General features: G+C 37.4%; 3 protein-coding genes across 3 annotated transcripts; 1 reads left to right on the top strand and 2 right to left on the bottom strand.

The window, feature by feature from the left end:
• Window positions 1–15,146: 15,146 nt before the first annotated feature.
• LOC127119203 (receptor-like cytosolic serine/threonine-protein kinase RBK1) lies at window positions 15,147–19,554 on the top strand. Its single transcript, XM_051049386.1, has 8 exons — window positions 15,147–15,434; window positions 15,764–16,229; window positions 17,740–17,997; window positions 18,100–18,251; window positions 18,343–18,422; window positions 18,502–18,640; window positions 18,721–18,870; window positions 18,971–19,554. Exons 1-8 carry the CDS (start codon window positions 15,426–15,428, stop codon window positions 19,127–19,129), a joined length of 1,413 nt encoding a protein of 470 aa, XP_050905343.1. The 5' UTR covers window positions 15,147–15,425; the 3' UTR covers window positions 19,130–19,554.
• Window positions 19,555–25,205: 5,651 nt separating this feature from the next.
• On the bottom strand, window positions 25,206–25,838 carry LOC127122961 (uncharacterized). The gene has a single exon (XM_051053233.1). It carries the CDS (start codon window positions 25,836–25,838, stop codon window positions 25,206–25,208), a length of 633 nt encoding a protein of 210 aa, XP_050909190.1.
• A 4,086-nt stretch (window positions 25,839–29,924) lies between these two features.
• On the bottom strand, window positions 29,925–30,689 carry LOC127122962 (uncharacterized). Its single transcript, XM_051053234.1, has one exon. It carries the CDS (start codon window positions 30,687–30,689, stop codon window positions 29,925–29,927), a length of 765 nt encoding a protein of 254 aa, XP_050909191.1.
• Between the last annotated feature and the right edge of the window lie 41,400 nt (window positions 30,690–72,089).

Genomic DNA, 72,089 nt, shown 5'->3' on the forward strand with positions numbered 1-72,089 from the left:
GTGTTTTTTGTAACCCTTCAACCACATTCAAGGTATATCACAAAGGCAAGCATAATCGTCCTTTTGAGATTGTATAATCTCGGTCCTTGCCTTATCATAAGTCAAATGATAACCAGAAGCCTCTGTAATTGTTCCTTCATTACTGCTAATATCCATAAAAGGAAACTCCACCTCAATTTGAGTATTCTCTTCCATAGTTTCTAAAAACTTCATCCACGTGTATTTACTCTTCTTCCTCTAACGGGACTCACTGAAAGTAATACATTTTGATTGATGAAATTAGATCCTCCAAGATCCACTCCCAAAAACTCATAACCCTTACCACATATTTGATAACCATTAATGACATAAGCCACAAATTTACCATTAAATTGGATTAGCTTGATTTTATCAATAGTACAAAATTTGGGGACCATTGAATAAGAGTAATTTTCAAATTTGCTACTACAAACTACCATAGGTGTGGAAAAGTTTATTCATTTAAACGAACACTTGTCGACCAAACAAGTTGGCTTTGCACTAACCTTACTAAAAAACTCAATGAAAAATCAGTGGTAACATGCATTTTTACCCCCTATCTTATGCAAAACCCATTAAATTTATCTAAAACAACCTTCATCCATCCACCATGGATTGACCTCAAATCTCATTACTTGTTCTTGTCCTGAAAGTCTTCAGCAGTCGATGATGAATGGACAACAACATTGGACCTTCTAAAATTATAAGCTTCATCAAGAGTCTAGATCATCAAATATGCTTATGGATAATATAACAAATTTCTCCTGAGCTATATAACATATCCCACGTTATGACGAAGAAACTCACAATCACCAATATTTTAAGTTTAACCGTACCAATTATATAAACCTTGCAAGCCTTATTATTACCAAGTAGAACTATTCCACCTTGCTTTAACTTCAAAGTATCAAACTATTCATTTATTAGACACATGTGATAAGAGTAACTCGAGTCTATGAATCAACTATCTTCAAGTCTCCAAACTCGACACCACTAGAACACCAACACTCTCATAATTATCCTCATATGAGGCAACTACAATTTGAATATAACCATCATTACCCTTCCCCTCAACACAATCCTTTCTTGAAGTGATCGATTTTCTAACAAGTAAAGTATTTTATCTCTGACTCGTCAAACCTCTTTGATTTGGACATCCCTATATGCTCACTTCCTCTTATTTGATTTGGAAATCCCTCTACTTAAAATATCACGACCTCCCATTTTCATTTATGATTTGGAAGAAAAAAAAAAAGGAAACCAAATTTGTTAGATTGTTATTCGGGTTGTTGATCTTTGATTTGTCGAAAAGCCCAATGGTTAGCCATATGTTGAATGATTATCTAAGATTCCAATGTTAAGATTATAGTATTGATATGTTTTCAATTTTAAAATTAATTCCAATTTTAATTTTACTTCTCTGTTGCTATATGTAGGGTGAAAAAAATACATTTTACTACCCCTCATCGAGAAATCCAACATTGGAAGCTCAAACTTGAAGAACACCAGACTTATTTTGTTTAGAACAATGACCCCCTTGATAATGATTTGCTTTTGAATGTTTGTCAAAAGTCAAAACCCTTTGAAAATCCAATTTAATGGTGATACAACCGTTATCAAGATATATTTACCATAAATTCCTATATACAAGTAAAAATTCAAGCCCATTTCGGAGTTCATTGACGGAAATTTTTAATTAGACTACTCATATTGTATTGTATAAAATATTTTCATTTCAATAGAATCATAAAGAATATATTGTCCATCTAACCAATTTTACATGTCTCAAGATGTCATTCGAGTTCTCCTTGAATTTGTCAAAATTCAACCAGTTGAAACTGGACAAAAGGATTGAAGTAATGAAAGATATAGGTATCTTTATGTTTATTTCTTAGTACCTGCAACTTCAAGCCTCTGACATGCATTGTCTCACCAATACTTTGTTTCCTTAGCCAGCATATGAGTACCAAACATGACCTTTTACATGTCGGTGCAAGTCATCACCCTGAAGATCTTGTCAATCTCTTGCAACCAAACCTGAGAACCCTCTGAGTTACTCCTCCCCTTAAAAGTCAAAAAATTATACCTCTTAAACTTACTCAGCCCATGAAATTAATCTGCCATCCTATGGTTGTTCTACAATGCCTGATTTGCCTAATCCATCATGTGAGCCATAACCTCCAAATCATCAACGATTGTGTGATCATTTCTTCCATTCATTTCGTTGTACACTGGTAAACAATCATTAGAAGAAACATTGCATCAACATTGTTCATACACATATCACATACTAGGGAATATATAACATCCCAAAACATGGCTGGATGGACCAACCAGGATCTGATACCACTATGTAACACCCTAAAATCCCGACTCTTAATTAAAGAATAAAAACTATCATTTTAGGATACTACTCAAACATAACATACACATCTTCCAATTAATTTCAAAACTCCCAGCGGAATTTAATATAATTAGCATAAACTTACAATATCTCTTCAATTGAAGTACTTAACGAAATTTAAAAAAATCAGCCATTAACTCAAAATAATTCAAATGACTCATTCTCCTATGTTACGGATCTTAGAAATATTTTCAACTAAACGAAGATAAACAATAAAGGAAAATGAAGAGAGCTTTATAGTCATCTTCCATATAATAGCAACATTTACTCCTCATGGGTATCTGTACAACATTGTATATAACAATACAAAACACACAACAAAGAGGTGAGAATATACTCAAATATATCAACAGTGTAAAAGAATGCAAGGGTAGCATATTCACACAATCAAAAACACATATTCAATTCGCATAACAACACAACAATTCAACTTATATAACATTTATGTATGTCATGTGACTCGTAACTTGACTCTATGTATGTGATACCAATTTGGATATCAGAGGTTTGATACTGATCTCGTGCACTCAATAATGGTTCCTCATTCGAACTGATTCCCCACTTTTGAACCTCATACGACCAATGGTCCCTAATTATGAACCCATGATTCACCTCTTTCAACATACTGACACAAATACGATGTATAACATACAAAGTAATGCAACAACAACAATATTTATGGTTCCATTTCTAACCATAAGCAACATGCAATACAACATTCACATTAGTCCTCACTTCTGAACTACTAACACAAACAATTATATTTACATCCACAACACATAATTATATTCACAACATCTCTGCTCATAAACATAATCATAATTCAACACTTATAATCATGCAATTTAATTCAATTATTATCTCATCATCAAAATAATGCACCTTAATTAATTAATTTCACCAAATACACCAAAACAACAATCAACCATCAACCATACGAGAAGACAACATCGAACACCATACTTTTCACTCAAAATCGGTCCCTGATGGTTATGATGGATGACCCGTCACTAGAGTGATGATTGTCACCCACACCGTCATACCCTTTCCTCACAAGCCCGTCACCCCAAGACGGCCGAAAGGAAAAATACCGCCTGGAGACCATTACAGCCTCCCTGTCATCATGCAGACGATCAACCTATCACACTGTTGTAGAACTCAGAATCTGCATTTTCACCATGGGAACTCATTCGAAGCTCTGATTTTGACATCCATCATCCCAAATGGCATATAAATATATATATATATATATATATAATATATATAATATATATATATATATATATTTATATATATATATATATATATTATAATATATATATTATATATTATATATGCAACAATCAAACCATTACATCTGCATCAATTAACAACTAATTCATTAATTTTCCATGGATTCAAGACTTTATTCATAAAACCAAATACACAACAATGGTAGTGATAACATTTAGATTGATACTCCTTTGTTATACATAAAATTTGACAACATACAAGGTACGGATTTCATATCACATACATTGATTATCATAGATTTAACATGATTATATTCAAAAACTCATCAAACACATTAATGGAGAAAAACTTAGATGAGGGTGCGGATCTCTATCTACCTTCATACAATTAGAGTAGTTCACCCCGCCCTAACTGAATTTTCAGTAGCTAAACAAGTTGTTAGACGATAGTACCGATCTAGAAGGGGGGTTGAATAGATCAGTTTTTGAAATTTAGCGCTTTTTAAAAATGTTTTCAACGGTTGCGGAAGCACCCTAAATTATAATCGTCTAAACAATTTGTTAATGGAAAGATCGGATATGCATGAAACCGAATGGAATAACTACGATAGAGATAATCAACCACTATCTAAATCAATCGATTAACTAGCACAATCCTTGATATCATTACCTCTAATAATGCGTTAACACAATAAGAGAGCAAGTAAAATATTACTAGATTTATGTGAGATTAATTTTATCGAACACTTGGTGAGCACTCCACACCAAGTTTCAATTTCACTCAAATTGAATGTGCATAATTTTACTCAGTTGCAATCAAAGTGATTACACCAATTTATCGAACAGTTACTATGCACAACAATCAAGCGATATTGATTTTACTATTAATTTCACACAAAACGTAATTAATGTAGAATTTAAAGAGATAAGAGAAAGAGAGAACAAGACCGGATTTATTGGGGCAGTTCCCCTATCATCCTCGCTTATGGTACATCTGCCCTCAATTCTAAATCTAGAATTAAGATGTTTTTATTAACACATTGCAAAGTTAATACAAGAGAACAAATGATCACAACCAACAAACTCCTAGTATTGTTGCAGGTCCTATTCGCTTCTCTCCCCTTGATTCGAGTTGAACCAAGTCCTTCAAGCACTTCGAACAAACCTCCTGTTACTACTACCTTATTGCAAGAACGTCACATTCTTCAAAAAGCTCAGCTGATTTTGATCGTAATTTGATTGAACCCTAAGCTTTCTTCACAATCCTCCGGTTACCGTTACTTGTTTGACCGAACCCACCGTTCTTCAAACTTTTCACTCGGCTGAATATGTGAAGAAAAGGTTAGTGCAAAAACCCCCAATTCTTGGAGGACAAAACCCCAATGGATTTATTCAAGAAAAACCCACACAAAGCCTCAACCCAAACTAAGATAACACACTCTTATTTGGACGTTATCACAACAACAATGCACAATGCTCAACAAAGATTGTTATGTGTGATTATTGAGAAATGCAATGAAGAATGAAGATGATGAGCACTTTGATGTATATCTTTCACTTTTCTTGTTATTATCTTGAAGAAGAGTCTCTAGAATATTCATATGATGCATGGACCAAATAACAGACCTAACAAGATCATTTTACAAAATTACACAGTAGAAAATTAAGTCTAAGCAGCGGCCACTCGATCTGTTCAAACAGGTCACTCGACCTGTATGGACCTGAGGCAAAACTATTCATGTAACACGGGCGATGAGTCGACTCAAACAGAGTTTTTCCAGGGTTGAGTCGACCTATGACTCGACCTGTTCAGACCCATGGCTACATGGTTTAAATGAAAATAGGCATTGAGTCGATGCAACATGTGGATGAGTCGACTCATTCAGTTTCCCCAAGATTGAGTCGACCTGTGACTCGACCTGTTCAGACTCGAGAGTTATGCTCCGAGTCATGAGTCGACTCACAAATCTTAAACTCCCCAAAATGAGTTTTGAAATGTATTTTGACCAATTTAAACCAATCTCTTATAAACCTAGTATATTTACGATTATCAAGTGCATGATTCACATCTATGATATGCTCCTATATGTCTGGACACGTTGAACTTATGTTTTGAACATGTTAGAGGATGAATGCATTCTATGAAATGATGTTATTTTCCAAAGTACACGTTATGGGCGATTAGAAAGGTTTGACATCATTAAAATAAGGACTATGCATATTTGCCCTCACACAAGTTTGGCTATGGTGTTCTTCTTCTCCCTCAAGCCATTATTTTCCTTCTCTCACCCTTGCCTATTTTTCCCAAATTGCATAATTTCTACGTACTCATAGGTTTGGCTCCCCTCACTCCACTATTTATTTTAACCTAAACATATAATTAACTCACTTTCACACTTTTATCCCACAACTCACCTCTACGTTCCTCCTTTTTCCCTTATTTTTCCAATAAGTCTATTTTTACCCAACATCACTATTTCTCTTATTTTATTATGTATTATTTTAATCAAATAAAATTAACATAAATTTTAATTAATTCATACTACTCCCTATTGTCACGCCGTGAAAAATACCTGAGTGCATCGCACACTCGAAGATACAACAGAGTCGCCACCAAACTTTATTTATTCCGAAAGGAATGTGAAAATATCGATAAAACCCAAGGGAAAAGAGATACGGGTAAGGAAGTCGGTTATACAAGGGGAAGATATTAGCATCCCTGACATCTGTTATACTCAACGGAAACCATTTTGATTGTTCTTTGCTTGAATGTGTGTTATTAACTAAAGGTTACTTGCGAAAGGAGAAAAAAGAATTAATGTGCTCGCCAAGGATTCGAACCCTCATTCCTACGTATTCTCATAGTGCAATGAGGAAATTAAAGCTTTGTAGTTCGTGGTAGAAAATATAGACCTGTTGGTTGTTTTTAATTAACAATGTTAACATTCGCATTCCAGCAGTTAAACTTTGCTTGTATGCTCGCGCATGGGAGACTTAAGCATTTATTTATTTGTGGTAGAATGTATGCACTTGGATCGCATTCTAGCAATTAAACATTACTTTTATGCTCGCGCATGGGAGGCTTAAGCGTTGTTCATATTATGGTAGAAGGGAAACAACATATCCATTGTGAAAAGGTTTTGAATGCCCTAAGGCAAAAAATTAGATTTGATGTATTGTGATTCATTTTAAATTCAGAGAAAAGTATTAGACCACTGTAAGACCCCAATTTTGACCCTAAGATCCCTCATGATATCTCATCATTTGCATTGACTTTGGGATCACACCTTGGTATCCTTCTTTACCCCTCCTTCATTGGGTTTGCATTGAGAGAGATCACCAAACACATTTTATTATATCATACTTTCTTTTCTTTTTTTTACTAACTAAAATGCCAAAAATATGTCTATGTATAGTTTCATTTCTTTTATAGGTAGTGTGTGCATCCATCTGTGTCCTATCAAGCTCATATCTAGGGTTTGAGACCCACAGTGCAAGGTATCAATCAAATAAAGGTTCACCATGATTCAAAGCATCACATATGGATCTCCATGTTAATTATTTGTTAATTTTATCAAGAATTCATCAAGAGTTTGAAGCTTGTTTGCCTTGGAAGCCCTAATTCATCTGGGTATCTTGTGTGACTTCCTCAATAAGTTTATTCATCATTTGTTCAAAGATATCAAGGGATATTTCATTATATATCATCTCAAGCATATATGATCCTCCATGAGTCCCACATATCAAGAGAACTTTAAGTTTGCAAGTTGGTTCAAAGGAGTTGACCAGAGAAAGTAAACTGGTCAAAACTAGGGTTCCCTAGACCCTATCTCCTACAATTTTTGTCATATAAAAATGATTCCAAGATCAAAGTTACTCTATATGACATTCCAAACAACTTTCAGGTTTTAATCAAGATCTAGTTTTGCTTGCAAAGTCATGTTTTATGGTGAAAGATTATAGGTCCTTTTGTCTGTGCCCTAGTTAGGAGGTCAACTTCCATGAACCATAACTTGCTTAATTTTTATGATATGGAGGCTATCCAAGTTTCATAATTAAATTAAATATGTATTATCCAAAATTTATTCTTTGATAAATATCAAATTCAACTTGCAAGGGCATGTGCCAAGAGGAAACATTATAGGTCACTTTGGGTCATTACCATTGAACAAGCAATTTTCCTCAACTTCTAAAATCCATAGCTCCCTCATGCCAAATCCAAATGCTGTAAAATTTGTGACCAAATTTAAGAGAAATTAAAGAGCTAAAACTTAGGTTAAGAAACCATTTTCGTTTGGAGCTCATAGCAAACGTTATTCAAGATGGAAGAAGTGGTCATTTGACTTTGTACTTAGAAAAGTTTCAACCATGTTTGATTTCTCCAACTTCCACCTCAAAATTCATCATGATCCAAAATCCAAATGGAAAAATGTTCAACATCAAACTTGTTCCCTTTGATGTCACCTTTTCAAAACATCCAAGATTATGGCATTTGGAGCATGTTTGAGTGATTTGCACATGGGTTCTTCTCATGGCTTGTTTTAGCAACATTTAAACTCAAACTCCATTTAACTTTGCATGGCTCCATGTTATGACATCAATAGCATTTGTGCATGAATTGGAGTGGTTTGCAATAATCATTTGGGGCCTAGCATATGCCCATACACCCATGCATTTGGATTTCTATTTTTGGCTCAAATTTCAAATGGTGTGAATATCACTTTCCATGGCCTATATAATGAACTCTTTGGCTTCAAATTGAGGAGACCTTCGGCCCAAGCCTTGCCAAGCAATCCCATAACCCCATTCCATAGAATTTCTTGAGGATTTCATTGAAATCGAGTTCTTAATTCCACTTCTGTTTGGGGACAAGAACTCCAAGAATTCATAGCCATTTCTTCCAAAGCATCACCAATTGCTCAGTCGTTTCTTCCAGCCATTCTGCACACCAATAATCATACATTAGAAGAAACAATGCATTGACAATGATCACAGACTTATCACATACTAGGGAATATACATCATTACAAAAACATGGTCGGATAGACCGACTTGTTCTGATACCACCATGTAACACCCTAAACCCTAAAATTTGTATAAAATACATTACACGATAATTTAAGGTGTCACCAATGACCACCCTTCAAAACACATCAAAATTTTGAAACTACACAACGGGAAAAACATTTCATAGTATCTTCATAAGTCAAGTAATAAACTTCGAAACAACAAAATCAACATCAACACAAGGCGTAACAAACTCCCGTCCCCAATGTTACACGACCAGAGCACTTAAACCACTAAAGTGTGATAAAACGATAAATGAAAATGAAAAGTAGCTCAAAAAAACCACCTTGCACACACAAGAACAATGCTCACTCTTAGGTATCTACAAGATGTCCATGGGGGACAACATGAAGCAAAAGGGTGAGAAATAACATTCAATATGAACAATGTAAAGAATGTGAAGGTATAGAAACATACAACATAACACACATTTAATACACAATCAACATTACCATAATTTCACACCAAATCACAACTATATACAATTATATATATGCAATGCTACTCATTACACAATGTAACACTTATGCATGTGGTACCATTATGGACAATACAGGTTCATCTCGCTCCTGAATCCCCACCATAGGACCGGAGCACACAAATTCACTACTAACTCCTTCAGTAAATCTTCACCTATTCCTATATGGAATCAGCTACTTGCTCCTGAATCCACACCATCGGACCAAAACACATAAAAACTAGACCAATGTTTGTACACCATAATTCATGACTTTCGATAACATGCAATATCACCAAAACTACAACCATACAATCACCATAATTATTCATAGCATTGTACTCAATACACAATAATTTATTAATTCCATGATAAATTATAAACAACACCAAGCAGCAGCACCACATCGAATATGCATTCACACAACATTCAATCACGTTAAATCATTTTAACATCAATTCATCATTAAGTAAACACAGTGATTTAATAAATTATCCATATATTTCATAACATGCAATATCACCAAAACTACAACCATACAATCACCATAATTATTCATAGCATTGTACTCAATACACAATAATTTATTAATTCCATGATAAATTATAAACAACACCAAGCAGCAGCACCACATCGAATATGCATTCACACAACATTCAATCACGTTAAATCATTTTAACATCAATTCATCATTAAGTAAACACAGTGATTCAATAAATTATCCATATATTTCATAACATGCATTCCTACATTGAACCTACATCTCTCAACAAGCACTATCATGAGGTATCTCTGCGTGTTAGCTTTCCAAAGCTTCAAACGGCACCTCATTTGGACCTACGAAACTTAAGTTATGGCCTAAATCGACGGGCATTGCAACATAGTTTAAAATAGAAAATTTCCAAAATTTGGCATGCATCAATTGATTGAAATGGGATGTCAACCGATTGACATCAAATATGTTTGCATTCTGCCTTTCCCAAAAATCACTTATAGTGGTCGTGCAATTTATTAATTCCAAATGACAATCGATTGTCATTGTTATTTTTTTTCAAAATTTATACACGTGCAATCAATTGACATGGAGTGTTAATTGATTGACACTAGTTATTTCTCCATAAAATCTCAATTTTACATATGATCTTTATCTTCCTCCTTCACTAACCCTCATGCCTCATTCCTCCAAATGTTATTTTCACAATTAATTACCCCCATAATATGAATTGCGCAATACACAACATCATCACCACAATCAAACATATTTATAGTGCATATATCAATCATGGATCATGGAAATTTGATATACAATTAAATCATCACTTTCACCAAAATTCTTACTCATGATCAAAGCTTCAAATATTCATCAATGGCATAAATTAAATATTCATAAACATGATGATTCAAACATGGATTCAGTCACAATAATCATAAAATCAACATAATCAATCATCAATTTAAGATTTTAACACAACAACAACATTTTAACACAAAAATTACACAATCCTAATGAGCGTAAGGACCTCTCTTCTCTACCTTATCATGTAATACACCCATAGAGAAAGTCTTTCTCCCCCTTACCTTAGATTGCTTGCAAAAACTCAGATTTTGATCAAGCTTCTTCCTCCCTCTTCAAGCCCTAGCCCTGCCTTTTCCTTTTTTCTCCCAAAATCTATTTTTACGTACTGACAACTCTAAGTTTCTCTAACTCCTTTTTATTCTAAACCTATTTATTCTAACTTTCTTACAATTATATTGTCCTCCCCTCATATTATCTTTTCGCTCTAATTATTCCATCTATTTTCTCTTTATGCCATAACAACTCCAACTCCAGTAATTCTCATGATTTCTTATTTATTTAATTAATTAAATCAAAATAACTATGATTTTGATTATTTTAATTATTCTAATTCTTATATTCCTTTCTCTACCCCACCAAGGCTTTCACTACACCTTATATATGCCCCACATCTATATATATAACTCAACATACATATTCATTTAAAAGTCCACCAAACACCAAATAATTAAATAAAATACAAATAATTAAATTAATTAAATTAATCAAATCTTGAGGTGTTACATCATCTGCTTACACCAATTATCATAACTCTTGATATTCAAGATGAGAAGATTAGTTGGAAAATGCCCATTCATATGAGAAGTCATTGTTCTATGCTTCCCAAGAATCACATGCAATACTCTAGATACCAGATGTTGGAATCGTTCTTGACGAAACAAGATTCAATCGCCTTCTCGATTGATTCAAGATTCCCTTTCCACTCTCTTCACTCAAGTGATTCAATCACGTCTTGGTTGCAAGACGATTCCATCACACAAAGATTTGAAGAGGGGATATAATTTTAGAGAGAAAAGAGAATAGACATAAAATTAAGGGTTTGGAGAAGGGATGAAGAATGTATTAATTTGAATGAAAGTTATGTAGTTACAAATCACTACTACGAAAAACACCCATCATAACAGTTGGGATATGGATATAACCACGTCCGATCAGCTGCTGTGAGGTAGGGTGTGATTATATGTATGATGCTTTCCACCACGGCTATTGGACCATTGTGATAAAGTAGGTAGCGCGCTATATATCACAATGGTCAAAATATACAACCGTTGTGATATAAAGCGAATGACCATGGGTTCAAAATCTACTGAATGTATGGTTAATAATATTTTGCGCTCTATCTATAACAACGGTCTGTATAAGTAATCGTGATTAAATACTTTATTATTATTTTTTCAAAATTTATTTCTCCATATATTACAGACATGTATTTGTTTTACCTGTATATTACAAACTTGTATATTATACGCGTGCGCGCGCACGCGCACACACACACACACAACACACAAACACGCATATATATATATATATATATATTCGTGAAATGCATGTCTGGAGGCATATGAAATGTAGTCTCCATTTGATTTCAGTCGAGCCCGCTTCCACTTCTCATGTTGTGATGGTGGAGATGGTTCCCGATCATGACTCATGGAGTCCCTATCTCCTAGTTGTTGTCCTTTTTCAGCAATCATGGTTTTCTCAAGTTTCATATATCCCCCACGAGACAATCTATGGGGGTATTTTATTTTGGACTTGTTCAACTTTCCCACTTCACTTTTAGCCTGTTATAAATATGGGTAAAATATTAGCGTACATGGTTTATCCATAAAATTACTAGAAAATATCACTATTACTAACCATGAACTCCTCACTATTACGAGACTTCACAAACTTTTTCCAAACATTCTTGCCAAGAAAAAGATATTTCACCCACGGGCGCTCAATATTAGCCTTTAGCTTCGTAATATAGTCACTCATGAGCCTTGACTTAAAATTCCTCCAAGCCATACAGGTACAAGTTATCCACTTTTTTCCAACTTCGAATCATCACTAAATTCAAACATCAACTACACATTTAAAACAATAAGTATGTATTAGTTCTTACATAACATAATATCAAATCGATAAAAATTAAAATTAATACTTAAACGTCTGTCCATATGTTTTTTTCCACCTCATCTGTTACATCCTTCCAATCATCTAAAAATATGCTGACTTTGCTACGTCCAAAGAATGCAACATAACTCTTAAACAACGAATAATGAGGACCATCAAGAATAAAATGAACGATACTAAACTCGATCGGGAGTCTAACACCCGAATTGCAGACTTTTGTTAATGTAGTCATCATTGCGACACCTCTTTGTTTTTTTTGTCCTCCTCCTACGGATTGTGAATGATTTGTCATGGTTTCATTTGTCTACGTAACTTCGTTGCTACTAGATGAAGAAGAAGCCATCTATCAAGACATAAGCATCAACAACAAGAAGAATCAACAACAACAAGCATCATTTTTAATAATAAGAATCAACAACAACAAGCATCATCAATAACAATAAGCATCAACAACAACAAATACATAAACATCAACAACAATAACACGCATCATCTTCAACAATAAGTAGTAACAACAACAACAACAAGCATTAACAACAACAATAAACATCAACAACAATAAATAATGTTACTTTAAAGCCTTTGATTCTTCTAGCTCTCTTAGTTACACTCATTCAAATACTGATTGTTCTCTATTTAGTGATTATCTCTATTTTTTTGGCAATTGACATGACTTTTGTTGTACAGTAATTGAGTCAACATGTTTCTTAGTCTAGAAAATCAGTAACAAGGACAACAAGCATCAACAACAATAAGAAGAATAATCAATAACAACAAGCATTAACAACAACAACAAGAATCATCAACAACAAATACATAAACATCAACAAAAATAAATACATAAATAACAATGAAAAATGTAGGTATTGTAGATGCATGGGACGAAAAAGTTTACGTACCGTAAACGTGATGAATAAGTAAAAAAAATTGTCAGAATCTTAAAGTTCCTCCTCGACAGCTAATCCGAAGGCAAATGAACGAAGAACACAGTGTCGCCTCCCTCCTCGACGGTACGAAAGTAGATGAAAATGTTGAAAATATTGTTGTTTCTTCAGGTTTGAAGATGGTGTTGAACGTTTTGTTAAGGTTGAAACTAATTTTGTATCTTTGGGGTTGAAATGGTGATGTATGTTTCGTTAGGGTTAAAAATCGCGTTGTTTTGTCAGAGATTGTTTTTGATGGAAATGAAAATATGCAACTAAAGAGACAAGTTAGCCAGCTCTGTGTAAAGTGATTAAATGATATCACCATGATTTTTTTTTCTAAAAACCGTTGTGATATATGATGAAATTTAAAAAAAACCGTAATGTCTTAAGCAAATATTTTTAAAAAAAAAAATATAAAATATATCACAATAATGTTTTTGAAAATCTGTGGTGATATAATATTGAAATTGACATTAATGATATTTTAAAATAAAAACGTCAGGTTTTAAGTAATTAAAATTTAAAAAAAGAATAGAAAATATATCACAACGGTTGGTTTAAAGAACCATAGTGATATATCTTTCTTTGATTAAATAAAAATGAATGACGATGTTAAATTCTAAAGAAATCACGAATAGCAGGCATTGAGAGTCAAACTCATGAAACGTCAAATTATATCACCACAATTGTTTTAGAAAACCGCGGTAATAAATTAACAACGTTTAATTAAAAAAAATAAAAATTATATAGGCACATAAAATTCGAGATATCACCACGATCCTTTGAAGGATTGTGGTAACGATGTCGTTGTTGTATCTAAGTAGTGAATGTAGGACAACTCCCTATTTATATTGAGATTGTTTACACATCAAACAGTCTCAAACTGACTAACTAACTTTAACAAGTTGTTATCCAACTCTGTCGAATACTGGCTACTCCGACTTAGACAAGTTATATTCGACTCTCTGTCGAATACATTCATCTTCTTCTCCTATAAGTTGTCGAATAAGTGTAGGTTCAATTATTACAATCTATATTCAACTACTACTCTTTCAAACATATCCGAGTTTGACTCAGTCGAATTCTATATACTTTACAAACATGCTTAATACAAAGAATTACACATTTAACAATCTTAATCATTATAGAAAAAATAAAAAAATATAAAAAAATATAATGATATAATATGAAAAGATTAAAGACTTTTAAATATTTTTCGTTTTTTTTAATTTTAAATTTTAATCCACATTTAAAAAACTTATTATTTGTTTCCTCTATTTCAATTTTTTTAGAATTTCAATTTCCTTAGCAATTTAAATCCATTTTTTAATAATTCGACACTTCATATATGTCAAATATAAATGTCTAAACAACTCTACATAAGTAAAGCTTTAGGCCCCTATTGAATATTATAATTTCAATAAATCTTTAGCCCCACAATACATACTACTACTATACAAAACTTTCACCAATCTTAACTTTCCAAAATAGAACAAATAAAATAAATGAATAAAAAAGAACATAAAAAAAAAAACACTTTAGGTGTATAAATATAGCAAAATCTCCAACGCTCCATCTCAGAAGCAAGAATTTACACGCCCCTCTATTCCCAAGAATAAGCACCGCTCATAAAAAAAACACCAATTTAGAATCAGAAAACCCTTTCTTCTCTGTTTTCCATTCATCACCCTCTCTCTTCATTATCCTTCTTCCTCCTCTGTTCTTTCTTTTTTTTTTCATACCCTTGCCAAATGTATAGAAGGTTTTTTTTTCTTACATAAAAAAAAACCTTCTATCATGTTTCAGGTGCATGGAAAAGTAATCGTAACATTGGAGAAAAACAACATCTATGTTTAAGGTAGACTTTCATCAAATTTTTTAGGTGAATTCTTATCTACCCTAGGATAAATTGCTTTGAAAACAACATCAAAATATCTTATTTAATAAATAATTAGTATATGGGATAAAATTAAATTTTATCCCCAAAATTTTATTAGTTTCCTTTGTTAGTTTAATTTGTTTCTGTTGCACAACAAAAGGAACATTCCTAGGTAATAAAATATATCAATAAATTCGTTAGCAAAAAATCATATTCTTGTTTATTTTCTGTCTTCACACAAAATTACAAGGTGTTTTTAACTTTCTTTTCCTCTGTAAAAAATGTGGTGTTTGGTGTTTTTGGCATAGATGGAAAAGAGAGGGAAAAAGGAAGAGAACAAAAACCCAGAAATGGAATCAAAGGTTGATAACAAAAAAGAGTTTTCTAGCGACGATGAATCATCACCAAGAGCGGTACTAGACACCCCTGAGTCTGACAACAGTGGAAGCAGCAGTTTCAGCAGCTCTTATTCGGCGGAGAATTCTCCGCCTTCACCACCGCCAATAGGAAAATCAGGTGGTGGAAAAGAAAGTCAAGTGCAGCAATGGAAAACAATGGTGGATGTTTTTAGGTTTAAGTCAGTGAGAAAATTAACGGCCATTCCTTTGTTTACTGCGGCTACGGTCGAAATAACTAGGAAAGGTTTCAGTAAGAAATTGGCTCGTAATCGAAGTGCGGAAGAAAGTCTTGATATTGGTGCTATTCCTAGGAAACCTTCTTGGAGGAACTTTGATTATGCAGAACTTGCTGCTGCTACTAATGATTTCAATTCTGGTATTTACTAATAACTCTTTACCTTCTCCTTTTTAATTATAACATATTTCTATAATTTTTCGAACCTTTTCTATAATTTAAGATGGAAATAGTAACTTTCTGTTAGAGATTGTCACATGCACATAATCTATCACTTTAGTTAGTAACTACTATTGTCAAATAATTCATCTATTTCCCAATCTATCAGTTATTAACAAAAACATTTTATGGGTTAAAACTTTTTTTTATGAGTTTATGGATTAAAACTTAAACACAAATTAAGGAATTTTGAAATTGAAAATTATGATTTGAGATAATCAAATTTAAATTTTTTAAGAAAATTAATTCACAATTTACTAAAAAAATTATAGTTAGTTTCTTAACTTTGCTCTTATAACAAGTTAATTCTTTTAGGCTTAACTAGATAAATAATCGGTTAGCAAATAATTTTTGAACGTTAAAAACTTTTTCGTATTAGTCTTTAAAATTAAAATGGTCAGAAGAATTCTTTTTAACATTTGATTTTTTTTAGAATGAATACCAAAATAATTTTAATATTTAGAGATTATTTAAAAAAAATCCAGACGAAAACTTATTTAAACTATTTTTGTTATTAAAAAATTAGAGTTGTGATTAAAAAAAGAGTTTTGTTGTATATTAGTGGGGTGGTGAAGATGATTCTGTGGTCAACTTGGGAGTTGGTTTTAGGGTCAAATGCTTTTGTTGTTATCTGTGTTGTTGGGGAAGGAGGATAGAGCAGACAACTTTTTTGACCCCAAACATAATAAGGTTGACAAGGACAAATAACTTCTCTAGGGCTCCATCCCTTATTTATCGGCACCTGCCTCGTGAGAAATATGAAAAATGATAGACACGAATTTTGAAGACACGTGTTAAAAAAATTACTATTAAATTTATAAATGTTATTTATAAATTGTGCATCACTTAATTACCATGATGGTATAATAACAATGGATCCAAATTTTCTCTTATAACAATGACATGTTGATATGAATTTTGCAGCTGAAAACATTTTCTTAAGAGGAGTGTTTTCTAGTTTTAGGATTTACGTTAGAGATAAATAACAACATAAGTGTCACACTTCTCAATCAGTAAAAACTCGTGGTATTATTCAACTGACATGGCGATTGAATCACTGTCGATTCAAACGTTATGGTGTGGAAAATGGTTGATATGTGTTGTTGGTTTCTATCATGTTTTTGGTCAGTACATGTTGTAATCAAGACATCATGATGTTATGTTTGTTCCCATTCTGGGGGTAGATTCATTCAACCGAGGAAAATTGGACCCAACATGTTCCAAATCATTGTTTTCATTTCTACTTTATTTTCTTAAATATAGGCAATTTTGCACTTTTGGAAGTAATTTAATGCAAACCGCAGTTAGTTTGAATTGAGATTGTCCTTTGTGGTGTTCCAATAGAAAAATTCACTTTTACTCTTTATGTTTTGAATTTAGAATGTCAAAAAACATAACATTTCGTTTGTTTTAATCTTGATATTTTTGCTAGAGAACCTGGTTGGAAAAGGTGGTCATGCTGAAGTATATAAAGGACAATTATCAGATGGTCAAGTTGTAGCTGTTAAGAGACTAATGAAGAACGACAAGGATTTCGCCGATAGAGCAGGCGATTTCTTGACTGAGCTTGGAATTATCGCGCACATTAACCACCCCAATGCAACACACCTTATTGGGTTTGGTATCGAAAAAGGCCTCTACTTTGTCCTACAATTAGCACCATATGGAAGCCTTTCTTCTTTGCTCTTCGGTGCGCAGCGCTTCTTCCATAGCTTTTACTTCTCCGTTTTCTAGCACTTAATATTCTAACTCGCGCTTGCTATTGCTAACACAATTATGTTCAACATGTTAGGTTCTGAATGCTTAGAGTGGAAGACAAGGTACAAGGTAGCTATCGGAGTAGCCGAGGGATTGCATTATCTTCATGAAGACTGTCCGAGACGAATCATTCACAGGGACATCAAAGCCTCCAACATATTACTCAATGCTAATTATGAAGCTGAGGTACTTCCGCTAGCACTGTAATTTTATCTTGGATTCTTCTTTTCTTACTGTAAAAGTAAATTAACATCATTCCTTTTTTACTAAACTTCAGATATCAGATTTTGGACTTGCAAAATGGCTTCCAGATAATTGGGCACACCATGTTGTTTTTCCTATAGAAGGAACATTTGGGTTAGTCTTGAAGCCTCTATGACGTTTTCTTAGTATAACCGTTTTTTAAAACACTTGATGCATCAATGTATATCTGCAGATATTTGGCTCCAGAGTACTTTATGCATGGTATTGTGGATGAGAAGACTGACGTGTTCGCGTTCGGGGTTTTGCTACTCGAACTTATAACAGGTCGTCGTGCAGTTGATTCAGATAGTAGGCAAAGTCTTGTGATTTGGGTAAGGAGTACTAAGATTAGAAGTTTATATACTATTTAATTTACATGTGACAAGATATGATCATGATATACTATTGCCAGGCCAAGCCACTTCTTGATTCAAACAATGTCAAGGAACTAACAGATCCCAGATTAGAAGAGAATTATGATCCTATTGAAATGAAGCGTTCCATGGCGACGGCTTCCTTGTGCGTCCACCATTCGACCTCCAAGCGTCCGTTCATGAAACAGGTAACAAAATAAACATTTTCTATAAAGGATTGACACAGACAGACACGTAATACACATGTGTTGGTGTCTGGAACCTGACTTGCTTCTGTCTTGATTAAAGGTTGTGCGGATATTGAAGGGCTTGGAAACAATTTTAGATTCCAAGCAAAATTCTGGTTCCACAAAATCACTCATGTTAGAGGCATGTGACCTAGAGGATTACACTTGTTCAAATTACTTGAAGGACCTAAACCGCCATAGGGAACTAGTCATGGAGTGATACATTGTTATTTGTTAGTCCTTCCCGTGTGCTGCATTTTAAGGTTTCTTGTTCCTTCCTTTGTATACGTATTGTGAAAGGCTATGGAATGGTCGTTGTATAGCATTTTGTGTGCGGCTGAATCTGAAATCGTCACAGGCTTGTGTTTTTGTTCAAGCTTAGAAGGGCTTGTAATTTAGCATGAACCTGTAGGGAACCATCAATCAAGAAGACAGTTTCTTAGTTGTGGCTTTAGGCATTTTGTTGATGCTTGTGACACAAGTAATTCTCAAGCATCAATGTAATGTTAGAAATGATGCTAGCAGAGTGTTTGTACCTTTTTGACTCTGCTTTGGCATTGTTTCCATCCCAATTTCATCAGTCTCAGTCAATTGTATGCATCTTTTTTCCATTTCTTTATAATTAATATATATTTTGAAAACAAATATATCATGGAACAACATGGGTCCATGAAGTTACTATTGTTTTAGTTGTTTTCATTTTTACCTCTGCCTTGTCTACTAAAAAAACTCCTTAAGTTTTTGTAACAAAAATGATTTTTTTTTGTGGGATTTGTAGGGTGGAGGAACTTTTTCTCTCTTTAATTTTGTTTGATAGAAAGAAATTTGAAACAACATTGAATCAATGATTTAAATCTATAATTGACACAATCAATTATTATAAATAATATAATATAAATCATGGTCATTTATAATTAATTATTAACTACAACAATGTGGAACGACTAACCTTTCAATTAGTTAAATCTAATATCTTTTTTAATAATTTCTCTTGTAGTTTCTCTTGTAGTCTTCTAGATCTCCATCTACCTCAAATTATATGATTCCTCTCCATTTGATCTAATCTCTTTACAACAGAACCTACATGTTTCTCTTTATCTGTCTAAAACACTTAAGCTTATTTTCTACAATCTTTTCTACTCTTTATATGTCTAAAACACTTAAGCTTATTTTCTACAATCTTTTCTAGTATAGATGGGTCTTACCTGAACACTCTCTCTAATATTATCATTTATAATCTTATCCCCATTTACTCTTACCACACATTCAATGTAACACTCTCATCTCTTTTCACTTATTTTATTTGCGTGTTGATTCTCAACTGTCCAACAATTTGTCTCGTACAAAATTGCAAGGTTTATCATTTTCCGATAAAATTTTCCCATCATCTTAAGTAGTTATTTTGTGTCACATAAAACCCTTGAGGCCCTTCTACATTTTAGCCGCTAGCTTGAATTTGATGGTTACATCCCCATCTATTTCTATGTCATTTTGTATTATATACCCAAAATATTTAAATTGCATGATTTGTTTTATGATATGGTGCTAACACTCGTCATTATGAGATTTTTATGAGAAAATTCGAATGAATTCCAAAGAAATAATGACCAAAAACCATGTCAAAGTGTGAAGAATTGAACAATAAAATAATAAATTATGGTTATGAATGAAAGTAATGGAGGTTAAGAAGTACTCTTGATTTCCTAATCATCAAATGGATATGAATGGATGCAATGAGATTAAGAAATACTCTCGATTTCCTAGCCATCAGGTGATATGAATGAATAAGTTGAAGGTTAAGAAGCACTCTTGACTTCTTAACCATTAAATGCAAATGAATTAAAAACATACTCTTGATTTCTTAATCATTATATGACAATGATATAAAGGTTAAGAAGTACTCTTGACTCCTTAAAAAATGAATTCAAATGAATTAAGAAATAATCTTGATTTCTCATTCATCAGATGAAAATGATATGAAGGTTGAGAAGTACTTTTGACTCCTTAAAAATGAATGTAAATGAATGAAGAAACACTCTTGATTTCTTAATCATCAAATGATTTGAATATGTTGAGAGTAAGAAATACTCTTTACTTCTTAATCATCAAATGTTATGCAATATGCTGAGATTAAGAAATACTCTTGACTTCTTAGCCATCAAATGATTAAATGAATACAAATGAATTAAGAAATACTCTTGATTTCTTAATCAATGGATGAAAATGGTATGAATGTTTAAGAAGTATTCTTGACTCCTTAAAAATGAATGCAAATGAATTAAGAAATACTCTTGATTTATTAATCATCAGATCTCATGTAAATTTTCTGGGGATTAGAGAATCATGTACAACTGCTCTTGATTGACAGTAGACTCCTCTAGGGGATACAAAATCATGTTCAATTACTCTTGACTGAAGGTAGAATTTTGACGGGATAGAAAAATCATATTCAACTTCTCTTGACTGAAGGTAGACTCTTATGAAGGTTAATAACATTATGTTCAGTTGCTCTTGACTGAAGGTAGAGTCTCCTGGAGGCTAGAAAATCATGTTCAATTGCTCTTCACTGAAGGTAGACTTCTGACTGGATATAAAAATCATATTCAACTGCTCTTGACTGAAGGTAGAATCTTCCAGAGGTTAAGAAAATCATGTTCAGTGGCTCTTGACTGACAATATATTTTCTAACATTAACTGATCATGCTCTGCTGCTTCTTGTAGACGGTAGATCATAACAAACATGTAAACATATTGTACACTTGTACAAGGAACGGATTTGTTAAAAATTATCTTGTTCAACTGTTCTTCAAGCGCTCTTTATTGAAGGTAAACTCTCCTAGGGAAGAAATGATCATATTCAACGACTCTTGGATAAAGATGTCATATTCAGCCGCTCTTGGACAAAATGGATCGCATCTAACTACTCTTGGTTGATGACGAATTCCATGAAAATATAGTATCTAGCTGCTTTTGACTGAAAACAAGTATATGCGAAAAATGTATCCAACTGCTCTATGCTGAAAACATCATGTTCAACAACTCTTGGCTGAAACTATTGTGTCCAACAACTCTAGGATGAAATCAAATATGTGCAAATACAATATCTAGCTACTCTTAGCTGAAGACCAATATATGCAATCAACGTATTCAGTTGCTCTTGGCTGAAGGCAAAATCTATTAGGGATTACAAACGACTCTCTGGGGAATAAACACACAAGAGAGTTGCTGGAGATGTACTGAGAATCATTCAGTAAAGCGTGTCTGCTGAGGAACTCCTGCTCATCTGACTCACTAGGTAGATTGTTAATCTGAGCTATCCTTAAGAAGAGATGTCCATTTTAGACAAATACTTAGAAGAGACATACTAAGGATAATGATGTTGGGGGATACCTTTCTAAAGAATCATGCCAATATGAAACTCGCCTGGTGAGTTCATAAAGTTTGTCTAGGGAGAATTCCAATGGAAACTCTATGGGGAAACATCTACTGGGGAAGAAAACTCGTCTTGAGGATCATCACCATTATTGTTTGACTTCTGAAAGCAACTTGTACTGAAGAAAAGAAATGTTCTACTCTTGAGAGAAGCTCTGGAATCTTGACTCTGTTGAAGATTATATTGCACTTCCTTGATAGGTTATTGAATATGTGTTGAGGCTTATGCATGTATGCTCCGTGCATGATATGCAAGAAAAATTAATGTATGAATATATCGATTTATGCATTTTGTGGGTATCAATCTCTGATTCCCCGACATCCTTGGCCTTGAATAGTTATGACACCATAAATATGGTTTGTAAAACCCTTACTTCGGCTTTGCTGCCCGACGGGCTCTGTACTGATTTTTGTTTCTGGGAGAAGTAGTCACTTTTGATTTGCGTATTAAAATGATCAATGAAATTCCTCACGTCTTATGAATCAGATACATTATTGTAAGCCAATAAATATTCCTTCAACATTTCAAAAATCAAAACAATTTAAAGTTTTCAAAAGCTTTTGTTATCTCCATGTTTTAATGTCTTATTTTATCAAGAATAAAAATAACATTATGGAAACAAGCAGAAAAAAACAAAGATAATTAATGAAGGAATGTTCGACTAGACAATTTTATTTGATGAGAAGAATAACTCATACATGGGATACATGAAGATTTAAATCCCTTTAAGAGGATATTATAGAGAAAGTAAATGGAAATGTAAAGTTAACTGAATTTTTCATCTAAATACAACATTTTCTATTTTCCCATATGTCCTCTAATCCTCATTACTTTGCTTCTGGAGATGGCTATTGGACTATTCCCTTCCATATGAGTTTTGTTGTAGTGTAGACTTACAAGCTACAGTCTTATGCCTTTGGATATTCCCTAACCTTAGCGTGAATTGCTTCTTAGAGTTTCAGTTCACTGAGAGATTTGTCCTTTTTTTCTTAAGTCGCCCTTTCGGGCTTTCGACTTACCAGGCTTAGTTTTTATTTATCCCTAACTTTTTCTTGAGTCAATCTTTCGAGTTTTCAACTCACCGTGATGCTTATTTTTTCCTAAGTCGCCCTTTCATGTTTTCAACTTAGCGAGCTTTTATTATCCATCTCTTTTTCTTAGTAATAATACTTTCTGTCAGCATCAGAGTTGACATAATGTGTCAACTCTTCTCTATCCATGTCTGTGAGAACTAAAGCTCCACCAGAGAAAACTTTCTTCACTACATATGGTCCATCATAGTTAGGGATCCATTTTCCACGTGAATCCTTTTGGAGGGAGATTATCTTCTTTAGCACCCAGTCACCTACATTGAATTCTCGAGGCCGAAACTTCTTGTCGAATTCCATTTTGAGCCTTTTCTGATATAATTGACTGTGAGTTTTGTTGCAGTGTAGACTTACAAGCTATAGTCTTATGCCTTTGGATATTCCCTAACTTTTGCGTGAATCGCTTCTTAGAGTTTCAGTTCACCGAGAGATTTGTCCTTTTTTTCTTAAGTCGCCCTTTCGGGCTTTCGACTTACCAGCTTAATTTTTATTTATCCCTAACTTTTTCCTGAGTCAATCTTTCGAGTTTTCAACTCACCAAGATGCTCATTTTTTCCTAAGTCGCCCTTTCATGTTTTCAACTTAGCGAGCTTTTATTATCCATCTCTTTTTCTTAGGCATAATACTTTCTGTCAGCATCAAAGTTGACATAATGTGTCAACTCTTCTCCATCCATGTTCGTGAGAACTAAAGCTCCACCAGAGAAAACTTTCTTCACTACATATGGTCCATCATAGTTAGGGATCCATTTTCTACGTGAATCCTTTTGGAGGGAGATTATCTTCTTTAGCACCCAGTCACCTACTTTGAATTCTCGAGGCCGAAACTTCTTGTCGAATTCCATTTTGAGCCTTTTCTGATATAATTGACCGTGACAAAGCCTCACCAGTCTCTTTTCTTTAATTAAATTGAGCTCGTCAAATATGGTTTGCACTCGTTCCAGATCCTCTAACTCAGTCTGCATCAAGACTCTAAATGGGAGGGGGGGTCAACTTCTATTGGTAGCACATCTTTCATGCAATAGAAAAGAGAGAAAGGGGTTTCCCTAGTTGCAGTGCAAATAACTGTTCAGTATCTGTGTAAAGAAAAAGGTAACATTTTGTTCCAGTCCTTGTAAGTCTTCACCATCTTCTGGATGATCTTCCTGTTAGTTGCTTCTACAATACCGATCGTATTTGGCTTATAAGGTGATGAGTTATGATGTTCAATCTTGAAGCTCTCTCATAACTCCTTCCTCATCTTATTATTCATATTTGACCGATTATTAGTGATAATCTTGCTAGGAGTCCCGTAGCGACAAATTAACTATTTCTTGATAAACTAGGTGACTACTTGCTTCGTCACATTTGCATAAGAAGCAACTTCAACCCATTTGGTAAAGTAATCAATGGCAACCTGAATGAAATGATATCCACTTGCAGCTCTTGGTACAATCATGCCAATCACATATATGCCCCATATTGAGAACGACCATTGTGCAGTCAAGACGTTCAAAGGACTAGGTGGTATGGGCACCTTGTCAGCATAAATTTGACACCTATGGCACTTCTTGGCATAATGGTAATAGTTTGTTTCCCTCGTCAACCAATAATAGCCAGTTCTAAGGATTTTCTTCTCCATTTCATGTCCGTTTGCATGAGTTCCAAAAGAACCTTCACGGATTTCTTTGATGAGTAGGTTTGCTTCATGTCTATCCATACATCTGAGCAGGACCATGTTAAAATTTCTTTTGTATAACCCATCACCACTTAGGAAAAAATTGGATTATAACTTTCTCAAGGTCTTCTTGTTTGTGATGAGACATTCTTTGGATACTTGTGCTTTTCAAGATATTTCTTGATGTCGTAGAACCATGGTTCACCATCAGTCCCTATTTCAACTACTAAACAATGTGTTGGTTCATCCAGATGTTGAATTGTTATACAAGGTGCTTCATTACCCCACTTGATCTTTAACATATATGAAAAAGTAGCCAAGGCATCAACTAGTTGGTTCTCCTCCCTAGGAATGTGATGGAAAGTGATCTCATCAAAGTAAGGGATCAACTTCAATACATGGTCTCTATATGAAATCAAATTGGAATAACGAGTTTCCCAATCTCCTTTAACTTGATAGATGATGAGTGTCGAGTCCTCATACATTCTTAGATTAATAGTTTCTTTAATTCCCAAGATACATGTTTCATACTTTGCCATGTTATTAGTGCATTTGAAATATAACCTTGTTGTGAAGGGAATATTATGATATGTTGGAGAAGTTATGACAACTCTAATTCCATTACCCAACGCATTTGAGGCACCATCGAACACGAGTGTCCAACGTGATCCAGGTTCGGGTCCTTCATCTGGGCCTTGAATCTCATAATCTCTTATGTACATGACATATTCATATGGAATGTCGAGCCTCATTTATTGATAGTCATCCATTGGTTGGTGTGCAAGGTACTATGACAACACACTACCCTTAATGGCCTTCTGGATTACATATTGAATGTCGTATTCTGATAACAACATCTGCCACCAAGCAATTCTTCCAGTTAATGAAGGTTTCTCAAAGATGTACTTGATGGGATCCATCTTGGATATCAACATCGTTGTGTGGAAAATCATGTACTGTCTTAGACGACGAGCAGCCCATGCTAGTACACAAAAAGTTTTTTCTATCAATGAGCACCTGATCTCATATTCTATGAATTTTTGACTCAGGTAGTAGATGTCATGTTCTTTTCTACTCGTCTCATCATCCTGCCCCAATATACATCCCATGGATTCGTTGAGCACTGTCAAATACATAATGATAGGCCTTTCTGACACTAGTGGTACCAAGATTTGTGGTTCTTGCCGATACTTTTTGACTATATCAAATTCCCTTTGGAAATCGCCATTCCACTTGATAGCTTGATCTTTTCTTAACAACTTGAATATCGGCTCACAAGTGGCTGTCAGATGCAAGATGAATCTGGAAATATAATTTAGTCTTCCCAAGAAACCACTGACTTATTTTTCAATACAAGGTGCTGGAATATCTTGAATAGCTTTGACCTTGTACGAATCAACTTTTATTCCTCATTGGCTCATAGTGAACCCTAGCAATTTTTAAGATCTGACACCGAAAATGCATTTAGCAGGATTTAGGTGTAGTATGTACTTTCTTAATCTGGCAATCAGCTTCTTCAGACGAGTAATGTACTATTCCTCAGTCTGATACTTAGAAATAATGTCATCCACGTAGACCTCAATCTTCTTATGCATCATATCATGGAAGAGAGTTACCATGGTGTAATGAAAGTTGTTTTCTCCCCATATCTTCGGGAGACATTTTAACCTGATTATATCTTGAGAATCCATCCATGAAGGAGAATACAAAGAATTAAGGTGTATTATCTACCAATACATCGATGTGTAAAGGAAAATCATATTTTGGACTAGCTATGTACTTAAATTTCTTTCGGTCCTCCTCAGTCCCAAATTGATCACATCCACTAGTTCTTGATGAGGTTGAATCATTTTTTTCCTCTTGATCCAATATTCTGGCTAGCTCTTATAGGAGTTTGCAATCTTCCTCACCATCCTCTTCAGCTTGGTTAATCGGGAGGTCAAAGTCATAAGGACTTATAGAATTATTGTGTTAAATGGATTCAGTTATTAATGATCTGCATGAAAATGATTTTTCTTTTTAGAGGAGGTAAATTTGAAAAATGAAAGTGATGTGGATTAAAAATTTCCATTTTTATTTATATACTTTTCTTGCAAAACATTGGAAAAAATAAAAGACAGAGATCTCAATTAAATACAAAATACACTTATATTGATGATAAAGTCATTCGTTAAAACAAAATGGGCCCTACAAAGCTATCCATACGCCTTGGGTAGGCGTATGGTTTTTTTAAGAAAAGAAATTACTTTGACCATAAAATAATCTCTAGAGTATTTGTTGCCTTCCAATTTGTAATAGCAGCTTCCGGAGGCCCCTGAAACACCATCTTGGATATTTCCTGATCTTTATCTTCAATAACATTCACTTGATTATCACTTTGAAATCCAGCTTTAGAGAACACTTTTTGAATGCTAGGAACTTTCTATTGATCGGGATTCTGATCTCTCGTTTTCTCAAAGACGGTTGATATCCCAATCCAAATTTATCCTTCTTCTTTGGAAATTCAATCACTGTGCCCCAACCCCTAGGAAAACCAACTTCAATCGTTGCCTTAACATTCTTCCACGAGGTCATGGCCATCTTGGGTTCTTCCACATGCTTTGGCTTAGTATGTACCATGTTCACCACTTCTAGAGCTTGGATAGGAGTTTCCACAACTTCTTCACCTACTTCAATGTGTCTGAAATAAGATAGGTGGATGCCAAAAATATCTTCTTCTACAAATATTGAAACTAGCTTACCAGAAGTGACAAACTTCAACTTCTGGTGGAGCATCGAGGTGACAACTTCAGTAGCATGGATCCAAGGTCTACCCAAAATACAGCTGTAGGCATGCCTAATATCCATAATTTGGAAGGTGATATAGGAAGTTTGCGGGCCAATCAGGATAGGGAGATCAATTTCTCCATTACTCATCCGCTTAGACCCATCAAAAGCTTTCACCATAAGTGAACTAGGCCTCATATGTACCTCTTCAACATTTAGATGCGCCGGAGTAGCCTTTGGCAATATGTTTAGAGATGAACGTGTATTCATTTGCACTAGAGCAATACTATCGTATTCAAATTGAATGAAATGTGGAGAGCCATGTTATGTTCTCGCCCATTAGGGGGTAAGTCATTTTTAGTAAACATCAAACAACTACCAACATTGAGATTGGCGACCACATCATCAAACTGGTTAACATTGATGTCTTCAACCATATAATCCTCATTTAAGAACTTTAGGAGAGCAGTCCTATGAGCCTTAGAAATCATAAGTAAAGAGAGGATAAAGATCTTTGATGGATTTTGGTTAAGCTGATCTATGACTTTGTAGTCATTCTTCTTGATAATCTTCAAGAACTCCCTATCTTCTTCTACGAACGCTGACTTCTTAGACGAACTTTCTCCTTCTTTTGGAGGGGTTGCCTCCTTACCCTTGGGCATTTCAATTGTTGTCTCATTTTCTTTGTTCTGGATTACTTATGGAGAGAAAATCCTTCCACTTAGTGTTATTCCACTAGCTCTAGTAATATTGGTCACGTCCAATTCCTTCAAGACCATTGGTCTGTTACCTGTATAAATTACGACGTCATAGTTCCAAGTCACTTCTTTGGTACTATTAAATGAGAACGAGGATGGAAGACGGATAACTATTGACTCGACTTTCTTCATTGGTGTTGTATTGGTATCCCTTTGATAAGGGACCACCAAAGGCTTGGGTAGTCTTTCCTGGTAAAAAAAAAGGCACAATTACAACAAAACTTTTTTCATTCTTCATTTTGGTAAATTGAACAACCTGCTGATTTATCAAACGTTGCAGACAAGCTTTGAATTCATCACACTGATTTGGGACAGATGCACACACCATACACTTGTCATGCACTTCTTTTATAAAATTTTATTCCACATATTTAGCATGGACTAATTCCAAGCTTTCATTAGTAAAACTTTCTACAACATTGATGCCTGGACCACCATGTCTAGGCAAATGATTGTTCCCCCACATTCGAAACATTAGCAAAAGATAACATTTTCTGATCTATTAACTCCTAGACTCAGAGCTTGAAAACTCGTAAATTCTTAGTTGTATGAGCCTCTGAGTTGTCATGAAAGGCACATCTAGCGTTCTCGTCATACCAATGCTTGTAAGCCTTCGACATTGGTGGTAGTCCCCTGTGCACGACCGTTCCATTCTAGATTAGATAAGGAAACGATTGAGTATATGTCATGAGGATATAAGTGATATTCACACAATTATATTGTTGGTAAGGCCTTTGTTGATTCGGTCATTGTTGCTGGACTTGGCATTGTTGATTTTTATATTGTTGGTTTCTTTGTTGATTAAGGTTGTAGAGCTTGGTGTGGAGGAATTTGAGCTGGAACTAGATCTGGAACAACTGGCCAATAAGGTATAACAGGATATTGTGTAGATTCTACATATGAATCTTAGAAATAAGGTATTGAAGCATGTACCCTTTGTGATGCTCTCCCCCTTTGAGAGGAGATAGCGTTGGTCTTGCGCTCATTCCTCTTAAATTTGTTGAAAGGTTTATTCAATCCAACCTGGTTGTTGGCACCTCCTTGAGTTTTACAACTTTTTAAACTTTCCTCTACTCTTTCACTAACAATTACCATGTTTGAGAAGCTCGACGACACACTGCTGATTAATCTTTTGTAGTACTTTCCATGCAAAGTACCCATGAAGATATCAATTAATTCACGGTCCACTAGCAGTGGATGAACTCTTGTAGCCAATTCTCTCTAACACTGCGGATATTCTTTAAAGGATTCGCTATCTTTTCGAGCCATACTCTAGAGTTGAGTATGATTTGGATCCATATCAATGTTGTATTTTTATTGCTTCGCGAATGCTTCAGCCAACTCAACCCATGTATGAATGTTGTTGTGCTCCAATTTCACATACCAATCCAGAGACTCTCCATTCAGGCTATCCTGGATACAATGAATCATGATTTTTTCGTCTCGGGCATATGCAACCATCTTTCGGCAATACATCTTCAGATGGATATTAGCACATCTAAGGCCCTCATACTTCTCAAATTCTGGCGCTTTGACCTTAGGAGGGATCACCACATCTGACACTCGACAGATTTCTAAATCACTCAAGCTGGTTGTGTTATGCCCCTCTATGACCCTCAGTTTTTCTACAAAGGAACGACAGATTAGGATAACTTCTGAATCCTGAGCAGTAGCAGGATTAACCACCAGAGTAACACCATGATAATTTTGCATTTCGTACTCATCATGGAGCTTCTCATCAATACGAGGAATGTGGATTTGATTAACAACAAACGACCCTTGTGTATCAACTCCATCAGTGACCCTAAAGGTATGTATCAGGTGAGTAATAACTCCATCAAATGGAGGAGTAAATCCTGGAGGAAGGCCATAGATCACATGATTGGGAACTAGAACCGTAGGTCTTGGATGTGGAACCGGCCTTTGGACCAAAACATCATTCCAATCAGTAACGAAATTACGAATCTCCTCTTCCCTTCTATCCATAATCAACATCGCCTCGAGAATCTGATCGACTTTTCCTTTGATAGAGTCAATTTCTCCTTGCATCACAACTTGTTGTTGTTGAATTTCATCCATTGCTCTTTTAGTACTGACGCGTGTAGCGTACTAACATCGAAGAATCAACTTGATTTACTAGAGATGAGGAGAGGTGAAAATGAGTTTTTGTTTGATAAATGAAATGCATGATTCACATTTAATGCGTGTGGATGTGAAAATATTTTTATGTTTATGTTTATTTTCATTTTCAGGGAATCATTTAGATTTGTTGTCATTGGCACGTATTCAAAGAGAGTATGAGAACATAAAATAAGAAGACCGGGACCAAAGTTGGTGAAAGGGAGCCAAAATTTCATTCATTAAAATCAAGTCAAAATACAAGGATCAAGTACAAAATTCTTCGGAAATAAATAAAGGTACAAAACAAAAGTCAAACAATTGGCTTTCAACCCTTGAGCTCTTTCAATTCTCCCTTAAACCTCTGCATCATGTCCTCACAGAACAAAAAAAAGTTGATAACTGAAGGATGGGTTTCTTTCTGTCCAAGTCTTCTAGAGCATCCCTTTTCTTCCAAGGCATGTCCCTGGTTAGCCAATTATAGAAATCCACCAGGCTGATGAAATTTTCACGATATTCATCCCTCTCTGCATGCAGAAAGCGGATGGTTCCCTCGTAGGTATCCAAGTTCTCATTCATGTCCTCCTTTTCATTCAGCCAATCTAAGCTTTCCCTCGGCAAAGAGTCAAATATATCCTTCCCGTGCTATGCTCACTCTTGAGTGTTTTCTGCCTCTTGGAACTTTTCTACCCACATCTTAGGTGTAACCCTAATAGCAGCCAAAGCCCTCTCGTTGTGGCGGCGCTCTTGCTCTACTCTTGCTTTTGAGTTCTGGAGGGAAATACCAAGGTCTTATATCTGAGCCTCAATCGCTTCTGTCATTCCTTTCTTTTCCTTCATGGCAAGCTTCCACCCATGCTCCTTTTCTCGACAGTCCCTCTCAGCTCGCTTTAACTGGCCTTTAATGACATCCAGACAATGGTCATCTTGATCTAGGCCCTATTTGACCCTTTTTCTTTTATATTCTTCGTTATCAACTTTTTCTTCATTTTCCTCGAGTTGTGTCTTCTTTCTCCCGATTTCCCACTTCAACTCGTTCTTCTCATTAGTGACACAACGAAGGTTTGAATACAACTCTTCATTTTCTTTGGTAAGCTTCACTATGGTTTCTATGAGTTCTTTCGCCTCCTCAATAGGGATATGAGTAGGTTTAGGCTATGGGGGAGGAACATACATCTTCACATTTAAAGACATTTGGTTAAGTATACCCTTTCCCTTATCCACTAGAAGTAAGGTTCCTTGGTGATGCAATTCTTCCTTCCCAGGCCAGCTTTTCCCTTCTTGTTGACGTTCTCCCATGCTTTCTTAATTCTTATGAACAAAGCAGGATTTCTAACTCCCAAGTCACATAGTAAAAAGACTCCCAAATATTTCTCCTCAAGAGGGCCCTCCATTGGGTATCCAAGTTGTCTCATAGATAGGACTAGATTAGAACTGATGCAACCTCGAGTACCAATAAGTGGTATGTTGGGGAAGTCCCCACAACTAAATTCAATCTTTATGTCGTCATAATCTATAGAGTACCACAAAATATCTCTTGATCTGATAGTTCTCATCCTCTGAGGCCAACTAGCATTGCCTTGTTCCACAAAAGGTCCCTTCTTTGGAATATGGTTAAAGCCACTTACATAATAGAGGAGCACAACAGACAACCCTCCCTCCTTTTTTCTCATGCCTTCAACTGAGGTAATAGTACACATCATCTAATAGGGTAGAAACTAGATTCTTCGTGAGGAAGATTCTAATGGTAGTCAAGTCTATGAAATATTCCAAGTTTAGGAATATAACGATTCCATTAATAGTCAATGCAATCACGACATAACAAGCCTGCAAACTCTGAGCATTCATAAAGGTAGAGGATTTCTCTATTAGGAATTTGAAAGAGAACCCGTTAGTGTTTCCTTTTGTTTCTAGATTAAAGGTAACATCCTTCTTATGCATATGAAGAGCAACATCTATAACCTCATGCTTCAGAGCTTCTTCCACACCCATAAACGACAACTTGGTCTTCATTGGAATACCCACAAGATGCTCAATTTCTTCTAAAATTGGTGCTATTTGAAAATCCAAGAATGTGAAACATCTTATCGGTGGATCATAGAACTAGGACAAGGTAAAAAGCGCCAAGGGGTCCACCTTTATACTTAGGAGACTGATCACACCGAATTACACCGTATTTTTGACTCGGATTTCACATGTTTATTAGGACTTTATTATCATTTTGTTTGTATTATGCACTCTTTTCTTTTGTTTTCTGATATTTAGCACTTTTGGACTCTTTTGCACTCTTTTCTTTTGTTTTATGATATTTAGCACTTTTCTGATATCTCACCTGACGTGCTATTTTGGCTACACCTTGATGGATGTTGATTTCTGTCTGGACCGTAGCCTGATAAGGAGATCTTCTTTCCATCCAAATCAATACAAGCTGATAATTGAGGGTGAGACCATTCACTACTTCACTTTACCTAACCCTCAGGTGACTTGTGTTATTGATCAGGCCAACTGGGCCTACGCCATAGAAAGGCAGGGAGAGACAGTAGATGCGCCGAAGATTGCACCGATCAGAATCAAAGTCCGTACCAACAATCCGAATCTCTAGACTCCGAGCATGCAGTCCGAATTGGTTAAGCTTCGCATGGAGATAGCCGAGCTTTGCCAGGAGCTTGCTGACGTTGCCCAACAGGTCGAGGTAGCAGTTGCCTCACACGACACCGAGACTGATATGTTTCATGATGAGATCGCTGATCTCCGACGCCAAATCACAGAGCTTCGAGGCTACGAAGTTGAGGAGACTCCACTATATCCCGAGCATTGATGCCATCATGGACCGAGAAATACCGTTTGAATTTCCCTATTTTTCCGTTACTTATTATTCATGCCTATTTTTAACGTTCCCTATGACATTATGCTTGCTTTATTTTTCCTAAGATCTCTGGACTCGTGAATTATTATTGACTATTCACACACACACACACACACACACACACACACACACACACACACACACACACACACACACACACACACACACACACCACACACACATATATATATATATTATATATATATATATAATATATTATATATATATTATATATATATATATATATATATATATGCATTATATTAATTATTATGTTTTTTTATGTCCATTATTTTATTTTGTTTTACTTTACTATTTTATTTTGTTTTAGCTTATTTTGTTTTGTTTTATTTAATTTTGTTCTACTCTATTTTGTTTTATTTTATTTTATTTTTATCAAGCTTAAAATCAAAAACAAAAAACAGCATTCGTGGATACCTATCCATTACAAAAATGAAGACGAGAGGATTGAGGCCCAAGAAGAAAACAACACAGCCGACCCAAACCATATCCGAAGACATGGCGGGCGCCATAAGCTCCACGGCGGGCGCCATGACGTAACAGTCAGATTTACCTTTTCCACTATTTATACCTTCTCCAACCTCCCCAAACCTATTCTTTTCTTCTCCCAACTCCACCAAAATTCATAAAAATTTCCAAGCTTCTCATTTTCACTACAAACCATTACAATTCCCCAACTTCACTTCTCCAACTCTCCACAAAAAAAAATCCATTAAATTCCATTTTCTCTCTTCTTTTCTGTAAATACTCATTTTTCTCTACAACCACCATTAATGGTCGGAATGGAGTTTAACAACATCACTCTTCGTGGAGGAAAGCCTGGTGAATGACAAAACAAGATTTTGCAAAGATTGCAAACTCGGGAGATCCTCGCTACCAGGTATGTCGACGAAGACTGTTTGTACACTCTAGGCACATATCATAGTGTTTTCCACATGCTGGATAATTTAGGATTACACGACATTTTTGCTAGTAAAGCGCCCACCTACGATATGCTCACTAGGGAATTTTTAAGTTCCCTAATTTACACTGTCCATCCTGGCACTGCTAGCACGGTAGGTACCGTTTATTTTAGAATGTTTAATGTAGAATACAAGTACACTACTGATGCTTTAGCGGGTTTGCTCGGAATGCCTTATGGTGATGGTGCTATTTGTGAGACGCCCTTAGATACTGAATGGGCACTCGAGGCATTTACTTTTTGGAACCGATTATCTAATGTGAATGTCACTTCCTTTGAAGGAATTTTAGCTTCTAATATCCATAACCCGACCATACGTATTTTTAGATACCTTTTGGCATGTACAATATTTAGCCGGGAAAATTCTAACAAAGTAAATGCCCAAGAATTGCTATTTTTACAGGGTTGCCTCACTAGTCGCATGATCAATCCTGTTCCTTTCATGTTGGCCCATATGTCTGCCATCCTTAAGAAAGGAGGAACCATCTCTTTCGGTGTTTTAATTACCTCCATTGCTAGAGCGTTGAATCTACACGCTGAGTTAGCCACCTTGGAACCACTCCCTCACCGCACCATTAACTTGAAGTTTTTGAAAGATATGAAATTATGCAAGGTGCAGCGAGAAGGTGGTTTCTACCTCATGATACATGGTGCAGATGTACCTAGTGTTGTCCTACCTTGCTCTCAGCGCACAAATGTGCGACATGCGAGGAACTGTGTCGCATCCACGAAAAACAACCGGCGGGACTCAAATAAAAACACAACACAGAGCCGCCACTGTGCGTTATTTATCCCAAGATAGGGAAAGGAAACGCTCAGAGAAACCTGGAAAGGAAATGGTCTCGCGACCAAAGAGAAAGGGTAAGGGAGTCGGTTACGCAAGGGGAAGGTATTAGCACCCCTCACGTCCGTCGTACTCGACGGGATCCACGTTCTAAAATAAAGAATAGGTTGCTAAAACATCACACACACACACAGGGAACGCAGGTGGGGTTAGGAGAAGGGAGCTCGATAGGACATCGCATCCTATGCCTACATATCTCGTCTGGAACGAGAATCAGAGCCACTGTAGTTCGGCTTACGCACGCCAAACAACACAAAACACACAACCAAATGGCAAACATGGAGCCTGAATGCCAATCACTGGGCTTACATCAGCATCCGAACCAAAACACACTCAAAAGGGCAAACGTGGAGCCCGACTGCCAATCACTGGACTTACATCGGCATCCGAACCAAACACGCAATCAGATAACAAGTAAACACACGCAAAAAAGAAAAAAAGTGCCCGGAGTGGTCTCGCACGACCACCTGCCTACATACCTCGTCTGGCACGAGGATCAGGGCGATGTAGTTCCCCTAAGCAGGGGAAAAGGACTAGCCTAACCAGATAACATAGGGAGACACAACACTAGGGAGACTACGACTCGAGCCTAGATGTTGTCATGCAAAGTCGTCCCTAAGTCAAGATTTCTAGCTAACTTGCACAGGAAGCAAGCCTATCATAAACATGACTTGCACAGGAAGCAAGCCACACCTAACCTAACTTGCACAGGAAGCAAGCCAAACTAAACCTAACTTGCACAGGAAGCAAGCTAAAGTAAACACACAAGCACAAACAGACAACGAATCGCTAAGGAGTCGGGAACTCGAGCCTAGCAATCGTCAAACAACACACACAAAAAGAAAAAAGGTGCCCGGAGAGGTCTCGCACGACCTCCTGCCTACATACCTCGTCTGGAACGAGGATCAGGGCGATGTAGTTCCCCCTCAAGGGACACAGGCCTAGCCTAACCAGATAACAGAGGGAGACACAACACTAGGGAGACTACGACTCGAGCCTAGATGTTATCATGCAAAGATCAACCCTAAGTTAAGGTTTCTATCCTACTTGCATAAGCAAACTACTCCTATCCAGGAAAGAAGCAAGCACACAAGCATACAGAATAATTCAAGCATACATCAAATGAGAACAAGCATCTCAAACAGATATCCACATAGCACGCACTATAACCAAACAAGTGGCTCACACAATAGGTTTGACTGCCTCAGCAAGTCATCTGTACGGGCTGTGTTTGCTCTTAACCTTGCCATTACGAGGCTAAGGTGAAGCAGATGATAGGTGAAGTGAAGATCAGACCTCACAGCTCTTATCCCTAACCAGGGAGAGCTTCTGACAAATGAGCATGGGTCCAGAATAGGGGAACCCTTCTATACTCAGAGACTCTGACACAATGTGCGACAGCACAGATCTTGGGCTTGTGTCCCAATGCATCAACACACAGCCGTGTGAGCAGAGGGACGACGCAAAGAATAGTGGGGGATAGATTGCTTATCCCTACCTTCCACCAATTGCCTTATTTAAAGGACTTTCACCTGCTTGGCACGAAAAATAAACAACCACAATCATTGCCTCTTAAGGAGGACTTCAGACATTTGCCCGGCCCGGTAACAGCCGGGTCTCCCAGACTACATGAAGTCAAGAGGACCTACCTCAAGCGGTTTACACAACCGAGAAGCAGCTACCAAGCAAGTTCTTAAAAGAACTAGAAGCGGCTAAAGGTACCTGTACAAAAGCTAACCAATTAGCAACTCAGACAAACAAACATAAACAACAAGTGTTCAACCAATCAGACTATACAAACTAATGCACAACAAAGCAAGCTCAAAACTCAAGCCCAAGCTTCACAACCTACAAAACAAAGTTATGTTAGTGTACAAACATCAAACAACATCAATTGCATTTAACTTGATCCATTCTCCATACACATTGCACCTTTCATCCTGAAAAATCAATCAAATGTTAGCAACTAGACCACTAGGCCAAGCCTAGGGTCCAAAGGCAAGAAAAATTCCTAAACAGCAAGGTATCTCTAACCAAACTCAAATTAATGTCAAACAAAAACCAACACAATTAGTCTCATGTCCATATCATTCATTATGTTCATTTTATGCACAAAATAAGGCAAACTAGCTCAAATGAAGCACCAAACATGCAAACAGAACTATTGCATTCAAATCCACATCAAAGCAATTCCAAAAATTCTCAAATAATTTACACCTAAACAGGGACTATTCAAGGTCTAACATACCAAATTTCAACTTAATTGGGCAAAGGGAACCATGTCAATGAAAATCAACAAAAACAGACACAATTACATGCTCCAAATCACACTATCAACACATGCATTCACTTCAAAAATTCACATGTCAATGAAAACAGTAAAGAAATGAGTGAGACCAAAGCAGGGATGTCCTATCATGTGTCTATTACAAGCATATAAAATTTCATGATCATTCAATACCATATGAGCATTTCACAAAAGATCTACCAACCTATGTCACACAAGCTTGCACATTTGACCAACAGAGATGAAAAATAGCAATCAAATTGAAAATGCAATGGAAAAATCCAGAAAAATACACATAGCATCTTAACATGTTAATGAACCTCCATGCAAAATTTCACATCATTCTAACAAGTCTAGGTCATTCAAATAAATCCAGCAAGTTGACACAATGAGGTGTGACACAAATTGTCACACCTAGGTTCCAAAATTCATAACTCAATCACCAGGAATCCAAAATTCATGAAATTTACATGTAAATCAACATTAGCCCAGTCTACAATCACCACAAAAATTTTCAAGCATTTATTTTAGAGCATGAGGATTTCACAATCAAATTGGCAAAAGGTATCAAAATGGCATACATGTCAAACATCCCTAAGTCAAACCAATAATTCACCATGCACAATTTCCAAAAATAGGTCAATAAAATTTTAGAGACAAAATGGGACCTATCAAAAAAAACCTCATATTTTTCTGATTAGCCAATTATTTTTTATGAATTTTCTAAATTTGACTAATTAAATGAAATAATTGTTTAACATGTAAACGAATTAATTAATGTTACAGTGGCATTCCTGTAATTAAACTAGGCCGGTCCAATTTCATTAACGTGTTGTCACGCCATTATTGGCTCGTTAGGGTGGGAAACACCTTTTCAAAATGTTTGGCAATGAAACGGATCAAACAAGAACGTTTTCCAGAATTTCGAACCTCCTCCCTCGCGCGCTTCACATGTTCATCAACGGCGGCATCGGTTTCGCTCATTTCTCCACGAAAATGGACAAGCAACATACCGTTCTCTTCGTCTCTTAACGCTCATCACTAATACGCTAACGATTTTTATTAATTTCCACTGTACATCACGAATCGAGCTTGGAAAGGAATGAACACAAAACTACAAATCAAGATTTCTCTTAACTCACTCAATCATTTCATAAACCGCAAGTTTCACGCTAACCTACGATGAACGATCTACACAATGCATATAACAATTTACAAAACCGTGAGATTCGAATTCGCACCTTTGTTTGATGACAGTTGCGATTCGTGATGAATTCGGATGTGATTCTTCAAAACAGTCCAAGCTTGATGATAGGGAAGATGAATAGAAGCTTTTGCCTAGCTCGAACTTGCTCCAATCATGAGAAATTGGAATTTGCCATGGACGACCTCATTTGCAACAGTTGCGAATTGAAGCTTGTTGGAAGTTGAATCACCAAAACAGTCCAAGTGTGAGAGGAATCGAGATCAAACCAAAAAGAATTTTCGAGTTTGATGAAGAATTGGAAGAGATTTTATCAATTTTGTGTGATGTGTTCTTGAGAAAAACTTGATGAATTTGGAGAATTTTGATCTGGTTTTGGGAATTGTGATTTTCTGTTATGAATCAGTTGTGATTAAGAATATATACTCTTGATTAATCCATGCTTAATCACACTAATTAATCAAATGGAAAGTGTTTAGCATAATTGTCATTTTCAAGCTAGGGGCAAAATTGTAACTTCATATGCCAGCTCATTGCCACCTCATGGACAGCTCACACACTCTCAAAATGACATGTGTGAGCTGTTGCAACTTGTTTCACCTTCATTGGATGAGTATTTTGGAAATTCACATGTGAATGGCTATGTATTTAATTGTTCAAGTTCATTCCAAAAGCTATTTTCCAAACCATGAAGCTTTAACATGTTATGATGATTCCAACAACTTTCAAATACCATTTGTGAAGTGTTGCAAAAATCCCCACTCAAAAATTCCAATTATTTCACAAGTTGGACAATTTTGCCCCTGGTTCATTTAACTGTCCAGTTGAAATTTGACTTTTTGCATTGACCATTTTTGAGAAAATCCAATTATGCACCATGAAAGTACATGTCAAATGGAGTTTGTGCATATAAAGAACTTCCAATTTGGACAAACCATGTGGAAGTTATGGCCTCCTGATTATGGGTCATTTCTGAAATTCACTGAGCCATAATTTTCCAACCATACATGGGATTTTCAAGTTCTTGGACTTTTTGGAAAGGTGAGAACAAGATCTACAACTTTCATGTTGAACAAATTTTCATTTGAAGCTTCCTTGGACACGTGGTCTTGAGGTCAAAAACTTTCCATTTTTGGAAACTTCAATTACAAGTCACTTTCTATTTTTGGCAGTTTTTGTCCTGACTTGATTTTCTTCATTCTTAAGTTTTGAGATGTCATATAACACTTGTTCCAACATGAATGAAGTGTATCCAACTCATTTCCACCTCCAAATCCATTAGATCATGTACAGTTGACCACATTTGACTTTTCTGCTGATAGATGAATCTGGCAATGCATAGATCAAATTAAGCCCCAATCTCCAACTGAAATAGCTCAAGGGTGAAACCCTAGCCTCAATAAGCACAAAATAATCATATAATGAACCCCATAACCATCATAAACCCCATCTCCTGATCATGCCCTGACTGGCCCAATGCAACTGATTAGGGTTGACCAGTGGTCAAAACCCTAATCTCAAGGAATCCTGCTTCAACACTTGATGAAATCAAACCATGATGATGATGATGTATCATTGCAATCAAGATGAAGACCACTATCCATTGAGAATCATGAAACCCTAATTCACAGCCCAATCCTCAGATGGCCAATGATCAGTCAATAAAACCCCAACTTGCACTTTGACTTCCTCATCCTCTGATCAAGACTTGGGAGTATGGCTTGCACAATGTAACCACATGATATGCAATATGCAATGCCTAATGCCCTAAAAATGTATGTAATATGTTAATGCTAGTCCCAAGAGAGGAGGGCAAATTTTGAGGTGTTACAGCTGCCCCTATTCAATCCACTGTGAACCTGTCGATACGAAGTAGCCTCGGCTTTCGGATGATCAGGATGAAGAGTGATTGAATACCAAGAACAGACGAACAATTTGCACTCTGATGGGAAAATAATTAACAACGCCTGTCAGCATCGGCGAAGAAACAAACTCGAAAGAAACGTCGACCTGGATACCAAAATAAATGGCAACTCAGGGACAACCATGGCCTGATCACCACACATCCACGCAGGATTATCATCTCTTTTTTTTATGCTTTTATTGAACCCCGAAATTTTCTCTATTTTTTCATTTTCTTAAACCCCGAAAATTTTCTCTGCGCAAACGATCCTCAGATCCCTACATTTGAACCCCGGAAAATGCCTTAGCACTCCTCTTTGCCAAAATAATGAACCCCAATCTCCAGTTTGAACCCCAGTCGCCTGACGATAACTCGCGATCGCCAATATGAACCCCGTTCTCCAGAAAATGCCGCAACATCTTCTTTTCTCCATTTGAACCCCAGAAAATGCCTCAGCATTTCTTTTCTCCGTTTGAACCCCAGGAAAATGCCTCAGCATATCCTTTTCTCCAATCTCTCGTGATAATTCCGCTGGCAACGTCGGAAATAACACCAAACCACTCTGAGGGCGACATGTCAGAGGGTAAACCTTCACAAAGGAAGGTAGCATGTGTATTTCTTCCTCAGAAGACACCTATAACGACCTCCATTGGCCTCAGCCAGAGTCTAAGGCGACACATGAACAGAAGATAATCCTGCGGACCTCATCCTGGATATAATCTTCAACTCCAATCTCCATTTGAACCCCGGAAAATGCCGCAACATTTCCTTTTCTCCATTTGAACCCCGGAATCGCGCTGATCGCGTAACGTCCTTTGACTTTATTTCCATCTCTGCCCGATGGAAACATTTCCTCCAGTATCGCACTACTGGGGAACACTGTTGATCTGACGTCATGATGCTAAACTCCTCAGAGTAACACCTTCACCCTTAGGCGAAATAAAGACTCCAAGCGGTAACCACGGCTTGAATTGCGCTGAACGCCAAACATTTCCCATCTCGGCTCGACGGAAAACAATTACTCCAGTATCGCACTACTGGGGAATATCTTCGATTCAATCACGATGCTGAACTCCTCGGAGTAACACCTCTTCACCTTTGGGCAAAACCACTTCTCGAACAGTAACCACGGCTTGAGACTAGCTTATGCTTGCAATGATGAATGATCGATTTTTCTCTGCGTAATGCTCCATAATTATGGAAATGCTACGCGATTATTATTGTTTTTTTTATGCAACATGCCATGTTATTTTTATATGATGAATGTATAAAAAATGTCCCCCTCAAGGGACTCTTCTGGGGAGTACGAGACACTCTGCTGAGGAACTCGTCACTGCTCCAACTCCACCCTGCTAGGGAATAGCACTGCTGCTGGGAAAAGGCAACCCTTGCTGGGGAAAACCTCCTTTGCACCCAATCCACCTGGGAATTGCTGGGGATAAGAACCACCAACACTCTGTGGGGATACAACAACCTTTGATTTGCTGGGGACATCAATCCCGAACCTGCTTTGGGAAACCCTCACAGATACCCGGTGACTTCACTGGGGAAATGCTCAGAGATACTCTGCTGGGAAACAGCCACCTCCAGGCCTGTCAACTGGGGAAGCATCAATCTATCACCTGCTGGTGATAACCATCCTGACCCTGCTAGGGAAGCGAATGCCACTCCGCTGGGGACGACCCATGCAATCCATAAGTAGAATCAACTCAGCTGGAGATGCAAATATCCGTCCGCTACGGGAACTTGCCCAATCCACTGGTAGGATAAACACTGCTGGAGATATATTTCATTGAAACCCGCTACACTCGGGGAACTGCTGGAGATATATTTATTTAAACCCGCTCCACTCGGGGAATAGTAACCTTCTGGCCTGGCTGCTGAGGAAACATCGTTTACCTGCCGAGGATAACCATCTCGACTCGGCTAAGAAGTCACAGACCTCGGATCTGCTGGGGAGTTTGGCCCTCTAATTCTGCTTGGAGACCTCGCTGGGAGATGAGAAAAGTTGATACAGAACACCCGTCGACTCGTCGAACCACGGTATCCACCTCCCAAACTCGTATCAGCTTTCCACTTTTGAGAACTCCCAGACTCGTCTGGACCTTTTCTGCTCCATCATCTCATATTCCAAATCGCTCCGCGCTCGACGGAAACGTACTCCTGGGATTATACAGAAATTTCAATTTTCCGACTTTGAAGAGTCTTCTTGATTAATTCCAAAGGTCGTCGGACGTCTCTCGTCGTCCTTTACCGTTCTCTAACTTGCTTGCCCCTGATCAGACTCTGCGGGGAATTTCTACAAACTTTCCAATCTTCCGACTTTGAAGAGTCTTCTTGATCATCATCAAGGATCGTCGTACGCCTCAACGTCTCTTCGTCGTCATCCCTTCATTCATTCGTCCCTGAGCGAACTCTCCGGGGATCTGTTACAAAGCTTCCACATCACAACCTGCAAGTGAGGGAAGAATATCTAACAGTACCTGCAAAACAGACCGTCAGATAAAACTGTGCCCCAGGCGTGTCAAGATTTCAACACTTGGGTCACTCAACCTTCCGAATAAGATTTCAAGCTTTCAATCTTATAAACATGCATTGGAAGGGACCTGTATGTCTTAAAATGCAAGATTCTTTATCAAAAATATCTGGATGTTTTTGCAATCAAAGCGGTAATGAAAAACAAAAACAAAATTATTTGACTGAATATGCATTTTATTGATTGAAAAGGTGTGGCTCAAATGAGCAATACAAAGGAAGCAATTCCTGAAAAGAGGTAATTGCGCACAAAAGGAAAAAAATCTATCCTAATGGCAATGTGAAACCCGTGATCTCATCGAGTTCCAACTCAGTTACACCCCATATGTCCTCAGACTTTCCGTGCTTTCTGCCTTCTGAACAAGACAATTCTGACTGATCCCTACCGGGTATTATCCATGATGCTTTAACCAAAGCGCAAATGATCATGCTAGACGCAGTTGTTCGTTTCAATCCCTCTTTTGCCTGGACCGCCCTTTCGGGTTTTCAGTCCACCGGGATACCCTTTTTTGCCCAAGTCGCCTTTTCAGGTTTTCGACTTGCCGGGTGTACATTTTTTCATTTTTATCCCTAATTTTTGCCCGAACCTTTCTTCTGTTTTTGGTTCGCCGGGATGCCCATTTTTGCCTGGACTATTTTATTCTTTTCGTCCAGCGGGTCTATTTATACGAAGTATTTTTTAACTGCGTCCGCATTCACAGGGGATGGAAAATCCTCGCCATCCATGGTCATTAACAACAAGGCCCCACCTGAGAAAACCTTCTTGACCACGAATGGACCTTCATAATTCGGCGTCCATTTGCCCCTTCGATCGTTTTGAGGAGGAATGATCCTTTTCAGCACCATATCACCTACGTGATATACCCGAGGTCGCACCTTCTTGTCAAAAGCACGCTTCATTCTTTGCTGGTACACCTGCCCATGACAGATGGCTGCCAGCCTCTTTTCCTCTATCAGGCTCAACTCTTCGTACCGGGTCCTTACCCATTCAGCCTCTTGCAATTGCACGTCCATCAGGACTCTCAAAGCGCAGTGGAAATTAAAATTTCTCCTTTAGAGATCCTTACGAATGGTCATGATCAGTGATAGAATATTTACCTCTTGTGACGGTTGAAACCTTTGGTGCAGATCTCTCGTAACGATCAAAACCCTTTGATGCAGATCCACGAAACGATCACGAACGTTGAACGATGACAACGTCTCTACTCAGTCCACACGAACGGTTTCCTTCAATCTCAGTGCTAGCTGGTACGAATGAAGGCTTTGAGTGAGAGAGAGAGAGAGTGAGAAAACGAAAATAATGCAACCGCACTTTGTGCTTCTGCACAAGGGTTCTATTTATAGAACCACTTGTGTGGGCTTCAAGCTAAAAGCCCACTTAAGTGTATTTTGGCCCATATCTTATAATATGCCCAAAATCACTTAAGCCCATGGTACCTTACCATATTTCGTATTCTACTCAAGTACACCGTACCTTACGATGTTCTATAATTCACTTAAGGGCACCGTACCTTACGGTATTCCTTAGTTACTCTATCTCTCATCAATCCGTCCTTTGTGTGTGACCCTGTAGGTTTTCGCGGCGTTGGTAATTATATTAAATCATGTATTTAACATAATAAACAGTGAGCGGTATCTAGCAACACATCACTGCTACCCAAGACACGAAAATGTCATGTGATCTGACAATTCCTTCTGTGATAATACTTATGTGTATAATTACCCTTTTGCCCTTATGTCTATATTGAACACAAGGTATAGACCGTGTCATCCTTGTCTAGTTCAATATTGGGCCCATAGACATTTATCCTGTTACGCAGGATGGGCAAATTCCATCTAGGTCACTCATGTCCCTCAGCATGCTTCGTGGAGTACCCATCAACTGTCTTTATGGTTATCCAGTTACGGACAACGTTGGATCAGCAATAAAGCACTCGACTCTACATCTAGGATCCATAGTGGTTTCAGGTCGAAGAGTGGAATACACTATTATCACCATGAGAATAACTTATGACACTTTGCATAACTTTCTATATAGTATTCTCATAGCGGGTCAATCCGGTATAAATATTACTCCTAATATTCATACCTATGTTTAAGACTTGATAACTCGTTATCCATGGTCCATGAGATGTGATCATCAATCTACAAACATAATAGTCTTAATGCTTTAATGTTATCCCACTTCACACTAAAGCTCGACTACGGATACTTTAGGAATAGTGTCCTTATGTTTAATGTGTTCTCATGATTAAGTCACACTTAATACATTAAACGGACTATCTATTCCAGGGACTTTATTAATCAACCGTAATAAAGAGAATGCCTTTTATTATTCGATACAAGTACCAAAATGTATTGGCCTCTAGGGCTTACACCAACAATCTCCCACTAGCACTAGAGCCAATCAGGTATACCCCTTATGCCCATTGATCTAGTATGGCCATCATGCTTCTGCTGCGCAAGAGGCTTTGTCAGTGGGTCAGCTATATTGTCAAGTGTAGGTACTTTACATATTTTCACACAACGCCTAAGTATGTGTTTGGATCGTTGGTGAGATCTAGGCTCCTTAGCTTGTGCGATAACACCATTGTTATCATAATAGAGACCAATGGGATCCATAATGCTAGGGACTATGCCAAGTTTATTGATCCAAACAGCTTCCTTTGCTGCACTTAAGGCGGCAATATATTCGGTCTCGATTGTAGAATCAGCAGCTGTATCTCGCTTTGAACTTTTCAAGCTCACAGCGCCACCATTTCAGCAAAACACATAACCATTGGAATCATTCATATTAAAGCGTCTCAGCACCTTGTCTATGTATTCTGACTCAGGCCGAGCATTTTATGATCTATCTCTATAGATTCTAATTCCTAATATATAGGCTGCTTCACCTAGGTCCCTCATAGAAAAGCATTTCCCCAACCAAGACTTTGGTTGTTGCAGGGTAGGGATATCGTTTCCAATAAGTAATATGTCATCTACATATAATACCAGGAATACGATCATGCTCCCACTAACCTTCTTGTAGACATAAGGCTCATCTTCGTTCTTGATGAATCCATATTGTTTCACTGTTTCATCAAAACGAAGATTCCATGAGTAGGTCACAGGCTCATCTTGATCCATGAGTAATACATCACCTAGATCAGATATCCATATATCTCAGGTATGTGACGTATCCTGCCTGAACTACGCTGGTCTTGTTCTACTTGAGCAGGTTGCTCTTACACAACTACTTGTGTTTCCTGCTCTAATTCCTCCATAGGTGTATCGATACTTTGTGATTCTTGAATTTCTTCAAGTTCTACTTTCCTCCCACTGATTCCTTTGGAATTAAAATCCCTTTCTAGGAAAACTCAAGTTCGAGCGACAAACACTTTGCCCTCAGAAGGATTGTAGAAATGATATCCTCTTGTTTCTTTAGGATACCCCACAAATAAGCATTTGTCAGATTTGGGATCAAGCTTAGTTGAAACTTGTTGTTTCACATAAACTTTGCAACCCCAAATATTTATGTAAGACATATGTGGTTTCTTACCACTCCATATCTCATATGGTGTCTTATTAACCTTTTGGATGGAACATGGTTAAGTGTGTAAGCTGTTGTCAATAGTGCATGTCCGCAAATGGAGTTTGGAAGATCAACGTGACTCATCATGGATTTAACTCATTAGGTTTCATCCTTTTAGTATTAATGTTATAAGTTGGCATTATGAGATCAAGGACATATAGTCCATTGCTCATTTGTGCAGTAGCATAGAATATATCATTCAAATAAATTGAGCAACAATTGTTCTTTATTATAAATGAAAAACCAAACTTGTCCAAACAAGAAATGGAAACAATATTCCTGCTAATTGCAGATACATAATAACAGTTCTCTAACTGAATTATAAAACCACTAGGTAAAGTTAATAAGATCCTACGGCTAAAGTAGCAACCTTTGCTCCATTGCCAACTCGTAGGTCATTTCACCTTTTGCCAAATCTCTACTCCCTTTCAGCCCCTGCAAATTTGTACAAGTGTGAGAACCGCATCCAGTATCTAATACTCATGATGCATAAGTAGATGAATTAATAACAAAAATACCTGAAGTTGAAGTCTCTACTCCATTCTTCTTATCTTCCAGGTACTTTGGGCAGTTTCTCTTCCAGTGTCCGGTCTTACCGCAATGGAAGCAGGTGCCTTCTTTTGCTATGCCCCCACTAGGCTTCAAAGCAGCAGTGGGTCTGGGATTTGCAACTTCCTTGCCCTTCCCCTTATCACTCTGCTTAGTGGGCCTTTTGTTCTGTCTCTTTCCATTTCCGATCATCAGAATGGACTTCCCTTTTGACTTCAGATTCTGCTCGGCAGTTCTTAACATGGCGAGCAGTTCAGGAAGAGATTTGTCCATATTATTCATATTGAAATTTAGGACAAATTGACTGAATCCATCTGGCAACGATTGCAAGATCAAATCAGTCGCAAGTTCCTTTTCGAGGGGAAAGCCCAATCTCTCAAGGTTTTCCACATACCCAATCATCTTGAGTACATGGGGACCTACAGGGGCTCCCTCTGCTAACTTGCTTTGGAAAAGGGCTTTTGAAACTTCAAACCTCTCATGCCTTGCTTGCTCTTGATAGAGCAACTTCAGGTGTTCGATCATATCGAACGCTGACATGTTCTCATGTTGCTTTTGCAATTCTGAGTTCATGGTAGCTAGCATGAGACAAGCAGTTTCATTGGCATCATCGACATGCTTCTTATAAGCATCTCTTTTTGCCTTAGGTGCAGAACTAGGAGGTTCCTCTTCAGGAACAGGTGTCTCCAAGACATACAGCTTTTTATCATGTTTGAGGACAATCCTCAGGTTTCGGTGCCAATCCAGAAAATTTGTCCCAGACAATTTTTCCTTGTTAAGGATTGATCGCAAGATGTTGTTAGAGGTGTTTGTTGTCATGGTTATCTACATAAGGATTAAGAAAATATTAGTATCATTGACATATTTAATTAGGCCTTTAATCAAATATGCTCCCACTATTTTACTCAAAACAAATGACCCTCATCATTTGATTCGGAAAATCCCGTTGGAAGATTTTCTAGTGGGTCGAGATCCATATTTCACTTCGTTCTAAGTCCGCGTAGGCGGATTACACAAAACTAGGTTATTTAGGTAGGAACTCTTTCCAGTTGTATCTCATACAACTCTCGAAAATTTCAGTTGGGTGAATAACTCCTTATTCCAATCCATCATATGGATTATTCCCAACTCTTGCTTCTAAAACATATATGATATTATTATAATTAAGTTTGACCCATTGTCTTAGCAGTTGGATATTACAATTATCCCATCGCACCTTACTAATATAGAACATGCACCTCGCTTTGGCGAAACCTACATTATCCGATACTAGTCTTGATGAGTGCTAAAACTTGGAAAGCAAACACATATAATATCATCATAATTTGTTTAGTTAAGTTTGACCCATTGTTTTAGCAGTTGGATATTACAATTATCCCATCGCACCTTACCAATATAGAACATGCACCTCGCTTTGGCGAAACCTACATTATTCGATACTAGTCTTGATGAGTGCTAAAACTTGGAAAGCATAAACTTAATATTTTAGTTTGAGGGAATTGCAATTGTTATGATCTCACCGGCTTGTTTATCATATAAATCGTCTCTCACATGCATCAACATACATTCACATGCATCAACATACATACACAATGAAACAGTTATGGCCCCTAGCGCAATTGTTCTCCCAAGCCAATGAGAGAACCTAAGCTAACCTAATAACGATCTAAGCTTCTCCAAGCAAGATCTTCAAGGTTGTCCTCCTTTAGTATTGAATTCTTCTCTAAGCTTCTCCAAGCAAGATCTTCAAGGTTGTCCTCCTTTGATATTGAATTCTTCTCTTTCTTCATATCATTATTCTCCTTTGATATTGAATTCTTCTCTTTCTTCATATCATTACATTACAGAAGAAACTCGTTTTACATACGAGGGATTGAGATGAGAAAAGAATTTACATTAAGAGATCAAAAGGAGAGGCACGACACGCAGGTCGTATTTAAAAACCCAAAACAAAATAAAGGAAGACTAAGGCCATAACTGATCACAACAAGGCAACAATAATAAACACATTATTATTATTATTATTAACCTTAATTCCTTTAATTAATTAAAACCAAATTAAATTTCGGCGACCGGTCATACTACGCAGAGTTAGCCGGGGGTTCCGCTGCCCTTGCGGGGTTGGAGGGGCAGCTGCCCTTGCGGGGTTGGAGGGGCAGCGCCCCTGTCCAAAAATTTTAATGAACAATTCATTTGAAATGGACATTGTTTTTGCATCAACACAACCCTTGCGTAGTCAAAAACAGAAACCCCGAGAATTCTGACCTTGTGAGTGTGACGACCGTCACAGGCATGTTACGCCCGTCACAGGGCCAAATTAGAAATGCCTAGTTTTCTGGACTTGTGAATGTGACGACCGTCACAAAGCACGTGACGACCGTCACGCCCTTGTTACGACTGTCATGGGTCTGTTACGAACGTCACGCGTCTTGTTTGTTACGCCTGTTGCGCTCGTCACACGAGCTTCACGCGGCCAAACTAATAGGGCTTTGAAACAGTCTACGGACCTCTTCCAAAAAGCCCTAAATTCACAACTCCTTGACGGCACAACCCTTGCGCCGTCACCAACCCTAATGCGCCAATTTCAGACCGTCAAACACACCTCGATTGTTGATTCAGTATGATTGATCAACAGGTCATTGCTTCACCATACTAATGTCGGATTCCGAAGCAAATGACCATTGATCGCTCAAAGGAAAACAATCATTTAGTGTTCGAACGAATGAAACAAAAACAGTATATCACATATACCGTACTTTGCATTAGGATTACTTATATCATATATAAGTTGATCGGTCTCAATTGCGTACCCTATGGACGATCGATGTATCGCTGCTTCACCATACTAGTGTCGGATTCCGAAGCATAGTCAACATCAATCATCCAACTCGTACACTCATGATGCCAAATTTAATTACCCGTTTAATTAATTAATTTATTCTGTCTTTTAATCATATTAATACAGAAAATAAACAGCTATCCGAGTCATGGTTTCGTAAGTGGCTCTGATACCACTTAAGGAGAATTGCGACCCAAAGCGCAGCGGAAATTAAAATTTCTCCTTTAGAGATCCTTACGAATGGTCATGATCAGTGATAGAATATTTACCTCTTGTGACGGTTGAAACCTTTGGTGCAGATCTCTTGTAACGATCAAAACCCTTTGATGCAGATCCACGAAACGATCACGAACGTTGAACGATGACAACGTCTCTACTCAGTCCACACGAACGGTTTCCTTCAATCTTAGTGCTAGCTGGTACGAATGAAGGCTTTGAGTGAGAGAGAGAGAGAGAGTGAGAAAACGAAAATAATGCAACCGCACTTTGTGCTTCTGCACAAGGGTTCTATTTATAGAACCACTTGTGTGGGCTTCAAGCTAAAAGCCCACTTAAGTGTATTTTGGCCCATATCTTATAATATGCCCAAAATCACTTAAGCCCATGGTACCTTACCATATTTCGTATTCTACTCAAGTACACCGTACCTTACGATGTTCTATAATTCACTTAAGGGCACTGTACCTTACGGTATTCCTTAGTTACTCTATCTCTCATCAATCCGTCCTTTGTGTGTGACCCTGTAGGTTTTCGCGGCGTTGGTAATTATATTAAATCATGTATTTAACATAATAAACAGTGAGCGGTATCTAGCAACACATCACTGCTACCCAAGACACGAAAATGTCATGTGATCTGACAATTCCTTCTGTGATAATACTTATGTGTATAATTACCCTTTTGCCCTTATGTCTATATTGAACACAAGGTATAGACCGTGTCATCCTTGTCTAGTTCAATATTGGGCCAATAGACATTTATCCTGTTACGCAGGATGGGCAAATTCCATCTAGGTCACTCATGTCCCTCAGCATGCTTCGTGGAGTACCCATCAACTGTCTTTATGGTTATCCAGTTACGGACAACGTTGGATCAGCAATAAAGCACTCGACTCTACATCTAGGATCCATAGTGGTTTCAGGTCGAAGAGTGGAATACACTATTATCACCATGAGAATAACTTATGACACTTTGCATAACTTTCTATATAGTATTCTCATAGCGGGTCAATCCGGTATAAATATTACTCCTAATATTCATACCTATGTTTAAGACTTGATAACTCTTTATCCATGGTCCATGAGATGTGATCATCAATCTACAAACATAATAGTCTTAATGCTTTAATGTTATCCCACTTCACACTAAAGCTCGACTACGGATACTTTAGGAATAGTGTCCTTATGTTTAATGTGTTCTCATGATTAAGTCACACTTAATACATTAAACGGACTATCTATTCCAGGGACTTTATTAATCAACCGTAATAAAGAGAATGCCTTTTATTATTCGATACAAGTACCAAAATGTATTGGCCTCTAGGGCTTACACCAACAAGATGGCTGCCAGCCTCTTTTCCTCTATCAGGCTCAACTCTTCGTACCGGGTCCTTACCCATTCAGCCTCTTGCAATTGCACGTCCATCAGGACTCTCAAAGAGGGAATCTGAAACTCAACCGGTAATACAGCCTCCATTCCATATACCAATGAGAAAGGAGTTGCCCCAGTAGATGTGCGCAACAACGTTCGATACCCAGGCTACAAACTTCGTACTCCGCCACCATTGTTGGTGTATTCATATGCTATCCGGGTAACACAAGCTTATTCACCTTAACCTCCCCCATCAGACATCAGAATCCGTTCGGATTCAGGGTCAGGCCCCTCCTCCGGGATCGGTTACTCCCAATCTTTCGATCAGAGTACCTCGAGATGCCCTCATCAGGGAACTCAAACTTCACAGGTTGATAATCCTCAATGGGTTGCTGAGCGATGTAATCAGACAATACACCCCTTGATCGCTTTCTGAGAGCATCACAAATCAGTCAACATTCTTTTGCACTCTCACAACCCGTCCGGTCGATGCTGGATTCTCAAACCCATACTTGATCGGATCCATCTCAGAAATCCACAAAGTGGTATGAATCAGCATATACTGTCTCAGTCGGCGAGCAGCCTATGCCAAAGTACATCAAGTTTTCTCGAACAGTGAATGTACTGTTTCACAGTCGGTAAACTTTTTGCTAAGGTAAATTGCATGCTCTTTTCGACAAGACTTGTCATGCTGACCCAATACACCTCGTAGACCCCTCGCAGGCCGTCAAGTACAGAATTGCTAATTGTTCCTTCCACAGGAGGCATTAGAATCAGAGGTTCCTGCAATTTATTCTTTTTATTTTTTTCATGCCCCTTGGCAATCATTATTTCACCTGACCGTTTGATCTTTTTTCTTTTGAATGGGTTCCCACGTGGCTGTTAGGTGAGATGTGAACCATGACAGGTAGTTCAATCTATCTATGAAACCACGAACCTCTCCTTTATGTTCTCGGTTCAGGCATTTCTCATATTTTTCCTTCTTTTTTTTTTTTTTTTTTTTTTTTTTTTTTTTTGCAGGATCAACCTCGATTCCTCTCTTATAATGACCCCCAGCAGCTTACCGGCCCGCACTCTGATAGTGCACTTGTCTGAATTCAACCTCAGTTTGAATTGTCTCAACCAGTCCACTCAGCTTGGTCAGATCTGCCAGATGCCCTTCTTCTGTTTGGGACTTTGCTATCATGTCATCAACATAGCATTTAATTTCCCGATGAATCATCTCATGAAACAAAGTCACCATGGCTCTCTGATAAGTAGCACTGGCGTTCTGCCTCTCTGGAGGACAGTCTTCTTTCCATGGTAGCTTGTGCACAACGGCATTGGTATCCGACCCTGGCATATCCTGCCATGACCAGGCGACGATGTCCACATGCTCTTTCAACAAGGCTACCATTCTGCTCTCGATTCGCCTCTGAAGCGGCTCTAATTTCACTTCCTTCCTGACCTCGGCGGTGCTTGGAATAACGATCTCAACCCGCTCCTCATGCGGCTGAATCACCTTCTCCTCTTGTTTCGACAACCTGGCTAATTCCAGCAGATCACAATCTTCTTCGCCTTCTTCTTCGGCAAGATAGATCGGATTGTCGAAGTCATATGAGGTGTAACCAAGTTGTTATCAACGAGATCCGGAGAATTATTTTTGAAGTTGGGACGAGACAAATCAAAAAAATGAAAAATGAAAACATTGCCATTTTTATTTGTTTTTTAAACTGTAAAAATAAATGAAAAACAGGGAACACCGCTTTTAATTTGAAAAACATCCGTTTATTTATGATGCACAATGTTGCAAAATGAGACATGAGATGGCCCTTACAATGAACCATTACGTTTCGGGCAAAACGTAAGGCTTTCATGCAGATAAAATTGAAACAAGAAATATCACTCTTCCAGATGAGTGACAATGCTGATCTGTTAGGCCTTCCAGCTTCCTGGTACGCACGATCTTATCCACGATTCTAGCTCGCAATCACTGTCAGTTTCTTTACCCACCGTATAGGCGTAATCCGAATCCAGCATTCCGGCACTGACAAAGGTGAACGACGAATGACGTCCTCTATTTCGCTCAGACGAGTCTTGATCTGGCTGATATCCAACCCCAAACATTTCCAATCTCTCGGCCATGGCTTCCTGCCCCAAGGCAAGCCCTTGCACAACACTGAACAAATCCCTCACCATCTCTTTCAGTTCGAGGATGTCGGCGTTGGGAGGATCCATCAGTTTGGATTTGTTGCCCCCAGCGGGATATCTGAGCAAACAAGCTATGCGCACCGGTTGACACCTACAAAACAGCAAATGGGTTAGTATGCATGAATGCAACGTCTATCCATATGAGGAAGATTCTGTCTTTTGATCCTGGTTTCATCGAGACAGATAAAAATTCATCAATAATATTCTGACATCCGGATGTCTCTCAACCAGATTCTCAATCCATAATACTCCCCATATGGCTAGACGTAGGTTTGGTGCAGATGAATGCAAAATGAGAATGATGCTGATGTATGCAATGCACAGGGCCATCCTCCAAGTCCTCTGAACAACTGTACTCTGAGTCACATCCCTGGTCTCTGAACCGATCATACCCATCTGAGGAAACTGTAACCACAAATCTGACCCTCGGATTCCGAAATAAACGGAAGAAAGACACATCATCATCATCATCATCACCAAACAATCTCTGATCAGATACCCATAACTTCTGAATCGGCCCGGGGAATCCTGAAATAAACGGATCCCCACTGATAAATGACTCGGCCCGGGGAATCCTGAAATAAACGGATCCCCACTGATAAATAACACGGACAGCACTTCGTCGTCTCGGCAATAAATGACCATAAATCCGACTTATAAATAGGACCCACGGAACAAATAGTCACCATCTGAATCCATCTGATCATGCATCTGAAAGAATCACCCTCCCCTCACAGGTAAATTCTAAACAGGTCATCCTAAGGCGGATAATAGTCTCGACAATCGGGCAGAGATGCTCAATGGGTTTGCCCTTTCGGGTGTGCCATTATAGCTCCCTTAAGATCGTTTAAACCAAAGATCCGGGAAATGATCGGTCACCAGAGTCAACAATTCAGATGAAGTAACTCAACCAAAGTGGATACTCCACAGAGGCAAGCACTATCAAATGAACCTCGTCCGGCTTGTGGCACATCACGCCGCCAGGCACATGTTAACCTAACACGAAAGAGGCGACATGAGACCACACTAATCCTAGGTGTATACTCGGGCCTGGGTTTTAGCCCCACTCAGAACACCCACCCCGAACAGAGGAACCACCTGCACAGAGGACGGCAACAACATGATAGTATGATGCATGCAGACATTAATGCAAATATAGATACACACTGGTTAGAATAATAAATGCAATAAATAGAACACAATAAGCAACCCAAACCAATCCTAAAACGCTAGGAAGGACTCGCTTAGGGACGATGGACCAGCATAGGTCTACATCGAAGTCCCCAGCAGAGTCGCCAGCTGTCGCATCCGCGAAAAACAACCGGCGGGACTCAAATAAAAACACAACACAGAGCCGCCACTGCGCGTTATTTATCCCAAGATAGGGAAAGGAAACGCTCAGAGAAACCTGGAAAGGAAATGGTCTCGCGACCAAAGAGAAAGGGTAAGGGAGTCGGTTACGCAAGGGGAAGGTATTAGCACCCCTCACGTCCGTCGTACTCGACGAGATCCACGTTCTAAAATAAAGAATAGGTTGCTAAAACATCACACACACACACACACAGGGAACACAGGTGGGGTTAGGAGAAGGGAGCTCGATAGGACATCGCATCCTATGCCTACATATCTCGTCTGGAACGAGAATCAGAGCCACTGTAGTTCGGCTTATGCACGCCAAACAACACAAAACACACAACCAGATGGAAAACATGGAGCCTGAATGCCAATCACTGGGCTTACATCAGCATCCGAACCAAAACACACTCAAAAGGGCAAACGTGGAGCCCGACTGCCAATCACTGGACTTACATCGGCATCCGAACCAAACACGCAATCAGATAACAAGTAAACACACGCAAAAAAGAAAAAAAGTGCCCGGAGTGGTCTCGCACGACCACCTGCCTACATACCTCGTCTGGCACGAGGATCAGGGCGATGTAGTTCCCCTAAGCAGGGGAAAAGGACTAGCCTAACCAGATAACATAGGGAGACACAACACTAGGGAGACTACGACTCGAGCCTAGATGTTGTCATGCAAAGTCGTCCCTAAGTCAAGGTTTCTAGCTAACTTGCACAGGAAGCAAGCCTATCATAAACATGACTTGCACAGGAAGCAAGCCACACCTAACCTAACTTGCACAGGAAGCAAGCCAAACTAAACCTAACTTGCACAGGAAGCAAGCTAAAGCAAACACACAAGCACAAACAGACAACGAATCGCTAAGGAGTCGGGAACTCGAGCCTAGCAATCGTCAAACAACACACACAAAAAGAAAAAAGGTGCCCGGAGAGGTCTCGCACGACCTCCTGCCTACATACCTCGTCTGGAACGAGGATCAGGGCGATGTAGTTCCCCCTCAAGGGACACAGGCCTAGCCTAACCAGATAACAGAGGGAGACACAACACTAGGGAGACTACGACTCGAGCCTAGATGTTATCATGCAAAGATCAACCCTAAGTTAAGGTTTCTATCCTACTTGCATAAGCAAACTACTCCTATCCAGGAAAGAAGCAAGCACACAAGCATACAGAATAATTCAAGCATACATCAAATGAGAACAAGCATCTCAAACAGATATCCACATAGCACGCACTATAACCAAACAAGTGGCTCACACAATAGGTTTGACTGCCTCAGCAAGTCATCTGTACGGGCTGTGTTTGCTCTTAACCTTGCCATTACGAGGCTAAGGTGAAGCAGATGATAGGTGAAGTGAAGATCAGACCTCACAGCTCTTATCCCTAACCAGGGAGAGCTTCTGACAAATGAGCATGGGTCCAGAATAGGGGAACCCTTCTATACTCAGAGACTCTGACACAATGTGCGACAGCACAGATCTTGGGCTTGTGTCCCAATGCATCAACACACAGCCGTGTGAGCAGAGGGACGACGCAAAGAATAGTGGGGGATAGATTGCTTATCCCTACCTTCCACCAATTGCCTTATTTAAAGGACTTTCACCTGCTTGGCACGAAAAATAAACAACCACAATCATTGCCTCTTAAGGAGGACTTCAGACATTTGCCCGGCCCGGTAACAGCCGGGTCTCCCAGACTACATGAAGTCAAGAGGACCTACCTCAAGCGGTTTACACAACCGAGAAGCAGCTACCAAGCAAGTTCTTAAAAGAACTAGAAGCGGCTAAAGGTACCTGTACAAAAGCTAACCAATTAGCAACTCAGACAAACAAACATAAACAACAAGTGTTCAACCAATCAGACTATACAAACTAATGCACAACAAAGCAAGCTCAAAACTCAAGCCCAAGCTTCACAACCTACAAAACAAAGTTATGTTAGTGTACAAACATCAAACAACATCAATTGCATTTAACTTGATCCATTCTCCATACACATTGCACCTTTCATCCTGAAAAATCAATCAAATGTTAGCAACTAGACCACTAGGCCAAGCCTAGGGTCCAAAGGCAAGAAAAATTCCTAAACAGCAAGGTATCTCTAACCAAACTCAAATTAATGTCAAACAAAAACCAACACAATTAGTCTCATGTCCATATCATTCATTATGTTCATTTTATGCACAAAATAAGGCAAACTAGCTCAAATGAAGCACCAAACATGCAAACAGAACTATTGCATTCAAATCCACATCAAAGCAATTCCAAAAATTCTCAAATAATTTACACCTAAACAGGGACTATTCAAGGTCTAGCATACCAAATTCCAACTTAATTGGGCAAAGGGAACCATGTCAATGAAAATCAACAAAAACAGACACAATTACATGCTCCAAATCACACTATCAACACATGCATTCACTTCAAAAATTCACATGTCAATGAAAACAGTAAAGAAATGAGTGAGACCAAAGCAGGGATATCCTATCATGTGTCTATTACAAGCATATAAAATTTCATGATCATTCAATACCATATGAGCATTTCACAAAAGATCTACCAACCTATGTCACACAAGCTTGCACATTTGACCAACAGAGATGAAAAATAGCAATCAAATTGAAAATGCAATGGAAAAATCCAGAAAAATACACATAGCATCTTAACATGTTAATGAACCTCCATGCAAAATTTCACATCATTCTAACAAGTCTAGGTCATTCAAATAAATCCAGCAAGTTGACACAATGAGGTGTGACACAAATTGTCACACCTAGGTTCCAAAATTCATAACCCAATCACCAGGAATCCAAAATTCATGAAATTTACATGTAAATCAACATTAGCCAGTCTACAATCACCACAAAAATTTTCAAGCATTTATTTTAGAGCATGAGGATTTCACAATCAAATTGGCAAAAGGTATCAAAATGGCATACATGTCAAACATCCCTAAGTCAAACCAATAATTCACCATGCACAATTTCCAAAAATAGGTCAATAAAATTCTAGAGACAAAATGGGACCTATAAAAAAAAACCTCATATTTTTCTGATTAGCCAATTATTTTTTATGAATTTTCTAAATTTGACTAATTAAATGAAATAATTGTTTAACATGTAAACGAATTAATTAATGTTACAGTGGCATTCCTGTAATTAAACTAGGCCGGTCCAATTTCATTAACGTGTTGTCACGCCATTATTGGCTCGTTAGGGTGGGAAACACCTTTTCAAAATGTTTGGCAATGAAACGGATCAAACAAGAACGTTTTCCAGAATTTCGAACCTCCTCCCTCGCGCGCTTCACATATTCATCAACGGCGGCATCGGTTTCGCTCATTTCTCCACGAAAATGGACAAGCAACATACCGTTCTCTTCGTCTCTTAACGCTCATCACTAATACGCTAACGATTTTTATTAATTTCCACTGTACATCACGAATCGAGCTTGGAAAGGAATGAACACAAAACTACAAATCAAGATTTCTCTTAACTCACTCAATCATTTCATAAACCGCAAGTTTCACGCTAACCTACGATGAACGATCTACACAATGCATATAACAATTTACAAAACCGTGAGATTCGAATTCGCACCTTTGTTTGATGACAGTTGCGATTCGTGATGAATTCGGATGTGATTCTTCAAAACAGTCCAAGCTTGATGATAGGGAAGATGAATAGAAGCTTTTGCCTAGCTCGAACTTGCTCCAATCATGAGAAATTGGAATTTGCCATGGACGACCTCATTTGCAACAGTTGCGAATTGAAGCTTGTTGGAAGTTGAATCACCAAAACAGTCCAAGTGTGAGAGGAATCGAGATCAAACCAAAAAGAATTTTCGAGTTTGATGAAGAATTGGAAGAGATTTTGTCAATTTTGTGTGATGTGTTCTTGAGAAAAACTTGATGAATTTGGAGAATTTTGATCTGGTTTTGGGAATTGTAATTTTCTGTTATGAATCAGTTGTGATTAAGAATATATACTCTTGATTAATCCATGCTTAATCACACTAATTAATCAAATGGAAAGTGTTTAGCATAATTGTCATTTTCAAGCTAGGGGCAAAATTGTAACTTCATATGCCAGCTCATTGCCACCTCATGGACAGCTCACACACTCTCAAAATGACATGTGTGAGCTGTTGCAACTTGTTTCACCTTCATTGGATGAGTATTTTGGAAATTCACATGTGAATGGCTATGTATTTAATTGTTCAAGTTCATTCCAAAAGCTATTTTCCAAACCATGAAGCTTTAACATGTTATGATGATTCCAACAACTTTCAAATACCATTTGTGAAGTGTTGCAAAAATCCCCACTCAAAAATTCCAATTATTTCACAAGTTGGACAATTTTGCCCCTGGTTCATTTAACTGTCCAGTTGAAATTTGACTTTTTGCATTGACCATTTTTGAGAAAATCCAATTATGCACCATGAAAGTACATGTCAAATGGAGTTTGTGCATATAAAGAACTTCCAATTTGGACAAACCATGTGGAAGTTATGGCCTCCTGATTATGGGTCATTTCTGAAATTCACTGAGCCATAATTTTCCAACCATACATGGGATTTTCAAGTTCTTGGACTTTTTGGAAAGGTGAGAACAAGATCTACAACTTTCATGTTGAACAAATTTTCATTTGAAGCTTCCTTGGACACGTGGTCTTGAGGTCAAAAACTTTCCATTTTTGGAAACTTCAATTACAAGTCACTTTCTATTTTTGGCAGTTTTTGTCCTGACTTGATTTTCTTCATTCTTAAGTTTTGAGATGTCATATAACACTTGTTCCAACATGAATGAAGTGTATCCAACTCATTTCCACCTCCAAATCCATCAGATCATGTACAGTTGACCACAGTTGACTTTTCTGCTGATAGATGAATCTGGCAATGCATAGATCAAATTAAGCCCCAATCTCCAACTGAAATAGCTCAAGGGTGAAACCCTAGCCTCAATAAGCACAAAATAATCATATAATGAACCCCATAACCATCATAAACCCCATCTCCTGATCATGCCCTGACTGGCCCAATGCAACTGATTAGGGTTGACCAGTGGTCAAAACCCTAATCTCAAGGAATCCTGCTTCAACACTTGATGAAATCAAACCATGATGATGATGATGTATCATTGCAATCAATATGAAGACCACTATCCATTGAGAATCATGAAACCCTAATTCACAGCCCAATCCTCAGATGGCCAATGATCAGTCAATAAAACCCCAGCTTGCACTTTGACTTCCTCATCCTCTGATCAAGACTTGGGAGTATGGCTTGCACAATGTAACCACATGATATGCAATATGCAATGCCTAATGCCCTAAAAATGTATGTAATATGTTAATGCTAGTCCCAAGAGAGGAGGGCAAATTTTGAGGTGTTACAAACTGGACATACGATGTTGATGCTCCACCCTTTACCGGTCCTTTGCCACCTAACATTCCTATGGACGAAGGGCAGGGGACCGATGATGAGTATGACCGGCGTGACCAGTCACCGGCTCATGATATTCCTGCTGCATCACCTGCACACACTGCACCTTCTTCCTCTAACCCTTTTGCAGGTACCACTCCCGGTTTTTACATCACCGATGAGATGTGGCGCGAGCACCTGGCTCGTGAGGAAAGGCGTGACACCCTCCTGAACACCATAAACCAACAACTGTCAGACAATATGAGTTTTATGGTAGCTTCCCAGTAGCGTAGTGAGCAAACGCATCAGACTGTCACTGAGTCTTTGCTTGCGATCACTAATGAGCAGCAACACATGCGACAGTCTAATGAGCGTCACTTCGCTCTCATCGAGGCCACCCAAGGATCTCTCCTAGGTCGCTCTCAGTAGCTGCAGGAAAGACTTAGTACTCGATCCAGACGTCGTCGACCCAGATATCCTGACCAGGGCGGTGACGCTGACGGTACCGGTGCTCACCCCTAGCTCTTCTCTCTCTCTCTCTCTCTCTCTCTCTCTCTCTCTCTCTCTCTCTCTCTCTCTCTCTCTCTCTCTCTCTCTCTCTCTTTTCCAGGTTACTCCTACCCTATCTCATATCGAAACATTGAGGATAATGTTCGGTTTAAGTGTGGGAGGAGATTTCATCGCTTTTCATCTTTCCTTTATTTTTTATCGCTTTTTTTTTCGCTTTCCTTTATTTTTAGTATGTTTTGTTTATTTTAGTTGCTTGTTTTTTCCCTTTCAATAAAATAACATGTGTCTGACGAGTCATCTGCGTAAATGTATCCTTATTTCCCCCATTTCTTTAACCTTACCAAAAAAAATTTAGCCAAGAAAACAGTACATCTTGAACATTCAGGCTATAAGACAGGTTTATAATAGGATGTAAAAGACTTGGGATTTTTTTTTCTAAAAATCGGTATTGTCTTAACACCTTAGGCTTCATGATTATAAGAGTCGATCCCGATACCCCATATGTTGTAGCCCCAGTTTTTGTTCCAAATAAAGTCCTTAAGTAGTTTATCCTAGCAGTCAACTCTAGCTTAAGCATGCTCTACGTAGGGGACCGATGAAAATAAGTGAATGATCATAAAAATTCCTGATTTGTTCTTAAATCGCATGAAAATCCGAGATAGGTGACTCTCACACGGTCATTTAACCCAGCCAAATAAAAACATATGCGGAACATGCAGAAGAAAAAAAAAGCCTATTTGTTTGTTGGTTCATATGTATCTGGTGCTGAACTTGGTAGGGTGGATTACGATCCAATCCGCCACAACTGCAAATTGGGTTAAATAAAGGGGTTACACCAACTTATGTACCGGAGCCCCATGCTTAGAAAAATAAAAAATAATAAGCCTATTTGTTTGTTGGTTCAGAGGTATCTGGTGCTGAACTTGGTAGGGTGGATTACGATCCAATCCCCCACAACTGCAAATTGGGTTGAATAAAAGGGTTATACCAACTTATGTACCAGAGCCCCATGCTTAAGATCATAATCACTAACCGGTCACTTTACTATGAGTATGTACGGATAACGAGCTTAATGTGATTGCATTTGAATGAAAAGGACTTTAAGAAAACAAAAAGAAGGCTTAGGTATGGTGGGGTAATGTGGATTGATTTGTATAGGAACGAAGCCTACGACCGCAATTGTGGGAAGTGTCACTACAATACCCTTAGTTCGATTCGTTAGTACCAATCGATACAATCCTTAAATGAACTCGTAAGTCTTTTTTCCTCGAATTAAGTCTAGTTGATACTGATTTTCTTGCATAAACTATAAAGAATTTTGCTTAAGGACAAGCAAAGGTTTAGGTGTGGGAGAATTTGATCACACCGAATTACACCGTGTTTTTGACTCGGATTTCATATGTTTATTAGGACTTTATTATCATTTTGTTTGTATTATGCTCTATTTTCTCTTGTTTTCAGATATTTAGCACTTTCGGACTCTTTTGGAAGAAACGAAGCAAAAAGACCTAAAATTAGGGTTTTTCGGCGAAATTACACACATGGTGTTGCACATGGAGGCCGCTATAGGGGAAGCCATGAGTCATCATCCATCAATTAGGAGGTAACCGCCATGTTCCCATGATCCACCCCATTTACACACATGGCGGGCGCCATGAAGGGATGGCGGGTGCCACCTTTGTGAATCACGTTCCCAATAAGGAGAAGTTGGAGGGCACCATAGTCTTTACAAACTGCTGAAAATCTCTATAAATAGCTCATTCCATTTTGTTTTCTAGCATCCAACTTAGTTTTACAACACTAAGCATATATTTATCATTTGTAATAGCGATAATCCGTCACATCGGGGGGTTATCACACCTTTGTGGGATTGAGTTGGGTCACTTCAAGTTGCTGTCATCTTTAGCTTCAGGTGTCGGAGGTTTATTTTTGTACCAGAATCGAAGCCTCCATTTGGAGCAGGTTCTTATTTATCACTTTATTTATTTATTTCCCGCATCGCTTTTATTTTATTTATTTCACGCATCGCTTTTATTTTATTTATTTCCTCCACTCGCTTTTATTTTATTTATTTCCTGCACTCGCTTTTATTTTATTTATTTTTCACACCGCTTTTATTTATTTATTTCCCGCATCACTTTTATTTTATTTATTTCCCGCATCGCTTTTATTTTATTTATTTTCCGCAATCGCTTTACTTTATTTACTTTCCGCATTCGCTTTACTTTATTTATTTTACGCATTTTACTCGCTCTCTACGACTCACATTCAAAAACAAAATTTTCATCATGATTAACACCGTTGTGTTCGTTTGTGTTACCATGTCTGGCTAAATCTTTTAAAGGTTAGAATGTAAGGATCGCGGTTAAAGTAATGTTTCACATATTGAAATCTGTAGAAATACTTTAAAGGCTGTTTTGATTTTTAACTTGAGTTTTCTAAAACAAACTTGGTTAGTTTTAATTATTCGAGGAGTGCGAAAGCACTCTGGCTTAGTAACTAGAATTTTTTATCACTTTAAGGAAAAACTATTTTTGAAACTGTTTTCGGACGCGTTGATAGGTTTAAAATCAGGAAACTCCTTGGGTAAACTTTCCAAATCAAAATCACTTTTCAACTAAGTTTACGAGTCTCATTTCTTAAAGATAGGTTTACTACTTTAGCATTCTGCGCACCTTTTATAAGTGACAATAAAAGGCCTTAATTTAAGGGTAAACTCGGTTCTGAATACGCGAAAGCGACAGTTCCTGTTAAGTGGATTCTTTTCAAGAGTAGAAAATATTGCCTCATAAGTAGTTCTATTTAGACAATCGAAACATCACTTAACTGACGTGAATTACATTCAACCTGTCTTTACCTGCATTTATTATTTACCGTTATTTTGCAAACCCAATATCTCTTTTATACCGCCTTAGATAAACAACGTAACAATAGTAATCGATAGATTGACGATTGGTCTCTGTGGGATCGATATTCTTTTATATTACTTTGACGTAATTCGTGCACTTGCGAATACACACGATCAGAGACCAAGCATATTTCCATAGTCTTTTACAAAGTTGATTTTGTAGACCGGATGGAGTCGGGAAACCAACTCGTGCAGACTAGCCCACTGATGATCTTTGAATTTGTAGGAGTATATGCTTCGTTTGTCTGATCCCATACTCTCTAAATTACTACAACTGTGATTCTTAGATTCCCTGGAAACAAAAAAGCAAATGTTATGTTTATGATTAAGCAATGTATGTGCATGGTTTCAGGATCACATGTAAAATCAAGTTCTTAGGTTGGTCAGAATAACAGGTAAATAACTGGTATCTATGATTATAGGAACCCCACAGGTAGGTTCTATGATTGGTAGCTTCCTAGAGTCATGGACCCTTCTTGAGAATATTACCGTTGTGATGAAGCCTCGTTGAACAATAATACCCTTAATATGATCTCTTATAGGTGAGGTTTTCGTATCTTCCCAACGAGGAAGATACCTTGCGGGCCAAAACTACACAATCATCGACTCCAAGGTTCTAAAAAGGTCCCTGAAGTCATTGATCCAACTTGAAAACATTATTATCGTGACGAAGGCTCTTCAGACAATAACATATCCAAGATAATCTACTCTAGGCGTGGTCTTTGTATCGTCTCGACGAGAAAGATACCTCACGGGCCTATACTACATAACCACCATCTTAATCCTATGGTTTTCCTCAGACTCGAGCAGAGAGCTTATCTAATAAAGTACCAATAATCAGAGATCCCCAATAAAGAGAGGAAGATAAAATAAATCAAGTAGGCAAAGCTAATGTTCATTGCAAATTGAACTAAGTTAGGCTTGAATCTCTCTAGCTTGGAGTAGAATTTCCCTAGCAGAGTCACCAGCTATCGCATCTCGAAAAATAGGATCCTTCATGAAGGCGTTTATACGCTCATGGAAAAATAATTCGAATAGAATCTCCGCCAAACTTTATTTATTCCAAAGAAGGAAATAGAAAATATCGATAAAAACCTTTAAAGAAAAATAAAATGGTCATCACAACCAAATTCATTTTCTAGAGTCGATTATGCAATGGAAAGGTATTAACACCCTTCACGTCCGTTATACTCAATGTGAACCTTTTAGTTAAACTTGCGATTGAATGATGGCTTATGTTAATTGTTTTCTTCTAATGATAAAATATGCAAAAGGAAAATAAAAAGGGTCGCAAAAAGGTTTTTTACTAGGGGGTTTGACGAGATTGCGGGTCTCGCTCCTACGTATCCTCAGGTACAATGAGGAATTCAAAGCTATGTAGTTCTGCATAGAAAACTACGTGTTGGCTGATTTTTTTTAAAGAGTGTCGCTTTAGACATTTTGAGCGACTAAACCTCTGCTTGCTTCTCGCTCTTGGAGGCGGAAGTTTTTGTTTGTTTCACATCGATATGGATAAAGCATACTCATTTCTTCAAACGGTTTTCAAAGTTGGACAAGGGTGGAAAACAAGTTTGATTGGTTGATTATGTTTTGGATGATGGTTACTTGAATGGCCGAGTAAGGCAACTCATATTCGAATAATCGAGAAGAGGAATAAAAGGCTCTAGACCATCTCCTTTTTCGTGCTTGATTGTAAAAGGATTTGATATGTTAATGTATTTTGGATGGACGATGAATAATCGAATGGTCGATTAAGGTAACTCAGGTCCAAGTATTTGGGGAAGGTAATAGAAGGATCTGGACCACTTCCTTTTTAGTTCAAGTTATTACAAAAATGATTTTATTGCGAATCAGGTTAGAAGTTTTTTTAATGGGCGGCGATTGCTCTAATGGTCGAGTAAGGGAACTCGTATCTGAACAAGTTGAGGAGAGTAATAGAAGTATCTAGGCCATATCTCTTTTAATCCGTTGAATGGTGTTTAAGTATGATTACTTAATTTGGTTTGAATTGGAAAAGACGCTCAATGTTGATCGAGGTTTTTTATTTGCATTGAATTGAAACAAGATGAAATTATTTGAAGTTGATAGTAAAAATGGTTTAATTTGAATAGATAATTGACATTGGATAAAGTACTTGCATTGCATTCTATTTTTATTTTGACTTGGGAAAAAGGCTCGACGTTGAATCGAGCGTTATTTTTGTTCTTTTCTAAAAGTGGTTGATTTTAATCTGAGTTAACCAAAATTACTCAGATGACAAAACAAACTAAACGAAAGCGGTAAAATTATTACACATTACATGAATGGGGATATAATTTTCCGAATGAGGATATAATACAAGCCCAACAACCAAACTGTAAACAGACAAGGAACTCAATGTAAAAATATACAAGAGAAAGACAAGAGATAAAAAATAAATCAAAGTCTAGAGTAATGAATTTAGCGTTATGTTAAAATAAATTAAAGTGATTTCATGTAGGAATCACCCTATAAGAAGCCGGACAAAAAAATCTATGTATCCAAGCAATTTTTGAAAGCTAAATTGGATTTAAGCTTCGAAATCACAACGCAATGAACTGCACAAAAACAATTCGATTTATTATGTACAACATTTACAAAGGTAAAGTAAACCGAATTTGAAATAATGAATTTAACTCTATGTTAAGCTAACTTAAAATGGATTTACGTAGTAATCACCCTAAAAGAAGTCGGGCACCAAAATCTATGCGTCTAAGTGGTTTCTGAAATTTAAATTGTATTTTAAATTTCGAAAGCGCAACACAACGAACCATACAACAACAATTCGATGAATTATGTACAACATTTACAAAGGTAAAATAAACCAAATTTAAAATAATGAGTTTATCTCTATGTTAAGCTAACTTAAAGTTGATTCATGTAGGAATCACCCTATAAGAAGTCAACCAACAAAATCTATTTTTCTCAGTGGTTTCTGAAATTTAAATTGTATTTTAAATTTTGAAATCGCAACGCAATAAAAATCCAACAATCACTTAGTGATTTAAAAAAAAATTAATTAAGATATAATTTACTAATTAAATTTAATCAATTAATCAAACACTAAATCAAATTAATGAAAGAAAAATAATAAGTAATAATAAAAAACAAAAAATAACACATGGGAGGTGCAAATGATATGGAATGTGAAAGTGATTAAATGAGAAAGGATCCATGACCCATAAATAAACCTAATTAATATTAACAAAACAATAAATATTAACATAAAATAAAAAAATAAAAAACAAAGAAAAACAAAAAGAGAGTGGGCGGTGGATACAACTGACAGAGGGAAAGAGTACCTATAAATTTCATAAGTAAAAAAAAAGAAGCCTTCAACTGTGTTCCGATATGTGGTATGGGGAAAGAAAAAATCAAAAACCCATATTTTCTCATTTTCTTTCCCAAGCTCGGCTTCCTGTAACACAACAACAACAACTTCTTTCTCTTTTTTTCTTTAAAAATTTAAAACTTTCCATCTCTTAAGATGAACAAACAATAACAACATTAAAAAAAACAAGACTTGGATATTTGATTCTCTCCCTATATCACTTACTCTTAAAATCAAAATCAAATTTGGTGGTGGTTAAGGAGGAAGTTTCCACATAGGTTTTGGATGTAACTAAAATGAATGTGGTCAAAGTAGTGATTGGTGAAGTTCTCGGTTGTTATGGAGTTTTCTTAAATGAAGATGGAGGATTGGGTTGGTTATATGGTCATTATGTTGAAGGTGTTAAGGTTATAATGGGTGGAGGTTACTCACGACAGTGAAGGAGGTGGTGCACGATGGTGGGCGCACTGTCGGTGATTCAGTAGGGAGACAACTATGATGGTTTTAGGTTTGTATGTGGTGGTTTTATGAGTTAGAGATCATATATTATAGGGGAAAAAATAGTTATGGTGTGAGAGAGTTTTTGTTGTGAGAGAGATGAAGTGTTGTGGTGGTAAGGATTGTATAGTGTAGAAGGAGAGGTTTTGGGTGGTGGAAGGAAACATATCAAGAGGGAGGTGAAGAGATATGGTGATGTTGTTGTTCTTGTGGGTGAGGAGATAAAGAGAGAGTTGTTTGTGAGTTGTTTTTGAGAGGTTTTTAAGTTGTGAAATGAAAGTGGATTTTTAGTGTTTATGTTGTAATAAGGAAGCAAAGTAAATTATAGTGGGTTAAGAGAAAAGAAGACGTGGGAAGAAAGTAGAATAGACGTAGCGTCTCAAAAAAGATGGGAGTTTGCATATTTTTATCATTCAACTCTTTTCTTTCATATGAAAACCAAACCCCCCCTTTTATCATGCATGCATTTTCTTTTTCCTTGTTGTCATCCACTCCACACTCGAAAAAAGCTCCACGAGGACCAACAATGGGGTTCCACGTGTCCCCATTGAGTGATGGGCATTTGTGATCTCTTTCCACTTCATCAGCCAAAAGAAAAAAAAAGAGGTTTAAGTAAAATTTGAAATGTGGTAAAAATGAGTTAAATATAATTAACCAACTAAAAAAAACAAAGTTTAAATAATCAAAATTAGAACAAAATGAAACCACATAAAATTCTAAATATTTATTTCGAACATTTCGATAAAAAAAACAATAATAAAAGGACTTAAAAATAAATGAAAATAGGGTGAAAAATTGTCTGAAAAATTAAAACGAATGCACTAAAATGATCAGTGCAATATAAACCTCTGGAAAACAGACAAGTTTTAATCAAATTTTGAAGTAAAACATGATCGATTAAAAGGCTCAGGCTTATCAGAATGCGGCAAAAAAATAAAGCGAACATGCTAGTCTAAAATATGCGTACCGTAGATTAATAATACTAAACCTCCAAGCTCGAATTTGCAATTTTTGGCCCGTTAATTCTAGGTACATTTGAAAATTGACTCAACCTATTTGTTTGTAGATCCGAAAATTTATTCTAGTCAATATTTTAAACACTATGCAAAATAAAATGCATGCTATGATTAGTAGATGATGTAGATGTCTTATGAATGCGTCAATTTACTGATTGAGAAATTGTGAATAGACAATCATATGCAAATGAATCAACTCTTGGATCCTTTCCTTCTAATTCTCAATCACAATCAAAACCCTATAAAGATTCAGATGACAACATCACTCTTTGTTGTTACCCTCTGAACCTCTGGAACTTAATGGAATGTATGATAAATTGAGACTAAGAAACCAAGTCTTTTGACTTCATAATCAATAGATGACTAAATAAACGCCATCAAGACCAGATAAAATTCCAGAACCCCTAACCTTTCATCTAAACCCTGATGAATGCTTTTCACTAATGAAATGAATGATAAAATGAAATGATTCCGCTATGCTGATGCAAGTGAAAAAACTCAGGATAAAATTTAGTGTATGATAGTGCCAACAAAAGCAAACTACAACCTACTATTAGGTAGAGAGTGGATGCATGGAGTAGGATGTGTAACCTCGTCTGTACATCAGAGGATTATCATCTGGAAGCTTGATGGGATTTTAGAACACATCGAAGCGGGTCAAAGTTTTTTCAGAGCAGATGTTAATCACATTGACAGACTTAACTTTGAACAGAAACTAGCAAACATTTGACCCTATAAACCTGTTGGAGAAGGCTTTAACTCTGTAAGGGTGTGAGGTATACTACAAAGTGAACTTACACATCCAGTACGAGTTACTTTGGAATATGAAGTTGTCGGGGGATACAACCAATGTTCTAAATCTGATGAAGATCATGATTGAGTCAAGCGTGTTGGCTCGGATTTTGGCCTATGTGGCTGAAAACAAGATATTAGCGACCTTGGAGGCCGAATCTCAACAAATATTTATTTTTAAAGCCATTAAGTCTGAGAAATCTTAAGAAAATCAATTTGGCTCTACCGGCCAAACAACAACTTCAGAAAGTTGGGGGCAAGATTGCATCTATGATGATGAGCCTTTGAGGTTCAAGAAAACCCCAACGATATTGACCAAGAAAATGCAGGCGCATGATCCTTTAGAAGAGATAGGCTTGGGGGATGGGACGAATAAAAGGTCGACATACATTAGTGAAAAAATATCCCCATACTTGAAAATAAAAGTAATCATAGTGCTGAAGGGGTTCAGAGATTGCTTCGTCTAAGACTATGATGAAATACCCAGACTTAGTTATGATCTAGTAGAATTAAAGCTGTCGATAAGAACTGATAATAAGTCAGTAAATCAGACCCCAAAAAGGTTCATGTAAGAGATTATGTCTAAGATCAAAGCTAAAATTGAGAGATTGCTCCAGAACAAGTTCATCAGACCTTCCAGGTATATCGAGTGGCTAGCTAATATTGTTCTAGCTATTAAGAAAAACGGTACCCTTAGAGTGTTCATAGAATTTAGAGATCTTAATGTCGCCACTCCTAAAGATGAATATCAGATTCTAGTGGCTGAGATGTTGGTCGAATCAGCAGCTAGATTCGAATACCTCAATATCCTCGATGGATACTCTGGTTACAACAAGGTTTTCATTGCAGAGGAAGACATAACAAAAAAGGCTATTCGATTCTTACGAGCCTTACGCACATACGCAATGATGCCTTTTGGCCTGAAGAATGCTGGTGCCACTGATCAAAGAGTAATGAACTCCATGTTTCATAACTTCATCTAAACATTCAAGCACGTGTACATCGATGACATAGTTATTAAATCTTCATCCAAGAATGGCCACCTTGACCATCTTCGCAATCGTTAGAAAAGATGAGTAAGCATGGGCTTAAAATGAACCTATTAAAATGTGCTTTTTATGTTCATGCATGATATTTTCTTGGCTTTGTCGTCCATAAGAAGGGTATAAAGATAAATTCGAATAAGACAAAAGCCATACAAAATATTGAGTCTCCAACCAACAAAAAACAATTGTAGTCCTTTTTGGGAAAAATCAACTTTCTAAGAAGATTCATTTCGAATATGAGTGGCAATACAAAAGTGTTCTCACCACTACTATGTTTAAAGAAAGAAGAAGGTTTTAGGTGGGAGCCAGAACATCAACAAGCATTTGATGAGATTAAGAGGTACCTGTCGAAGCCTCTAACGTTGTTACCTCCCATGAGGAACAAAACTATGAAGTTGTACATTGTTGTATATGAGTCGACAATTGGGAGTATGTTAGCCTAAGAAGACGATGACAACATCAAAAGAACCATATATTATTTAAGTCAAATCATGAATGATGCTGAGACTAGATACACTATGGTAGAAAATTTGTGTTTATCATTATATTTTTCCTGTACCAAACTCAAGCATTATATAAAATCTTCATATGTGTTTGTTTATTCACATTTTGACATAATTAAGCACATGTTGTCGAAACCAATTTTACATAGTAGAGTTAGAAAATGGGAATTGGCCCTAACTAAATTCTCTTTAACTTACGCACCCTTAAAGTCCATGAAAGGCCAACTTATTGTTGATTTCATCATGGATCATGAAGTAACAGAAATAGGGTAGAACTATGTCGAGTTCCCGACATGGAAATTATACTTTGATGGTTCCACTCATTCCAAGGGAACAAGCATGGGAATTTCCATCATGTCCCGAAAGGAACTCTGACTAAGTATAAGTTCAATATTTACGACCATTGTTCCAACAATGAGGCTGAATATAAAGCCCTGATAACATGTCTTACAATATTATTAGACTTGAGGGCAACCAATGTTGAGATCAAGGGTGACTCAGAACTGGTAATCAAAAAGTTAACAAGAAAATACAAATGTATAAAAGATAATCTATTAATATATTTCTTCAAGGAAAATTCAATGCTTAAACGATTC

The sequence above is a fragment of the Lathyrus oleraceus genome, chromosome 2 (assembly GCF_024323335.1).
Source record: "Lathyrus oleraceus cultivar Zhongwan6 chromosome 2, CAAS_Psat_ZW6_1.0, whole genome shotgun sequence".
Taxonomy (NCBI): Eukaryota; Viridiplantae; Streptophyta; class Magnoliopsida; order Fabales; family Fabaceae; genus Lathyrus; species Lathyrus oleraceus.

Coding starts and splice junctions, on each gene's coding strand:
- LOC127119203 (XM_051049386.1), top strand. Junction 16,230..17,739: donor TACTAATGATTTCAATTCTG/GTATTTACTAAT, acceptor TATTTTTGCTAG/AGAACCTGGTTGGAAAAGGT. Junction 18,252..18,342: donor ATGCTAATTATGAAGCTGAG/GTACTTCCGCTA, acceptor ACTAAACTTCAG/ATATCAGATTTTGGACTTGC.
- LOC127122961 (XM_051053233.1), bottom strand. CDS start 25,838: ATGAGGCTCGACATTCCATATGAATATGTCATGTACATAAGAGATTAT.
- LOC127122962 (XM_051053234.1), bottom strand. CDS start 30,689: ATGGATGAAATTCAACAACAACAAGTTGTGATGCAAGGAGAAATTGAC.